General features: G+C 43.2%; 1 protein-coding gene across 1 annotated transcript; it reads left to right on the top strand.

Moving 5' to 3' along the window:
* The first annotated feature begins 35,248 nt into the window (after positions 1 to 35,248).
* On the top strand, positions 35,249 to 48,389 carry LOC138447938 (myb-related transcription factor, partner of profilin-like). Its single transcript, XM_069604465.1, has 3 exons — positions 35,249 to 35,669; positions 36,100 to 36,437; positions 48,288 to 48,389. Exons 1-3 carry the CDS (start codon positions 35,249 to 35,251, stop codon positions 48,387 to 48,389), a joined length of 861 nt encoding a protein of 286 aa, XP_069460566.1.
* The last annotated feature ends 23,700 nt before the right edge of the window (positions 48,390 to 72,089 follow it).

Genomic DNA, 72,089 nt, shown 5'->3' with positions numbered 1-72,089 from the left:
GACGCAGTAAATTCATTTCGTACAATGGGTAGCAAGTCCCACTGTACCGTACGACAGTGGTAACAAGAGTACATCAATGTTTGACTTAGTACTGCCACATCTCATTAACGCTCACCTTTCGAAACAGTGTTCCATAAGTGTAACAAGTGCATTGGTGTCTTCGTTTATGTATGTTAGCAGCAATGAGCGCGTACAACAGAAAACGAAGTAAACATGGCAGCCATATTGAAAGATTATGACGCACTTCACGCTGTGGCACAACCAATCGGTGAAAGCGCAACATGGTCGTGGGCAGCACGCCATGGAATAGCCAATTCAAATCTTCTCCACGGAGCGAACAGGGAAGTGTGACCGCAGAGCGGACATAGATATCACAAATCTTTAAGGAAACTACTGGACAGATTGTCACCAAATTTACAAAAGCACGCTTTTGGGACCAAGCCCCTGCCCCTGCCGCAAATTTGGTGAAAATCTGTCCAGCGGTTTGGCCTGTAGCCGTGCGCAAAGTTTTTCCCCCCTTCAGTCTATGGGAAAAAAAGAAGTTTTGGGACCCCCCCCTATAACCTACCCACCCTAGAAGAATCCTCACCAAACTTTGCAAAAAAAATCAGAGTGGCCCATATACTTTTTTTTGCAAAGTTTGGGGGGATTCGTCCAGGGGGAGCGGAGTTATAGGCCGCTTTGTTACTGATTATACATTAGTGAAATGAGTGGCACTCTCCATAGTAAAAAAATAATCATCCGGATTCAACTTGATTTAGCAACATACTTCCTTTATTTCGACATCTCATGTGAAGAGTCACAGTGTTCAAAAAATTAAAAACCACAAAGATTTGGTTCTGCGATAGAGTAGCAAAATATGGTGGCGTTGATGCGTTTTGCGCGGCTGCCTCGCCGCTCGTTTATGTACACAAAGCAGATAAATATTGTCTGTAGTGCACAACTTTTTAAAACATGTATGCTATTATTTCCAGAAATGAAAAGTGAAATTATAAACGCAGATGTGATTTACACAGGTTTGCCCTCAGAATGAATTCGAATTTGGCTCTGCCGCAGAGCACTGATATTGAACTTTTCTTATTTCAAAATATCAATTCTGTTCTTCTTGAATCAATTTTGTCTAAATTGTAATCCACAATTCCTTTCCTCTAACAAATACACGTTTTTCCATTGTATGACTCATCAGGAGGATAAATGTACCTAATTGGTTTTCTATATTTCTTGGATGTTTCTTCAATAATTTATGACTTCATTTTCAAATTTAGTGAAAACAATAGTGAAACACGTGTACTTTTTAGAGGAAGATAATTGTGAAATCTGCCCACTTGTAAAAAAGAGAAATTTTCAATGCATTTTTGCAAAAGGGCAAAGGGTGCCCTAGTGCTAATACCATCCCGTATTAGCAGGACAAACCTTGCCTTGGTGCAAAAAATCCATTGGAAATGTATTTTTTTTGCACTACGGACATTTTTGCCCTGTTAATTATTACATGCCAAATGGCACTTGTCATCGTGCAATGGTTTCCAAATTATCCCAGTGTATTTAGAAATAGGACACATTTTGACCTTTTGCTAATGCCATGCAACTTTGCACTTTCACCGGTCCACAGTTTCTGTAATCTGGCCCCAAATGTGGTGTATCTATTGCCATTTGAGTGTAGCTGAAAGGGACCTGGATGTGAGGGGGAGTACTACACATTCTACAGATGTTGTTTGGTTATGATGCCAATAAAGCGAACAGGTTGGAATACTGACTGTCTCATTCTAACCTAATGGGGGGTAATTTATTGTGAAGAATTTAACACAAAGAAGGCTTTTGTTCAAAAAAAATATTTCAAAATGCCACAGTGCAACAATGATACATTTCTGATGTATTTTTTCACCAGGGCAAAGTTTGCCCTAGTGCAAATAAAATTCTGTATTAGCACCAGAACAAACGTTGCCTTGGTGCAAAAATGCATTGAACACTTTAGTTTTTTGCACTAGGGCAATTTTTGCTCTGGTGTTTATACCATGCCAAACTGAACGTGTGATGGTGCAAGGGTTTTCTAATATGTCCCACACTTTGCCCTATTTCTAAAAGCATGCAACTTTGCACATGTGCCAGTGCAAAGTTTCTGTAATCTGGCTAATGGTGTCCTTTTGAGACATCTCTGAACAAGAATAACAATAGTTGGTATCTTTCTTTCTGAATGATGGATCATGTTTCAAATTTGTTTTTTATTAGAAACACTTCTCATTTAAAAAGGTTAATAATGTCCAGGATCTATTAAAGTACAACTAGCGAAATCAAACCATCAACAATGCTGATCAGAGTTAATTGCCCCGGAAAGGGAACTCAAGTAGTAACGGGAAAAAGAACACTAGATGAAGGACATCCCAACAGGTGACTAAACATAATAATACACTTTATTTTATTCAGTATTAGTATGCGAGTGCAAGAAGCAGTTACCAGGCTGAAGCATATCTGTACAATGTGTCCACTAGAGACGGGTGATCCTTCTCTCACGTCTGCCATGCACACGACCTTGACCCGAATACTCTGATGGCTTTTTACTTTGATGCTAGTTCCGGCACGTAGCACAATACAAGTGTGAATAGAAATAGATAAATAAGCAAATAAATGAATGATTACGTGAATATAAATCAATATGCAAGTGAATGAATGACTATATGCATGAAAAAAGCAATGAAAGGCGGTCTAAAAGCTAACTATAAATGGAACAGACCTAGATCAGCAGCATTGCGAATTGCCAGAATGCTCTAGGAAAATGTTTCAGAGGATTCTGGAAGGAGCCCAAGAGCTTCGAAATAGATTGTGACAGCATCACGTTCCTGTCCTTTACAAAGGTAACTAGTGTCACCCATTTTCCATTTTCTTTTGCATCCTATTGTTACCACATGAATACAATGATGGATTGTGAAGCAAAGAAATTATACAGTCAAATTCTTTAATCATTATTCTTCCCCAAACCATACACCAATACAATTTATGGAGCGAGAAGCTTGCTAAGAAAAGGTTGCTTCCAGCAGAGTTTGGAAAAGCATTAAAGGCATGGTGTGGAGTTAAAGAAGCAGGCATATAATTTCTTCAGAATTACACATAGTCCTCCCAGCAAGGACATCAGTGGCAACTTTCGTGGCCTGCTTTTCTTCTCCAAACAGTTTCAGCCTAACAAAGGCTGATCCAGTATGTGGGTGTAATATCCTGGAAGGTGACCAGAGGTCAGCAACAACTCAAATATCTTAAATAACTGCAAGGCCAGTGATGGGACTTCTGAAGCCATGTCATGGATATTCACCACCACGATATACCTAACATCTGTAAACTATTACCAGAGGCATAACTATTGGTATTTTAGATGACATAAGTCTCTACAATTAGAGAAATCAGGGGCACGATTACATATATGCCTCCTGACCCAAAGCATTGGGCACCAGTGCTGGGCATTGTGGATTGATGAAAGAATGTTTCATTACTCTGGTCAGTTGAAGCAAATTACATTTTTGACTGTCATGTGGTGCACATATTATTTCAAAACTATTTTATGCCGTTGCAAAATTGACCATCACAAGAGAAAAATAATCTGGCGCTAGTGCAGTTTATATATTTTGTCTTTTGAGTCTTGGGTGCACCAATATTTTGAATTCATGCTCCCAAACTCTCACTTATCCAAAAATAATGGAGCAGACCAAAGTGCTTGAAGATTCATCTTTATTTACTTTATTCATAAAGAAATTCAGCCAGTAGAAGGCACAAGACATTTTGAAAAAGCTTCCATCACATCAGGGGTTATAAACCAAGCACAATACATTGTAATAATTTCAAAAAATAAATACTATAGCCTGCTGATTGGATATTACGTAGAAAATACCTATATTATCCTATATATATTATAAATGCTCATTGGCCAGTACCTAATCTCTGGACCCGCCCATGGTCCTTCACTCTAGATGAGACGTCACTTCAGGAACATCATCAGAGCCATTTTCGATTGGTTGGCACCACAATATGCTGAAACTATTACAGAAATGGTGCACCATTGGTCAGAAGGTACTCATACAGCCTTGGATGTTGCACTTGTCCACAACAACCCAATTATATTTTAATGTGCAAGGCTGGATCAAAACATGGCAGTGGGCGGAAATAACAAACACACTCCGATCTTGCTTTCTCACGCCGGACCACAATATCCCAGTAAGTTTTCTAACCCTGGACAGTTCATCATGTCCTCCCTCGCGCCACACACTGTTGCTTGCAGGTGCATGATATAATTGAATCAGAATTGTTACTTTATTGTGGTACGTGGCCAATGTGAAATGCCCACTTCTTCCATTTATTCATCTTTCTACTGTGTTCTTCATGTGCACACTAAACCTCTTCTACCCTGGGGGGCTCTGTTTGTTCACCTTGCTATGGTAACTTTGGCAATGTTACTGTGTGCAACTGGCAATCAAACCTTTGTGTGTGTTTTTTCTGCCATTAATAGAAGCAAACTAATTGTTGCATGTCTAGGATGAAACACTGGGAAGGCCAATTCTTGCAATTTCAGCTCCCTAGCATGTCCTACCACCTTTCTCAACCTTGACATCCCCAGCCTTTCGAACACCGTCATCAACCAACAAAATCTCTATTGAGAAATGTAACCTCCAGTGATGTGTATTTTAACTACAAATACTGCAGGGCCTTGCTCACTCAAAATGACAATCCTCTTGTCATGTTCAATATTCTCTTATATAACCTATCTACCATTTACTACGTTCCCTCTCTGTGTATTGAGCAATCTCATCTTCCCATTATCATAACAGAAATTCCTTACAGTGTGGTAAAAGCAAACTCTATGCCACATGTGTTATATTTCACTTAACAACCATGGCAGTTTCAGAAAACGATTCCAGCTTCCTTATTCTATATGTCCTTTCTCATTTGGGGACTGCTGGGGGTGTGACCTTGTGCGTCAGTGGTCTTGTCTGCACCATCACATTCCCCATTTGGTCAATTTATTGACCAACATCTCTCTTTCTTTCATCCTGTCAAATACATACTTTGGAACCCAAGCGTTACAGAGGCCACTAATGCTGCCTCCTCTTTTTACATATTCCTCTGGGTCACTGGTCATAAAGCAGATGTCACTATCTCCTTCACAGTCCACCCAGTAGTGAGTGTGTATCTCAGGATCGAAAAGGGGTGTACACCTAGTTCCAGGAGGTCCAATGGGTCATTCTATTGGGAACATTCTAATTTCTTCTGTGCCAAGGAAAGCATCTGTCTCTGTACCAGTGTGTACCAGGAAAGCAGTACCTCTTAAATACCAAGTGTAAGAGAAATTGTGATGAATCAACTTCCAGGGAATCAGTTGTCCAGGAGTGAATATCGGTTTATAAACCATCAATCAGCCTCATACCTCTACCTCATACCTCTAGTACACCAGAAAAGATCTGAACAGATTGGAAACACAAGCAAATTATAAACCTCCTTGTCCAGTTTTTGTAAGGTGGATGGAATGGTTGGCTTATCTCTGAAAGGTTGTGGATCGTAGGTTAGTTGCAACATGGCAAAAAGTTAATAATTACCCCATGATAAAAGGGACAGTCCAGTGAAGGTTGTATCAAACATATTTTCTTTATTTATAACACAATAGAAAATTCTAGCAACATTACGAAATTCAACCAACCCTGTCGAGGAATGCAGATGAAAAACAGTTTTAAAGAGGAAAAGGATGCCCTCTGGAAACTGACAAGAGGGTAGTCGGTATGGTTAATATCCGCAACAGTTTAAGGTTACCTGGCTTCAGAACAAAGGGAGCAATGGGTCATTAAATATCTCAGGGGCCTTTGGAGAAGGAACAGGGGGACAGAATGACAATGAACCTTGTGCTGTAGGTGTTCTAGATGCTTGACAGTGCTGAGTCGGTTTCAGGGAGCCCTGAAGCATCTGTGACAGAGTTCAAGATGGAAGTCATCTGAGGGTGTCAGGCAACAAGATAGTTCAGCAAGTGAAGTTGGATGAACAAATTGCCTACACAGTGGCTCAGGGTCAGGAATCATTGTCTCAGTGCTGATCCGCAGTTCTGAAGCACTGGTCAAGATGTCTTGGATGGCTTTAAGCGACTGTGGCGAAACAACGGTCAGCATTGCAGTTGGTTGTAGCTCTAGGAACTCGACTGGCTTAAAAATGTCCTTTAAGGCAGATGTCAGTAGAAGCTTGTCAAGGCACTTCTCCCAGCTTCTTCATTGGGCTTGAGTCCTTTACAGTAGATCGCCCAAAGCTGAGGATTGTGTTGCAGGCAGCTACCTTGTCATTGGTTTCAGGTACAGAGACCTTCTTGCAATCCCCAACTGGGAAGTTTGCTGCAGATCCTAGCAGGGCATGCTGTGGACTGGCTGGGTACCAGTTCTGGAGCTGCTGAAGGGTGCTCTGGATTCAGTATTTCCCTCTGTTCCCTGGGGATGTTTAGTGGAGGGATCTTGCTTCCCTCTCCGGATTTCCTGACCTTCCTTCACTGACGGAAGATGGAAGACAGGCTGTACCTTCAGCCAGGGTCCAATGATGAGTTCTTCTCGCTGCTCCCTGCAGAGTCTTCAGATGATCTGCCAAAAGAGGGGCTCATGCCTCTTTTAAAGCCAAATGAGCTGCAGTGATTGGTGTAGGCTAAGCCTACCTTAATGAATCAGTCCTGGGGTCGCCAGCAAAAATCTCCTATATGCATGAGGTCATAACCAGAGTTCTTTGCAACAGGTAAGGTAAAGGGGTGAAAACATGTGCTACTAAGTCCCACCAGTCTTTCTGTCCATTGTGGGTCAAAGGGTCTCTCTGGTTAATGGATCTCTCTGTGGTTCCTGATTAAAGCAGCAGGTATCCCTTTAAACTGTTGCGAGACCAGGCTCTCTGGCTCCTGCAAACCACATTCTCATACCTTATGAATTGGGTCGCCCTGCGGGGCACTTCTGTAAACACACAGTCTCGAACATGATTGCTCACTGTCATAGAAACTGAGGTGGGTGCTGACTTCAGGTTGAAACAGTTACATATGAAAGTGTGTTTGTGGTGTCCTGCCTCCTTTGGTAACCCTGCAGCCAGGCCCCATGTGGTTCTGTTTCAAGTACCCTTTAATTGGTATGCTAATATCTGCCACCAGATGCAGGTCTTGAAAATAGAGAAGGGCGGATCCTTCAAGCCTTTGTTAGTTAATCTGCTTGCTAAAAGCAGAGGGAAGGGTTGCCCCTGTTCCCTTCTGAAGATGCATCATTTACTCCTGGCTGATATATCCCAAATAAACATGACAGGGTGAACGTTACCCGTAGGCTGTGTCCACCCAGAGTACACGAGTCTATGCGTTTCTTGTACTCTAAACATAGGAAAATCTGTGTGGATTAGCCATACTCTTTTTTTCCTGTGATTGGTCTACCATCATACTGTTTACATTTTTTTTAAAAGCCCAGATGAACGCACACCCACTGTGCAGTTGGTTGAATTCCTCACATGCCCCCCATCCTCAACATGTAAACCAGCACCCTACTGAGGGTCTGGTTCATCATGCAGGCAAAAGTACTGGCTGAGGCCATCTGCATTTCCATGCTGGGAACCTGGCTTGTGCTGGATGTCCATATCTAATTGCTGTAGTTATGTGGCCTAACATAAAAGCTTAGGGTTCTCCATTAACCATTGAAGAGGCCGGTGGCAGTTTGGATAGTAATTATGGAAACCCAATTATGTAGCACTTCAGCTTCTTTACCTCCCACCCAACCGTGTAGCCTTCTTTTTCAACAATGGCCCAGTTCCTCCCAGGTTGCTCTACCCCTTGAATGTTCAACACTGGCCCAATCCCAAAAATGCAGGTGTCTGTCTGGATAATTAACTGCTGACCATAGTCTGGCACTTCCAGAACGGGGACTCTGTATAATCTGTCCTTTAAATTCTGAAAGCAGGTCTGATGGAGGGGGTGTCCAAGTTACTTTCTTTGGCATTTTCCTGGAGGTTACATCATTCAGGGGCAAAGCAATGATACCCTAACCCTTGATGAATGACTGGTAGTACCCGGCGAGACCTAGAAAAACTTTCTCCTATGTCTGTGTGGTGGGGATGTCACAATCATTCACAGCCTATACCTTTGCTTTGAGAGGTTGCTTCTAAGCTCCACCGACCAGGTGGCCTAGGTAAGTCACTGTGACCTGTGCTATCTGGCACATTGTGGCCTTGATAGTCAGACCTGCATTCTGCAAAGCCTGAAGTACTGGTTTCAAGTGGGATAGGTAATCCTCCCAGGTGTGGCTGAACACAGCAAAGTTGCCGAAACAGGAAAAAATGAAGTTTTACAGTCCAGACAGAACCTGGTTAACCATCCTCTAGAAGGTCGAAGGGGAATTCTTCAATACAAAGGACATCACATTGAGGTGATAATGTCCTTCTGGGGTTGAGAATGCCGACCTCTTTTTAGCTCCGTCTGTCAAACCGACCTGCCAGTACCCTGTTGTGAGGTCCAAGGCAGTCATGTTCTTGGCAGCACTGAGCTTGTCGATGAGCTTGTCTGCCAGAGGAATGGGGTGAGCATATGTCTTCATAACGGAATTGAGGCCACTGTAGTCCACACAAAAGCGAACTTCATTCTTCCCCCTGCTGGTATTTTTAGGGACCAGTAGCAGTGGGCTAGCACAGGCTCTGTGGGATGGCTCTATCACTTCTAGGAAGAGTATCTTTGAAACATCCGCATTGATAGTGTCCCTGACCTTATCGGACATCCGATTAATCTTGATCTTCACCGGCTTACTGTCTCCAGTGTGAACATCATGGATGGTTGCACAAATGTGTGCGACCTGGAGTCAGCAGAAACAGACCAGCAAACTGTCCCAGTAAAAGGCGACAGTCTGTCAGTTGCTGTTCTGACAGGTCCGTCACGAGGTTGACACCTTCAACTGACCCATCTGTGGCTTCAGTGTGCAGGAGTTCTGGGAGGGGATTGGTCTCCTCCTCAGACTCTCCATCTGTCACTAATACCTTGACCAAGTTATTCCAGTTTTAATGGGAGTTTTGCCAGTTGACTTGAAAGACCCTGAACATCCATTTAGGTCCTTTCAGGTCAATGAGAATATTTACCTCACTGACTTTTTCCAGAACACAGTAATGCCCAGTTCACTTGTTCACTTGTCCTCGAGTGCACTGGGTTTGACAGGCTCCATAATCCGCACCCACTGACCTGGAGAATAGACTGTCAGTGTGGATTTCTGGTAATTTCAGTGCTTCATCAGCTCCTGAATGGCCTTCAGGGTTTCATCGACTGTTCCATGCACTTTGTCATACTTGACCCCTGTGTGTCTTCACTCTCTTGTAGGACGGGTCTCCTGTGACAAAGTCACAACATTTCTTGGAGTTTTGTTGGACACTGCTTGCAAGAGTTCTTACCATGCCTCATTCTCCACAGAGTCTTTCCACTGTGCTTTTGTAGATTGCCCTTGTCCTGATGACTTTCGCCCTCAGGACAATCCTTATTTCTTAAGGTCTCCTTTGGATAACTCTGCGTGGTCCTGCATGAGTCATCAAACCAGCTAGTCAGCCTCCTTTAACTTAGTTTAAAATCATGTTGAAATTATTCTGTCGAAGGATAAACAAAATATATTCCAAGTTCCAAGTTTGTGGATATCACTTGGTTTTGGATTGTTATGTCATGATAGTTTGCCCATTTTATTCTGTGTTTGCAATGTGGATTGATCTCACATGATTTCAGCTGCGGGACAACCACAGCGGGCAGAATAGGGTGATACTGTCTTAACACCAACCTCAATGGGAAATGGTCACTAGAAATCTCTTGTACAGCCCTTAAATCTACTATTAACTTTCAATTTTGGGCATGCACACAAAAATAGTCAATGGTTGATGACCCCTGGGTATTTGTAAATGTCATCTTGCCAGGAACATCAGATTATAATCGTCCGTTCACAGAATGCTTGTCCCATTCCATGAGCCACATGCTCACTTGTAAGCTCCTGGGGTACGCACGGTCATCAGACATTTGCGGGCATGTAATCCAATATATAGAGTCCTCACCCGAGTCGATGAGGTTAGTTGGAATCCCCTTGCCCAGTTTCACATTGAAGTCCCCCCTGCTTATCCAGGTCTAGAATAGGGCACTCAAGCATATCGTTCAGTGCCCCAAGCCGGTTGGCTTCTGAGGCATGGGGCTATTGTAAATGTTAACCAGTAATAATGTCTCCCAGCTCAAGGGTTATGGTGACATATTGAATGCAGGAAGTGTTAACTTCCCTTGCCCTAATGTGGTAATTCATGGATGATTTGATCAAGATCATCATCCACACAAAACAATAACCTCATTTATTCTTGTTTGCCGGGATGGAAATTGAGACAAATCCATTGAGCCATACAGGTTCTAGGGACTAGGTTTCCTGCAAAAAAATTATTTCATGTCTATTCATGTATGCCACTCTGTCCATTTTCTCCAGTTTAGACGCAGCCCCTGCTATATTCCAGCTGAGAATGGTGACCCCATCAACTGAAGGGTGGTCAGACACTTCCCCAACTGAATGAGCTGCTGCCTCTACCCTCAAGGGGTTTTGTGTTCCTGCATCAGGAGCCCTTAGTCTATCCAGGTTTCAATGCCTGAAAGGGTCTCAAAACGATTTGATGTGAAAACTCACCCACCCCCATTCCAGACGCCCCTTGCACCTATGCTAGGTGGGCAGCTATTCTCTGCCCTCCCTCTTACCACCTCCCAGTGGTCCTGCTCTAGGCTCAGAGGAGTGATGTGCGGGGGATAGAAGTCAGCCAAGGTGCTGAATTTGCTCACATTGTTTGAACCCTCCATATTATGTCAAGTGGGGCCAATGGCAAAAACCAGATATTCCAGCATAGCTGGAGTTACTATTGTGATGATCACCCTCTCCCTGTATAACCATATTGCCCATTCACGAGGCTCTTCTTGCCACCAAGATGCCCTGTGGGTTAATCTTCATACCGGATAAGTGGGTGTTAATCCAATGTGTTGTTTTATTAATTAATCAGACTGTTGTCTCCTCCGCCTCTTCTGTCAAAATTGGGATGCCTGTGATAACTCCCAACAATGGTGCAGCCTCAGGCAGGAGGTCAATAACAACTTGATTTGCCCACAATGTCGCCGCACATTAGCGTGCAACCGGTTGGGCGATGTTATGTTGCTTTGGCTCTTTGGACACTATTACCTCATTCATGGGTGTTCCGACGATGTTCGGGGGAATGTGCATAGTGTCTGCTTGCCTTATAAACTTTACACTTTCCTGGGGTTTAGCCTGGGATTTGGACTGTGGTTTAGTGGTCGGTTTCAATGCATAACCCCTTCCAGGGGCGTCAGTACTGGCGTAGACCACTTGTTTAAGATCCAGGACATTGTTCTTCATCCCTCTAATAAGATCATCTAAGATGGTCAGGGAAATATTAAGGGAGTTATTTAATGAGGAGATACTGTCCAATACTGGGGCCAGTTTCTTGTCTAAGACCTCTTCCAAGATCCTTAAGTAACTGGATGCTGAGACCATACTATTAACCCCATATGAGAAGGATAAATGGAGCAGGCCTCTGCTCTCATTACCCCCTCTGCAGGGTTATTTCATTTAAGGACAGGGGCTGGCAATGCTTGATTTATCAAATATTCTGTTCCAGCCCCAACAAAAGGGCCATTCAAATGTATACTGCCCACCCCCATGAGTGCTATTATTGGGGCATGGTGAAACGGTTAATATGCCCTCCAGGTCACCAGTATGGGCTGAGGCTACTTCAGTAGCCCTCTCAGTGTTCAAAATGATTTCCTCAATTTTCCCTGCCATCTGTTTCAGGTATTCATTCAGGGTAGATTGTTGGGAGAAGAGAGTACCTTGCTTCTTAGCACCATTTTATCTCTGCTCGAGCATTTTGGTTTAACTCTCGGCGGGCAATTCATCTCTTGCCTTACGTTTGGTCATGATGAGTCCCACTCTTGATGCGCGCCCCCTGGGGTAAGGCAGGACAAACCGGTGCCTGGTTAGTCTGGCTAAATGGTTCTTATGAAGCTGTATAGGTTATACATATTTAGTACCCGGCGAGGGCACAATCAGGATGAAAGAGCCATTCTGATTGGCCCTCGTTGAGTCGTTAACAGGCCGGGAATCCCTCCGTTGGGATTCCACGGCCTTTGTCCCCGGCGGGGGGCGTGGCAGCCCCTCAGCCAATGAGGAGGCTCAAAGCAGGGCCATCCCCGCTCCGAGCCTCCCCAAGGCTGAAAGGCTACCTTTGCCTCCCGACGGGGACAGAGGTAAGGCTTTTTTTTTTTCCTTCCCTCCCTCCTCCCACCTCCCTGCCCTCCCCACCCCACTTACCTTCTATTCCTTGTCCCCGACGGGGGTCGATGAAAACCTCCAGCCGTGTTGAAGACTCGGAGCGGGACCATCCCTGCTCCGAGCCTCCACACGGCTGGAGACTTCCATCGTCCCCCGCCGGGGACCCAGGTACGTTTTTTTTTTCTTTTTTTTTTCATTTCCCCTCCGTTCTGCCCTCCCAACCCCACTTACCTTCTTTTTTTTGGGAGTGGACCCCCTGGAAATGCTTCTCTTTCCAGCGTGTCCGCTTGCAATGGCCGCCATGGAAAGGGAAAACGGACTCTGTTTTCCCTTTCCATGGCGGCCATTTTCTTTGATGTCTTTTTTTTTTCCCCGAAACGCTGCAGCGTTTCTGGAAAAAAATAAAGCTTTTAGTGCCCCGTTCCCGCAGTTTTTGCGGGCCAGGATATTAGTGGCTATATGCCCCTCGCGGCTGGGGCATTACTGACTCTGAGTCTTGCTTAAATATGAAAGCCAGAAAACAATACCAGGAAGACTGGACAACACAGCCAACGCTGGGCAGAAAATGCCTATAGAAGGGTCCTATATGCAGCCGGATCCGTCTGGTCAGGCAAACATTTGACAGAAAATGGACAGGGAATGTGTATATTATGCAAATTGTGCAAATTATGCAACAGTGTAAATGACACAAACTTATGCAAACATATGCAAACCCGCAGACAGCAAGCATTTCCAGTTCCAGTTGTAGAACAACCAGGCAAAACATGTCTGCTAAAGTTAGCATAGTCAAATACAGTTGTGCAAGTTAGGCAAGTGCAAATGTACTAATTGTTCCTATAATGCAAATTGTGCAAATATGTGCATACCCGCAAACAGTGTAAACCATCCAAAAGCTTAAATAGAATTCTTATGGGTCACCAGTTAGACCATACAAACAATATTAAGTGCAATGTATACAGATATCTGCTAATCAGCAAAATGATGTTGAGGCAACAAGGTGACAAGGCAATGACCTAAAAGGCAGAATTTGTGAAAGCTATAGCAAATATAAAAATCGAAGTATAAAAAAATTAAGAAAAGCTGGAGATAAAATTCATAGAGGCTCTGCATGCTGAGATGGACAATCAATGTAACATTTCATTCAGCTGTAAGAAAGAAACAAAAAAAACATAACAAGCAACTCATGCCAACTGGCCCAGATAATTATTGGGGCAATTACATTTTTGTTTATAATGATTTATAGTGGTTTCATAATGCAGGTCCCAGTGCCAGACCCCACCAGTTACAGGAAGCGGGGAACATGGAGAGTGAAGCAGTTAGAGACAAAAAAGAAAACTGTTAAAGGCACCCAGGGCACGCCCAACTGGCTTGGAGGACTGCCTTAGTCTGTCTCCCCTCACCCCGGCCGCCTGGCAGTCCAAAAACAATCTGAATCCCCCTTCTCCGTCTCTCTCCTAAAAGTATTCGGGCTCTATGGTAGAATCTAGTGAAACAGTTGGCTTGTTGCTCACAACATGTGACTGTATGCATAGGAAAACATGTTTTAGCTTTCTCGTTTGAGAACATCACAACTATCATTGTAACTTGCAGGAGATTTCTGCAAGATTTGTGCTTTGGACAGGGGAGCTAAAATGCTGAAAAAGGCCCCTGTTGACACCCTAAAAACAGTGCTGTCCGCCAGAGTAGCAGCAACTTTTCCACCAATAGTGAATGCTCGGCGTTGATCTTTCTTGCTCGTTCGCTCACACGCCAAGCAGGGACAACCAGGGGAAACTATTCCTTCTGGATGTTTTTTAGGCAGTTCATAAATGGTGAGAGAATATTCACCTTCCCCTACCTGTCAGTATGCCTTTCCATATAGTTCCACACAGATGGGGGGAGGTCTCCCTTCCCCAGGCCTTCCCAGGCAACTGTTTACAGTTCCACCTAGATGGGGAATATGTCTCCCTCCACGGGCATCTTCCATGCTCTCTTTCAACAATGACATCTGTATTTTTACCAGAAGATATATCTTTACTCCTCTGGCCTTTTCTCAACTTCTCCTGGTCTTCTCTAGACTTTGACAAAATTACAAGATTATAAATAGTGTACTTCTATGGTCCATTCTTCAGCCGTTGCCTATGTTTATATATGATTAGTTTCCTGTATTAACAAAAACACTACGATACATGTTGTTTAGATGAGTACATTCTTTAATACATTAAGTAGTTCATGATAGGTCTCCCCATCACCCCTGACATCTTGTTACCAACATTATCAACAAAACCCCTTGTAGGGACTTTTCATCCAAATTTATTTCACATGTGATGTCATCAGTGATGTCATCAATGACATTTGTGATGTCATCTTTGATGTCCTGGGTGTTAGTCTTTGCGGTGCACAGTGGTGACGTAAGTTATGGTTGCTTAGCTTCCCATAACTGGCAAATTTCTCAGGTTTTTCAGTTTTACTTGTAACCATAGCATCCCTTTAACAAAGCTTTTTCATTGAATTTCATAGGTTTTTATTAGTGCAACTTAACCATAACGTCCCTTTAACAACATTTTTTCGTTGTATTTCATAGGTTTTTATTAGTGCAACTTATTCATAAGTTCCCTTTAACAATCTTTTTGTGATTGAATTTCATTGGTTTTTATTAGTGTAACTTAACCATAAGGTCCCTTTAACAAAGTTTTTTCAGTGAATTTTATAGGTTTTTATTAGTGCAACTTAACCATAATATCCCTTTAACAAAGTTTTGTCAGTGATTTTCATGGGTTTTTACCAGTGCATGCTATTTTCCTACAACTTACTAATATCTTACTTACCCATTATAGCAGTATTTTTGGCCAATTTACAAAGTTTTACCTTAAAAACCTGCCATTTCTCACCTTCTGTGATAATTTTTTATGCTTCTATAAATTTTATTGCAACTTTTTCAACTGATTTTGTGTCCGTAGACGTCCATGAACATCTGACTTAATCGCGGACCTTCCGGACAGTGCCACGTGACCATACACTGGTGCGCGGCATCATGACGCGTCCGAGAACGCATCCGCACTCCGTGATCTGATCCGTGCTTCACGGACAGTTCAGAACTGCATTTTCTACTGATCTAGGAACTTTCAACTTCAAAATTTCCCTTGCACAGCCCAAACACCTATTCTTACTTATTATCCAATAGCAATCTCGTACACAGTACATACTTGGAAGAATTTTTAGCAAAACTGCCATTTGTCTTAAAAATGGCATCAGCTATTGCCATCCCTCCTCCCCAAGATCCATCACCACCACCAGCTGGAGAACCTTCACAGCATCAAAAAGTGCAGTACTTCCAAAGACAATGAAGAGGTCCAAGAAGATGAGGTAGAGGAAGTGCCTACCTCTAGCACTCAGAGAGAATCATGGGTGTGGTAGTTCTTTACCATTGTTGGGAGCTGTAAGTGATTTCAATCTGGCACACACCCAAGTCATGCCCAGCGTGTAGTGCGCATATTAAACCCTTATTTATTTTATCTATAAGTTCAATATTCTGAGCGATATACCACTCATATCACACCCTTCTCCTGAGACCCCCCGGAGTCACACTGAACCAGGAATCAGGGTGGTTTGCAAAGTTAAATATTTATTTAGGTATTTAGAATGTTAATCACAATAAATGTTAATAGGCAAACAACAATCACCAATAGGGTGACAGAACACTGAATAATGTCTTCAATGCACTAGGAGTCAAATAATGAATACAAAAACGAGGAGCACAGAAAAGAATACTGTTGTGTTGGTTTGGAACAGATAGCACTATGGTTAGAGGTTCCTCCTGCAACACCCCTCAACTCTCCAATAGGCAAATTAAATAGATGTGAGGAGAGAACAGGTATTCAGGAATAACACAAATCAAACAGAATATCACTCCCACCTTCCCCCTTCAAACTCAAGAGAAAAACAAATTGACTTTTAAACTGTCAGAATGGCTTTGAAATTGTCTTTGGAATTGGCTGAGCAAAAACACCATGTGGTAAAAAATACTTCAATTATTATAAATTCCTATAGGAGCCGCTTTGAACAGATGCAAACAATCACCAGCAATGATTTATTCAGAAGAAAACATTTGAAATCTCAAAGTCCAAGTGGGAAATAATATAAAGCTAATTCACATGTGTAAAATTTCGCAGAATGTCAAATCACGGCAAACTTTTCCTTATGTGATTTTCGCTATAATGAGCCAATCACACTGTTTTTGCGCTTTAGGGTTCTATGGATAGCTAAGGATGTTAGGTACAAGTAGGAGTTGAAATGTCGCTTCTATCATAAAAACATAGGGAGTTATAGAGGTTTTAGTAAAAGTCGTTTTTGCAAAATAGGCACGAAAATGGAAAACAGAAATTCGGATTTAGAAATGACAGATAGGTTTTCTTATACTATATCAAGGACTACAGAAAGGAAAATGCTACACAGGAATCAGTCATTCATCGCCGCTCATAACAATTCATGTGTGATAATCTATTTTCCGTTTGGTTTGGGAATTACTTTTCTTAATCAGATCAATAAGAAGTTAGGGTTTAATAACACAGATGAGAAAAGAGTCAGCACAAAGATAGTTCTAGCAACACTATGGTTCTGAATTAAAGATGGGATGGGTCTGAGATTGGGATCATACAGTGCAGATATATTATGGGTCACTGTTCTTCCTATTAATACTCACAGAATAAGTTAATAAATTGGACCGTCAGTTGTGGTCATGTAATGGGTCTGGTCTATCAAGGAAGGACAGCACATCAGGTGCAGGACTGGATCAGCTAGGCCGGTCACCGGATTTGCCCAGGATCTGCCCTTCTTGTCTGTGATTATCTCAAATCAGCTGGATAGCGAGTTCGTCAGGCAAGCCTTGTGGTAGCAAGCCAGAGATTTTCAGGATACTAGTTCATAAGGCCTTCACACACCAGAGTGCTTCACTGGGTTGCAAGAATAAGTTAGAGAATGTAGGCCTTGCAGAAAGTCAATAGTTCTCTACTGCTGGCAAGAGTCTTGGCATCTGGATCTGGAAGGATGTTAAAGCTGGATGTAGAATGATGGACAGAGTGCTTCGCTGGAATCAGGAAAGTGAGTGAATCAGTGAGTCCCTTTGTGTTATCAGCTGTCTCTATTTATCCTTTCAAATGACATCACAAAATGGGTGTATGGGCCGGCTTAGCCAAGCTTGTCCCTGTGAGCTGAGATTGGATCAAGACCACATCTCCGCCTTGCATCTGATTGATTGGATCAAGGCCGGATGATGTCACATTTTATGGCTTGCTTTACAGTCCTTAGAAACCTCCCTTTAGCCACTGGTCTCAAAATCAGATTTTATCCTAAATACATATTTCTAGATTGATCACCTCTGCACAAATCACACACAAGGATTCCATATTTTATGTAGTATCTGTTCCTCAAAATCCCGCAGCTTTGGGATCTTGTTTAATCTTTCTTCAGAATTGTGTCCTTTTTGCCATGAACACAATTTCCAATATTTCTGCAACTTTCCACAAATGTGTGTGTTTACCATAAGGATGTGTTTGTAAAGTTTCACAATTTTAGCATTAACACAGTTCATATAAAACCACATATATTGCCATTTTTGTCCAGAATAAATTACACAGTTCTGCCGCCTCTTGAAACGTACAGCCAAAAATTAAATTAACAAATCTGTCATTTGTATATTTTTCACCACTTTGAATCACAAGTGATAAGTCTTTAAAACGTGTTCATTGTTCATGCTTAACAGCAAATGATCCTGCCCCTTTGTCTCTACCTGCAGTCCAGGAGCAGCCCCCTCCCTTGGGAACTTCCTTGCAGGGGCAGTTTATGACCCCTTTCACACCTCCGTTTCCTGGGCTGAAGGCACTGCTATTGTTTATTCTCTTTCTGTAGACAAGAGTCTGGTCTAACCCACATTTATCATCTACGAGTGAGTTTCTGTTGAGAGGATCTCCCCTCCCCTTGGAAGAAACCTGTTCTTCCACTTCCAAAGGGTTGCAGTTCAGTCAGGCTAATTTATTCTTAATTGAACATCCAGCAGAAACCAAACTTGTTGCATCAAATCACATACATACATTACTTTCTTAGCTTTAACTCTGTGGGATCAAAAACACAACTAAGATCTGTTTTCCTTTGAGCAACAATCTTTTATGTTTGCTACTCCGGCAGACTTTTAATTTAAATACTTTGAAGTTTCATCAGGGGCTCATCTGACAGCTGTCATTCACAGGTAGCCCAGGGTACTGCACACAGATTTTGACAGGGGCTGTCAGTTTACAGACAATCAGTTTTTCTGAAGAAATGTTTTGCTCTTCACATTTAGTACTTTGTATGTTCGCAATGCTTCATAAGATTACATGATTTTTTTGGCGCCAAGCAAGATTTTGAATGTTAAGAAGTGTTGTGTTATAGGCATGTCATTTATAGGCACATTTTGGAGTTTCATCTGTAAATGCTGCTTCTCTCTCTGCACTCTGTTTGCTGGTCATGGTGCCCACTGGCACATTTTTTGCAGGGTGTGCTCTATTCCATGGGTGGCAGGTTGTGCATCCATCTTTTTGAGTGTTGCAGGATGCGGTTTTTGTAGGTTTTTGGCACACACAAGAGCTTTGCCACCATTGTTGCTGTTTCTTGCCCTACAACTATCAGAGTGATGCCCCATAGCACAGCGGAGTGGGTCAATACATCCCACAGAGTGTACCAAAAGGCTAAAGCTACCAAGATGAAATGCACTGAGTGCAACTTTGTACTCAGTTGTGGACTCCCCACACAGTACTCCTAGAGGACCACCTCCATGTGCTGCCACACCAAATCCAATGACCGCAATGCTCTCAGAAAGGTTGTTCCTTTCTTAGCAAGTAGGAGACTGCCTCCAACTCATCTTCCTCAACCAATACTGTAACCACACAGCCTACTTCTGTGGGACACAAAATCACACCAGCTACATTGCAAGCAATAAAAGAGGCTGTTGACCCTCTTTCTAAGAAAAAAGTCCTCTGTATGTGCTACAGCACAACATTCTGCAGAGGGAAGCAATTTCAAAGTGCTTTTGAAGCAGTAATCAATGAGCATGAGAAACACTGCACCCTACCTTAGAAGGAACACACACGCAAACCCTGTCCACCTACCCACTCCATATTAGTGCTTGATGCCTCTTCCCTCATTTCCCTCCTCACCTTTCGTTCTAAGCTCTCCTACCAAAAAAAAAATACATTAAAAAAACAACAGAAGAATATTCCTTTAGGAACCACCTTTCACAGTTAAAAATACACCTAAAAAATAACATATAGACTCCATCTACTTTACATTTCTCAGTAAAGTACATAGACTCAATAAGATTTTCCAACATTTCCATTAGCATTTTGTGTTAGGCTTATAGGTATATTGTGGCGTTCATCCCCCGTTCCAGGGACTGGAACAGTGGATAATGGCCCGGCAGCCCAAGTTTTCAGCCCAAGCAAAGCGAGGGTGGATAACGAGGTCTCCGGACCAGTATCCCCCCATTCCACCCCCTGCAATGGGGGATGAAGGCAATTAGCACCCCAGGTTCCCAAAGCGGGAACACCGGCCGCTGTCCACGATTCCAACATGGCGGGCGTTTCCGAAAATCTGATGCACTTCACGCTTTTCACCATCCAATCAGTGGGCGCATCTGATGTCTGCAGACATCTCATCGCCTTCTAAGCAAATTGGGTGCCTGTCTGCGGACCGAACAGGGAAATGGGTCCACTGACCAGACCCAGATATCACAATTTTTTAACCTACTTTTTGGTCCTTTTAAAAAAAAACTACTGGACGGATTTACACCAAATTTACAAAAGCACACTTTTGGGACTAAGCCGTTGTTCCTGCTACAAATTTGGTGAAAATTCGCCCAGCAGTTTGGGCTGTAGACGTGAGCATTTTTTTCCATTATGTCTATGTAAAAAAAAAATATGTGTGACCCCCCTACAACTTTGCCCCCCCTTGACAAAACCTCCCCAAACTTGGCAAACATCTTCAGAGCGGGCCATGTACTTTTTTTGCAAAGATTGCTAAGGATTCGTCCAAGGGGAGAACAGTTATAAAACGCCCAAATAGTGGTCTTCCGATGGGTTTAGCAACTTAACTATAACTACACGGCCGCTACCGCAGGCCGTGTAATATATATATATATATATATATATATATATATATATATATATATATATATATATATATATATATATAAGTGTAGGAACACATACGTGAAGTTTTTTGTCAGCAGATTAATATGAATCTCACGGCCATCAAAACAAAAGTAAGGATGGCACAGGTGGTGGGTGATCAATAGACATAAATAAAGATTTCTGAATTGAAAACATAGCATAGCAGATTATAACATCCTCCACTTTATGAGGATAAAAAAGCACACCAAGACTGCTGAGTTGTCACCATACTGTGGCTTAATTATGGTATACTGAAACTTTTGGTGTTGCTATGTTTAAGAACTATAACATCAACATTCAAACTAACCAATAGACAACACGAGCTACATTTCCCATTAAAACAGTTATCATATTGTAGTTCTCCAAGATCTTCTAGTGATCCTTCATATGAAAGCTATATTATTTAGTTTAATTCATATCCATTTAGTAAATAAACCAACTTAAAACATGTTTAGTCTGTAACATTGAAATCCCAATAATCATAAAGAATGATTCACAACCAAATCCATGTCAAACTATATTCACAGTGCCATTTATTTGGATGTAAAATTGAAGAAAAAAAAAGTTTATCCAAAGGTGTATTTAAAATGTAACAAAAATGAGTAGAAAAACCTATAATACACCACCCTCAATTGGGGTCCATTTGTCCTGCCAAAAATGTCAACAGACAGACATCAACGTCAATGAGTTGGCTGGTGCAAATATATGTGCATAAAAGAACATCATGGAAATATATTTCCTACAAATTAATTCACTTCTAATGGTATGCATTTTATATAAGTGTGTTGTGCATTTCTCTGCCTCTACACAAATATAAAAAATCGAGCAATTCATGCCCCCATTATAAAGTGCTCAATGCTAGTTGATCACTCAGTTATCGCATACTGATAATAAAGTGCCTAGTGTTTGTAAATCTATTCAATGAGTTCTCAATAAGGTGGAAACAGATGTTGTATCAAGAGGATTAAACTTTTTCCCGGAGGCCAGATTTGATTATGCAAAGGTGCGCATTGATATGAATCAATTCATTAGGAAAATGAAACCGGTAAAATGTTATGCTGCTTTCACTCCAGTGTAAAGCAACACCATCAGAACTAAGAGTATATGATATCCCAGCATTGATCACCCTAAATGAGTACAACATTTTAAGGATAATTAATCCAACAGCATGCAAGTTGATGTTATGTGGAATAGTAATAACTTGGAAGTATTGGGAAGTGACACCATGCTCACAGAGGAGAATGGACTTAAACCCAACTCCAAGCTTAATACCAATGAACCAAACTGTGCGCATGCGAATGTATTTTCTGATTTGGCCCTCGATGATCAAAGAATAACCATATGAATAAGGGAAAATATAATATGAATGTACAACAATGACAAACTTTGAACAGCTTGAAAAAGGATGGTTCTATAACAATCAAAACCGCAGAAAAAACGTGCTAATATTTTCTTTATGAATACACAAGCGCATGTTGAAGAGGCAATGTGACAACTCTGGGATTCAAATAAATACAGTATTAGCGAGCAATACTATGGCAGAACATCAACATGAGTGTGACATTAAACTAAAGAGGTGGCTTGACAACAACATAGTAGAATGGGAAGAAAAACAGTATTTAATGACAGCTTACCCCATGACACCCACAATATATGTTGTACCTAAAATACATAAAAGGTTGGTAAAACCACCCGGTAGGCCAATAGTGTTAGCAATGAGTTCCCTGTTACAAAAAAAACATTGATCTACATAAATAAGTACCTGTTTTGATTTGGGACAACCTTACCCTCAGACATCAGAGACACAATGGGCCTCATTATGAGTACGGCGGTAGCCCTGGCGGTCCCGGTAATTCCCTATTGCCAGGCCTCGTAAAAAATGACTCCTTGGACTCAATGGGAATGGGGAGGACGGATGCACCGGCACCATTTGTGAATGGTGCCGGTGCATCCGTCAAGGTCTGCTAGTGGGTACCTGTCATGCGCCTGCATTCCGGGCCGATGAGGAGAGAATGGAAACTAAGGCGCCATTAATGTTCCAGTTTCCTCTATCTATTTTCTGGTGTGTGGGTCTAGTTTCTTTTCTTTCCAATGGCAATAGTTCTGAAGCCACTCCCCCCCCCTTGCAACTGCACGTTGCAACCCTTCTCTTGTCCCTGGGTCTACATGCTGCTTTGTTTTCCTGAAGTTGCTCCGTTCCTCTCCTGACTTTCCTTCCCGTTCCCTCTTATTTTACCGTGGTTTGGCTCTGTTCTGCTGTTTCCCCACCGTGGCATCTTGGTGCCTCTTAGCCACCGCCTCTCATGTACCGTGGTTTCTCTACTCTGTTTACTTTTGGTTTCAGCTCGCTTCCGGGTTCGCTTACTCTGCCTATCTTTCTGGAATCTTCCGTCTTTCTTCTGTTAGCGCTATCACTCTTTCTTGTCCTTTCGTTCGCTGGTTCTTTCCTTGTTTTCTCTGTCTACTCCCTTTGTTATGGCTTACCTTTTTGCGCTCACTTACTTGGAATCTTTCAGGTCTGTGCTCTCTGTCTGCTGGCTCCTTGGTTACTGTGGACGGTCTGGATTTGGCAGTCCCTTTCGAAGCCATGTTTGCCCATCAAACTGCCTCCTGCTTACCTTACTCCCAAATCTATGCCCAAGGAAGATTCTCCTGCTTACTCTACTCGCATTCATCGGAAATCCACAACATTCCGCTCCATCTGTGCTGCCATCCAGTCAAAACAAAGCATCTGGGAGGTTTTCTCTGCCTTGGGGCTATTTCCTCTCGTTCTTGTCCCATCTGTTGTAGGTCCAAATACAATTAAGAAGCCTATCAGTTTTTTTTCAACCAGCACCTCTACCCACAAGACCTTGGAGTGTTTGTTCAACAGATTTCATCGTAGAATTGCCACCATCAGAAGGGAAAATGTTCATAATGGTAACAGTGGATTCTTTCACTAAACTGGCCCATTTCCCTCCTCTTCATGGTCTTCCAACTGCCGCAGAGATGGTTGATGTATTCATCAAGGACATCTTCCGTCTTCACGGGTTGCCAGATAAGATAATATCCGATCGTGGAAGTCAATACGCATCTCGGTTTTGGAAGGTTCTTTGCTCCAAGCTGGGCATTGAACGTGCCATGTCTTGGGGGTTCCATCCCCAGACTAATGGACAGACGGAGAGGGTTCTACACCAACTCACAACAAGATAATTAGGTCTTGCTGTTACCTACAGCTGAATTTTCTCATAACAATGCGAAACACAGTGCCACAACCTTGAGTCCTTTTTTGTGTACTTATGGTTTTCATCCCCGCAACCTGTTACCCATGGATCTCAAAGCCTCAGTGATACCATCTGTTGATGCAGTTCTCAACAGTATTTCCAAGGCCCATGCCATCACTAACAAGTCTTTACAAGCTGGCCAAATGAGGTACAAGACGCATTATGATACACGTCACCAACCGTCTCTTATGTGGGAAAAGGGCACCAAGGTCTGGGTTTTGACCAAATTTCTCCCACGATGGTTGCAGGTATCTAATCTTTTACCAAGATATATAGATACCTTTGTTATTGATGAACGGATCAACCCAGTGTCTTATCATCTACGATTACTCGATCATATGAAATGCATACACCTTGTCTTTCATTCTTCACTATCAAACAACACCATTCCGATTCATACCAATGGACATACCCCCGCAAACAGATCAACAAGGCCATACCACCTGAAGAATACGAGGTGGCGTCACTTTTGGACTCTAGATATCGGAAGGGGCGCTTAGAATATCTGGATCAATGCAAAGGCTATCCACACTCGGAGGATTCCTGGGAACCAGTTAAACACCTACATGGCTCCCGGTTAATTTGCAGATTTCATCGACGTCATCCCAATAAGCCGGGGGGGGGTCCACCCATGAAGAGGGGGTATACTGTCATGCGCCTGCATTCCGGGCGGCGGTGAAGAGAATGGGAACTAAGGCGCCATTAACGTGCCAGTTTCCTCTATCTATTTCCTGGTGTGTGGGTCTAGTTTATTTTCTTTCTGATGGGAATAGTTTATTAACCCACGCCCCCCCTTGCAACTGTGCGTTGTAACCCTTTGCGTGTCCCTGGGTCTACACGCTGCTTTGTTTCCTGAAGCTGCTCCATTCCTCTCCTGACTTTTCTTCCCGTTCCCTCTTATCTCACTGTGGTTTGGCTCTGTTCTGCTGTTTCCCCACCGCGGCATCTTGGTGCCTCTTAGCCACCGCCTCTCATGTACCGTGGTTTCTCTACTCTGTTTACTTTTGGTTTCAGCTCGCTTCCGGGTTCGCTTACTCTGCCTATCTTTCTGGAGTCTTCCGTCTTTCTTCTGTTACCGCTATCACTCTTTCTTGTTCTTTCGTTCCCTGGTTCTTTCCTTGTTTTCTCTGTCTGCTCCCTTTTTTCTGGCTTACAATTTTGTGCTTACTTACCTGGAATCTTTCAGGTCTGTGCTCTCTGTCTGCTGGCTCCTTGGTTACTGTGGATGGTCTGGATTCGCCAGTCCCTTCTGAAGCATTGTTTTCCCATCGAACTGCCTCCTGCTTACCTGACTCCCAAGTCTATGTCCAAGGAAGATTCTCCTGCTTATTCTACTCGCATTCATCGGAAATCCACAACATTCCGCTCCATCCGCGCTGCCATCCAGTCAAAACAAGGCATCTGAGAGGTTTTCTCTGCCTTGGGGCTTTTTCCTCTCGTTCGGCTCTCACGGGAGGGGGCCCCCTGCTGTTCTGCTCTCTAACGAACCAGCAGTGTGGTGTGCACCCGAGGGAGACCATATCATCACAAGAAGAAACAAGTATTTCAAAGAAAGAAGGGGAGAAGACCTGCATCCTCGTCTGAAGACATTACAGGTGAGGAGGAGGGGAGGATTTGGAGTGCACATGAATTTTTAAAGTGTAACAGTGCCGTTCCGCCCACCAGAAACCAAAAAAGCGATGTTTGGAAAGTTTTGAATTAATCTGAACCACAGGCATTGCTCTGGACATCCTTCTACACTACCGTTTTTTACCCCATCTGCGCCATTGCAAAAGGGGTCCAGCCATATGCAAATCAGTTAGGTACTGCCACTAATGGGAGCAGCCCAGCCCGAACTGCTAAGCCAGGTCCCCTCTGCAAGGAAACACAAGCAACCCCAGACATGTTTCGGTCTTGTTGGGCCTCCTCAGTGAGGTGCAGCTTGGTTCCCTATGGCGCAGCGAGCAATGGACCCACATCTGGGCATACCCTCTCTCACATAGGGAGACAAACTGAAACCAAAAAAGTGAGGGTGGAAGGTTTTGAATTAATCTGAACCACTGGCATTGCTCTGGGCAACCCTCCATGCCACTGTTTTTTAGCCCGTCTGCGCCATTGCAAAAGGGGACCAGCCATATGCAAATCAGCCAGGACCCGGTGGGCTGAAAGGCACCCGCTTCCAGACCTCGGAGTATGTCGGTCCGGTAGTTTACTGGCACCATTGTTACTGTACCGGCACACTCGTAATGAGGCCCAATGTGTTTTCTTATTAAGATGTGAGAAATACCCTGGCAGGAAACATTATGTACTAGCAGTGAGCATTAGAAAGGTGTCAGTGTAGTGCACTATGTTCTCTCTATGAAGACCTTCCTCTTTGCTTCCGCCTTTGCTCCCCCTCTTCCCTGCTGGTCTGCTCTCTCTTGGCACTGTGTACCTGGCCACCCTCTGTCCCCTGGGCCCAGGTACCTGCTCACCCTGCCACCATCCTGCACTGCCTCCTGGCCACTCCTTGCACTGGAGACTGTATCTGTACCCTTGCAGCCCCCCCATTTTTCTTCTTTTTCTGCACTTATCAGACTTACCCTGTCTGCTGCCTTAAACACAGTACTTGCCACTTGCTGGCTGTACTACCACTGTTTATTGCCCCCATTTTCTATTTATTTTTATTTATTATTTATCTGCTCTCCTCTACTCCGCACTTTCCACTCTCCCCCTTCCATGCATTTTTTCCCTTTCTCATTTCCATGCACTTGCGCGTTTTCAATGTCACTGGGCCTAGTAAGATCGTTGTTGTTGTTGTGTTGTGTTCTCCTCTGATCCCCTCCCTTGCCTAGTCACGCTCTGAAACACGTGTGTACAAGCACGATACAAATAAAATATCATATCATATCATATGAAGTCAGCAAATTACAGAGAACACTCATTAATGATGCTGGAGATGTTGACTTTTAGTTTGGAACATGTCTTCAAATGTGATGGATCCCACTATTTGCAAACATGTGGGACTGTAAAGGGAACCTTCTTTGCACCAAGGTATGCAAATCTCTACATGGGTATGTGGGAAGGTGAGATCCTAAATACAGATGAGTTCAAAATGTTCACAGACACAATTGCACTTTGGAACTGGAAGATAGATGATCTATTCACCATATGGATGGGCTCCACATGGGAATGTTTACAGTTTGTGACAAAAATCAATGATAACATACCTAGTTTCTTTGTCAAAAACCTGGAGTAACAAACTTGCTCACATCAGCTAAGAAAGGGTTTGTCAAATGCACAAATGCAAGGCTTGTAGATATGGCATACATGTTAAGGAATACACACACCCATGCACAATATATATAAATATCTTACATGAGAAAGCACATATGTAGTAAATATACTGACATGAGGTTTAAATCAATGGCATGTGGGCAGTACCAAATGTAGGGCCAATATCAGAATTTTACAACACAAACATGCAATTAAGAACAATGAATATTCATACATTTTGGCCAAACAAGTTGATGAAACCCACAGTAGCAATCTTGACTCTCTACAGTATTTTGTAATTGATCAGATAGGGACACACACCGGGGCGGGCGGCGGGGGACAAACAATTGAAACTCCACCAAAAATAATATAAGTATATAATTGACCTTCGACACGGAAATGCCCTGGGGACATAACCTAAAGAGAGACCTAACTTTCCCTTCTTCTATGAGGGGTTTACCTTCCTCAACTAAAATACTAGTGGGATTTGTCAGAAATTCCTTGTAAACAAGAGTCCACCATCCTGTGTCAACATCTATAATTCTGTCCCTTACACTTATAACTAAACTGGAAGGTTGCATCAATGTTCTTGGTCCAGGAGAATGTCCCCCTTCTCCTGGACTGGGTGGCATAGTAGTGGTTGCAAGTTCTTAACCAGCAGGAATGACTCCCTTTCCCTGGTCCTAATACTTCACAAGCATAGGACTGCCATCCTATAATACTCTACATCAGAAAGTTCACTGTTTCTTAACTCCAAGGGAAATTCCCTGGCATCAAAGTTCCTTACTCAGTTCTCTCAATTTTCAAGAGCATGATTCCCTTCTGTTGGCCGTGATTTTTTCTCAACCTGGGGGAATGACTCCTTTCCCCAGGCTTCTTGGTTTGTCCCTATGAATGTAGCACTACCAGAAGAATGACTCCCTTCTCCCAGTATCTTGGTTTCACAGTCACTTTACCTTCAGCAATACTCAGGGTGATTTACTCCCTTCCACTGTTTATCCTCGTTTCATTGTTCTACTTTCTCAATAGTCATGTACAAGTTTTATCCTTGCCCACTGGTCCCCCCCCCCGTATAGCCCACTTGATGTTCTTGCTTGCCAAGTGCAGCTACAAGGAAAATGACTTGTATCTTTCTTCTTGTTTGGGTGCAGGTCCCAGACCTGTATTTCTCTGCTCTGATGATTTTGCAGACTTGGTTCACTCTCCTGCCAAGTACTGCCACAAGATGGATGACTTGCCTCTGTGTAATGGTTAGGGTACCAGACCCTACTTCTCTGTTTGTTGGGATTTCCCCTACCCCTATTATATGTCCCAAATGCCACTTTAGCACCTCTGTGCCCCTCTGGTGAACCTGTAGCTGCCTGTTTGCTACCAAGCCATGAGGAGCTGCTTCCACCCACCCGGTGACTGTCCCTGTGCACCCTCTGGCTTTCACCTACTGCCTGTTACCTTGCTTTGGGACTTGGTACCTTGGCAGGGCTTCCTGGGGCTGCATTCCACCTCTCTGCTTCACCTGGCTTTTGTCGGTGGCATCTGCAGTTGTCCGGTGCCTACTGTTATCAGGCTGCTCGGCTTCCCTTCTTTTGAGCAGTTGACACGTCTAGGCTCCTGAAAAGCCCTCCAGGAAGTGTTGCGACTCCTTGCCTGCATCCTCTGTTCTGTGTCGGCTTCCAGACAGGATTTGAATTTACCACACTGGACATCCCTTGCAACTGATGCCAACTTTCAGCTGGATTCGAAAAAAGGTTTAGTCCCTTGTCGGCCGTTATACTATGTTGCAAACATACTCTTGGGAAACAGGTTAAGTCCTTCTGTTTCCTGGGTGTGAGCTACATCATTCCTCAGGGCCAACTCATCTCAGTTCTAGATCTACTTGGGTCTAGTATGTTCTTTTTCATCCCAGTACTTACCAGATAGACAAGATCTTGGGTCTTACAAAAGTCCATATTTCTACAAGTTACTGAGCTCTCAGAAGAGGAAAAAGGAGAGTGAGGATGTGTGGTTCTGGATTGGTGTCATAAACCATAGCCTTCATTGTCGTTCCTGTTCTCAGAGGGCGAGTCTCTCCCATGAGATCCTCCCGCTGTGTACCACACCCAGGGGGAATGTTGGGTAGCCGCCTCACCAGCCTGTCCTCATGGTAAAAAGCTCCCCCCTGGGGAAAAGTGACAACATCTAGGGATTCATTGCAATGTTTATAGGTTTATAAGGTCATGAGACCTGGGGAATCTCTGTTTGGAAATCTGTATGAAGTACGATTAGGCAATCTGTATCTGATGTTCTTAAGTGTTATTGAATCTTATTTTTAATGTGAGTAATGTAAGGGAATCATTTTCTCTAAAGTGCCATTCATTCTAATATTCACATTTGGAGTTTACACAGTAGCACTTTACAATTTGTTATGATGCTTTTATAAAATAAGAGCAATTATTGTGTAATGATTGTGTCTAAGTGAATAACTGGCACTCAGAGCTAATGAGCAAAGGCCATTATTAAATTTATATAAAAAGTATGAACTGCCTCTGTAGTAACTGGCACATGGAACCTTAGGAGTAACTGCCATTATTGAATTGGCATAACCCTTATGAACTGTTTAGGTACTAACTTTAGCACGGTGTGATTATAATCTAAAATCTTTGAATCATTGAGTTTTTGCAATCTAATAAATTGACAGATAAAGAATAGGGTATCTCAATAGGCGGAAGAGAGAGGAACCTATGGTTCAGGTTAGTATCATTGGAATTATCCGTCGTTTAATGTTTAATGGATGTATATAGGACGATATATAATCACAACCATGCATCGGTTACAATTTGTCTTATCCATGGTAGCAACCATCAACACTTAATATGGAGCTTGAACAAAATTGGAATATGAGAAATTCTTTGTTGAGTGATTGTAAACTAGAGTAAGACTTTGAACAAAGGAGCAGTATACATTGTGCATAATCTTTGGACATAATGGCTATGGACAAAATGATAATGCACTGCACTTTATCTGTAGCAGTTATCAGCGGTAAAGTGAAATGCTGGGTAAGGATGACGGTGATATGGATATGTTTACAAGCACCATGCACTTTTTCATTAGTATGGTATAACTGACTGATAGGTAGCATTGAGCATTATGCAGTGGGGGCATGCATTTCTCGATGTTGTATATTGTTGTGCTGGCAGAGAAATGCATGACGCACTTTATATAACATATAAGACATTAGAAGTGAACTGATTTGCAGGGGAAATATTTCCATCTCTGTATTCACACGGTGATATATTTCTCTGATGATATATAAGGGCGTATATTTGCACCAAGCAACTCATTAACAGCGATTGATTAAATCTAAAGGATGACGTATCCATAATAGGCTGTGTTTGAATAATCCCAGATTTGATCTTAAATACTGCGCATTTTTCAGAGATGGAATAGCAGTTTTACCAATAAGCGAAGTGTTTTGATACATTTTTTCCTTCCTTTTCCTTTCACTCTTACTTGAAACCATGCATGATATGCATTTGGAATATGCTATTTTAAAGCCAAAATATGATTATCATATGTGAAAAGGGCACATTGCATTAATTGCGGGTTACAATGATGAGAAATAACAAAGATGCCAATAGTGCAATATGTTTAGAATGAACATCTTAAGATGGCAGCCAGCTTTAACAATGTTTATGTATACATATGTTTGAGACCTGCGGGATCAGCTAAGTGCCACGTGACCCTTTTTTGTAATACTGCAATAGAAGAGGCACTGGGTTAAGGCACGTACATGAAATGGATACAGTGAAAGCAAGTCTAATGATTCCGAGGAAGCCCACCAGGGTGAAACGCGTCTATCTGTCTGTCTTTTCTAATTAATAAAGACACTGTTTACTGGAAACTGAATGTTTGATGTGTGCAGTTTCTTTTTGGCAAGACAAATGGACCTCTGCCAGTGGAGTAACTTTGCTGAAAATGTTGGGTGGGACATGACACCTGAAGAAAAGGTTCCCCAGCCAAATGAATGGGGACAAAATGGTGTGCCATGAAAGTTGGGGGGGGGGGGCAAACACTCCTGTCTTGCCAAAAAGAAACTGCACACATCAAACATTCATTTTCCAGTAAACAGTATCTTTATTGAGAAATGATATTTTAGAAGCATTGAGCTGCCTACCAGATACATTATAAACCATGTTTTATTCTCCATCACATGCATAATTTCTTCTGGGACCTAGTGTCCACCTGCTTCATTTGATTGGCTGATGTGGTTGTGGGTTTCCTGATGTGTTTGTCTATGTCTCTTCCCCCTGCGCCTGGTTTTCTTCCTCATCCATTTGGAAACATTTGGAAGGTTTCTCTTCTGTGTAGTGGATCCTCATTTCATTAAAACCATCTTTTGGCTCGCAGTGGATTGCCACCTCAGGTTGGCTCATCTTGAATGGAGGACTCCACTTCTGACGAGACAATGTTGGTTCGACCCTCATGGTTGTATGTTCTTCCTAATGTCATCCTGTTTAGTGAATGTACAATGATCATCCCACTGCATAGACTTGCCAGTCTCTGTTAAATTTGCAGAATATGGGTTGACGGATTACCGCTTGATATTTAAATAAATGATCACTAATTTTATCAATGGAGGAGTTAATCAGTTCAGTTTGCTTTTTTATGTCGCACTCCTGTGTCATTTTAGATATCACCACATGTAACCCCTAGGCACTAGAGTAGCATGGCTAATCAAAGCCTCAGAATTTTCTCTGATATTTATTTAGATATATCACATTGTGAAGGAGTTAAAGAAGTTTGAACAATGCCGTAGGATGGTTTTTAAATGTTAGCACAGTGGGTCGCATACACCCTGACTCTGAAAAGATGTACATGTTCACATGTTCTAAATATGAACCAAGTTCACATGAGCTTCACATTCTATTTTTGGGTCACTTTTAGCAGTTACTAGCAAAAAGTACCTGTTCTCCGAACGGGTTCTGTGGACAGACATAACAACACTCTCATCAATTGTTGAAAATCAATGATCCTGTAGGTTGCTGTTCTGATTCCCTTGTCGCTAGATGTGCTTTCCACTCTGAAGTAAACTGCACTGAGAATGGGCTTGTGTGGCTGGCTGAAATACCCAGAGCAGACTTTGGGGGGAGGCAAGAGTTGGTGTGCTGCTGCAGACTGTGCTTTATACCCATGTGTTGCCTCACCCGGACATTGTTCAGTTTGTTGCTGTGCATTGCAGTGCAAATGTCTGAGGAACCATGCATTCTAAGGTTGAGGACCGGTCCTACAATGACCATATTGATGTTTCGCTGATTACAGGAAACCGTCTCATGTGTGAAGCTGCTGAAATCCAGGGAAAGGGGTGGGATGTCCAAATGTTATGTAGCAAGTAAAGTCTGGAGGGTCCTAACAGGTAACTATGCAAAATTTGGTGTAGATTGGTGAAACGGTGTAGAATTGTATAAGGAACACCGCTTTGCCAAGCCACAAACCCAGCCACAAACCCACAAATGTTCACTTTTATAAACATAGATAGATTAAATAGGTTTTGCTGACTGTGTCAATGGCAGACATGGTGATTTCCTCAGATCACACACCATGTTTGCTGCTTTGAACCAACCTTTTGAATTCAAATTACACCTCCAGCATTACAAGACTAGACAATCCCCTTTGCATTGGGGTTGTATTAATGTATGTCACTATGCTTGAAAATGCATGTGTGTAGTGAGACTTAAACACATCCCAATTTCCAAACATAACCATGAATCCATATCACACAATAAGGTAGAAGTAGAGAATATCTACATATTATAGACCAAGCGTGGAGTCATTATCACAGGATAAATACCCATACCAAAGTTATGAGCTGAGGTGAAGAAAGGGCTGTCAGTTGTGGAAGGGTCATTATCTTAAATGATAATGACCCTTACAGAAGATCTGCAAGGCTATTAGCACGTAGTGGCAAATGGAATACATGTGTTTGAGTGGCATGGGGAAATAAAACACTAGTTTAATAATAAGCAAAGTAAATAGTCGTAATACATTACATGCTATTTTATTTTGTTTTATTTAATAAAAAGGTAGTCTCCACAAGATAAGCATTTCAATTGTAAGCTTATTTGAACTGGAACTGTTCAAACATGAACGTGCATTCGCTTTAATATAAAAGTAAATGGTTTAGCTATATGCAAATGAAACATTTAGCTCCCAAAGTGGCTTACATTGATGTTGCCGGTATGAAGGAGTGTCTTGCTGAAAGAAATCTTACTTACCGTTTTCATTGCTGTGTCTTTAATGCAGACACATGATTTCTCCTATTTCCCTGTTTGCCTCTGATGTCAGAGTGTTTGGAGTTAAGTTAATATCAGTAGTTATTGATGGCATTCTTCACCTTCTGATTGGCTGAAAGGAGATCAATACCTTGATGTGCTAATACAGCTTTATATAATGAGAGAGGGTCAATATCACGGGATATTGAACCATCTCTAATTTATAGGCTAGGTGAAGTCAAGGGCCATACATTGGGGAAGCGGCCCTAGCCCAAGCAATAATAATCTCTTCAAAGCTCTTCAATGATATTAGCACAAATGCTAATAGAAATGCATGTTTTGGAGGTGTGATGCTTAAGTAAAACATTGTTGGTTACTAGTGACTTAAGTAAATAGACAAAATCTGTCTTAAATATTGCTTTCATTGTAGTATTTTAATAACAAGGTTGTGCTTTTATGGCACGCTTTTTGTTAACTTGTTAAATGAGCATGCAAAAGGTGCAATGTAAAAGTGAAGGGTTTTCTACAGGTGAACTGAAAACACTTTCCCTTGCTTTACCTTTCACTTCAGGGCATAAAATAGGAGGCTGCATGTCAGAGAAAAAAGACCCTCTCAGAGAGGCAGTTTTGCAGGCGGTAGAATTGAAGATGTTGCAGACATGTTTCCTTATGCTCAGCCTGCAGGTTTTGTTTGGCACTGGTGAAAGTATGTTCTTGCAAGCAATTATTAAGCTGACATTTGCTCTGCTTGCAGTGCTGATTCATTTTCTGGATCGCTATTGCTCATTCCAGTTGAGGAGAGTATGACAAGAAATGCTTTCCGTTTCCTGGTGTGCTTCTGTGGTCAGAATGCTTGGCATGTAGTCAATATCAGTTGTTATTGACTGCATTCCTTGCAATCTGATTGGTTGAGAGGAGGTCAGTAACGTAATCTGTATGCCTTGGGAAGCTTTGACTGGCTTAACATGCAGAATTCTTCAAGGGTGGCAGAACACGCACATTTTTCCTTGGGTAAGAAGTCGAGAAGGTTTTTATTTTGCGGTCAGATAACTTGGTGATTATGCCCAGTCTCCTAGTTTACAGCAATGGGAGAGCACATTAATAATAGAGACTCTGTGTGATCTTTATTATGAGGTTATCCCTACTGACCCTATTAACTGTCAGATCATATTTGAAGCTGGAGTCTTCGAGTGATTCACTTGTCCCACCATGGGCAATTTCACTTGGGGCGCTCAGTAATCCGCCAGCTTTTGATGTATTAATTTGATTGGGGTTGCGTCAGCATTCATAAAAGTCGATTTATTCCCGGTAATGTACCATGCCGATCTGCAAACATGATTCCATTATAAATAGCGGATTAGTTGACGAGGCAAAGCAAAGGGAAATGCACTTCATCCCTGTAATAATCCCGTTTCGACATTTATGGTACTCGGCCAAGCTCTCAGCACTCATCCCCGTCACATTTCCTTCCTACTGTTGCCTCATGAATATAAAAAGTCTTTGTTTATCTCTGAAATTTTCCATTTCTGCCCGTTTATTTTTGATCTAATTGGACGACACACTAGGAGTGGTTTCTTCTGCTTTCCAATGACTTAGGTACAACACATTGGGCCTCATTACGACAATGTCAAGAAAAACAAAGTCATTACCGGCATGGTGGTATTAGCGCGTCCGTGCACCCTTGACGCCGATAATAGCGGCTGATTACGAGTGCGCGAGCATGTGTGAGCGCGCGCGAACCCCCATGCCGGTAATGGCTGCACTGCCATGCCGCTAAAGGCCCCCTAATCCCCCGATGGTGGCATCACGGAACCCGCTGATACAGCCTCTGCCCAGGAGCAAACCCCCTAATAACAGACCCATAAATACCATCATGGAAATACCGGGTTCGTAATACCGGACCCGGAAGTAACATCATCACGCCAGAACGGGAAATGTGCCGGCGGCCATCTTAAAAAACGAAATCCATTGCAATCCTCATAACACAGCACAGGTACAGAGTGGAGAGCAGGCCCAATCAACCGATCATGTCCAAGGCTACCCGTAAATCGACCCCCCGCATGCGCAAGAAGCACTTCTCCGACAAGGAGCTTAATATGCTCGTGAACATGCTGGCAGGCCATGCAGATGAGGTGTTTGCCAATAACCTCAAACGCGAAGCACAAATGCGCAAAAAGCAAATATGGGAGGAGGTGGCACGGAAGGTGACTGTGGTTGGCAACACCACCCGCATGGTGAATGACTGCAAAAAAAGGTGGGATGATCTACTTCTCCGGGTGCGCAACATACTTGCAGCCAACCACAGGGAGGCCATGGCCACAGGTGGCAGGGACCACTCACTCACCAAATTGATGAGATTGGAGGAGATGTGCAGCACCATGATCAACATGGAATCGATCGAGGGCTTTGGAGAAATGGAAACGGGAGTGCTGACATCAGGAGATGGAGGTGAGTGTCCCCACAAACCCCAGAGAACCAAAGCATGGTGTAGCACAACAGATGTCAAAGTGAACCAGGCCAATGTATGGCCCATCATACACACATGATCAGATCCATGTCCAGATGGTGGCCCAAACCCAGGCACAATGAAATGCATGCTGCATGCCAATCCCATTACCAACAGACACCCAACACACAGGGATCAATCACATGTCACACATCACGCAAACCACAATACAACAGTATGCCACCTAGTACACATCAGTCCAGAAAGGAGAGTCCATGCCGTATACCAATATGGCCCCCCCACATTGCAAGTACCCTGAGCGTCACATCTACAAGAAAGCAATGCATGAAATGTGAAATACGAAACAGCACCAAATCATGCATCTTGCACGTACCACCATCACTGATGCCCTACATCTCTTGTTCCCTACAGGCACAGATGCAGAAAGTGAAGGCCAGGAGTCTGCCCCAAAGGCCAGTACATCCTCAAGGGGATCCAGGGCCAGACAAGAAGGCACTGCACCTTCCACCTCCAGGGCAACACCAACGCCCAGAGTGCAACACAGGCCAGCAGTACAGGCCACTCCAACACAGAAGGAGACAACACCAGCCGATGACACAGCCCCAATGGAGTCGTCAACTCCTGCAGAGGCAGAGGGCGATGGAATGCAGTCAGTTGCCACAAGTTCCATAGGGGAGGTAGCAGCCATTGCCCACCTCAGCGACGTGGAGGGCCAAGCTGAGGAATTCGTAGACTTGGAAAACATCCATGTAGTATTTCCCCATACACCGAGCCCCCAGGCCACCCCCCTGCACTCCACACAGGGCACACCAGCAAGCCCCATGCAGGAACATGACGTTGTACTGGGGAGTCCGCATCTGTCTACCACATCAGAGGGCAGTCCTGCAATGGACCACCCTGCCACTGCACCGTCCACCTCCACAGCCCCCTACCAACATGGAGGCCCGTCTGGCGAGGGTAGAGGCCCGCCAGGACAGTATGAGTGAATATATGGCGGAGGGAGAACAGACCGGCATGAGATACGGGAGGCAAATGCGGCTTCTATAATGGCCATGAACTCAAACACCATTGTCATCAGAGACAGTTTAGTTGCGGTTACACAGGTCCCTGGCAGGATTCTAGAGCATATGCAGCAGCAACCTCGTGCACCGGCGGTCGCACAGCCATCCACCTCCACCCCATCCACCACACCTGCCAGCTCAACTCCCTCAAGTCCTGTGCGCATGACCAGGCGCAGCGCACGCCACATGGACATGCTGCTCCCAGACCCGAAGAGAGGCCGGAAATAGCTGGACCACCCTGCATGTGCTAACTGCCATCTTGCTACACTCACGAATGGCACATCGTGTGTGGGATGACAATGAGTGAGGGGGGAGGTGGTGTTGGTGGTGTTTGGGGGTGTTGGGGTTGTGTGGGGGGTGTTGGGGCGGTATTAGGTGTTGGGGGTATGGGTTTGGGGTGTTAGGGGGTATGGGGTGTTTGGGGTTTTGGGAGGTGGGGGGAGGGGGGCGTGTGTGAGGTGGAGGGATGAAGCACAATATTGTTAACATTTCAATACACCTGGTGTGTCAAAAATCATATCATGACTGGACATCGTTCATTTCATGTGTGTTTAATCAATTCATGACAGCGCACAGTGCCCAACTCCCCACACACCCTGTGTCCATGTCGGCAACATGCCAGTGCCCAGTGTAGTACTAACACAGAACCATCTGCATCCCTGTGGTTCAGAATAAATTGTCAATGACTGATTGGCGCACTTCACGGCCATCTTGTGCATCGCAAACTGCCAGTGGTGCTGGTCCTCCTCCATCATCATCCTCATCATCCTCACCCGGTGCATGTAGGTCAATGTCAGGTGGCAGTGGTACGCTTCTCCGGATGCACATGTTGTGCAGCATGACACAGACCATGGTGATCTTTCCCACCTTCTCAGGCCCGTAAAGGAGTGGTCCACCAGACCTGCTGAGGCAGCAGAACTGTGCCTTCAACAGGCCAAAGATATGCTCAATCACAACACCGGTACGGGTATGAACCCGATTGTACTCCTCTTCATTCCTGTTCTGCGGATTCCGTACAGGGATAAGTAGCCACGGCTTCAAGGGATAGCCCCCATCACCTGCATGGGAGCACAATGAGGTATGTGTTAGTCAATATCTGACCTGACACCATTTGAAATCACTGCCATGGCTGCAGCTATTTGGTGTTGACACGACCATGTCCCTGGATGTTTGCACACAGGCTCATTTGATGCAATGTGTACTGTACTATAGTCTGCTGGTGTGGATAGCGTTGTCCAGATGATGCAGGGTGTTCACTTGCATGCTGATGCAGATGTAGTGTTGATGCGGAACCATGTCCTGCCACCCATATTGGCGATGTCTGGCACTCTGTATGTATTGCCACTAGCGGCATTGTCACAGGTGTAATCATGTTTTGTGATCCATCGCTTGACATTCCCATGGTGGCCTGCTTGTGCGTCTGGCATATTGTCATTGCTGCGCAGCATTGGTTTTATGTGTGGCATTGCAAATAAAGGTAGCAGGCGCTCCTCTCCAGAAGGAACATGGCATGATAACCAGTTCTGAGATGAGAGTTTGCAGCACACACTTTTTGCTCACTGTACCTTTCACAGATGGGAAATACCCATTTGCATATCAGTCTTTGTCCCGCCCACATGGGCAGTCCAGCACCGAAATGCTATGGCAATTCCTCTCTGAACAAGAGTACCAACAGCAACCCCATACATGTGTTTCAGCCTTGTTGGCCTCATCAGTGAGGTGAGGCTGCGCCTCTCTGAGCACAGTGAGCAGGGAGTCCACGTCTGGTTGCCCACAGGTACCTCAGGGTGACCAACCCCAAGTTCCTTACAAATATTTCAAAAGAAGGTAGCAGGCGCTCCTCTCCAGAAGGAACATGGCATGATAACCAGTTCTGGGATGAGAGTTTGCAGCACACGCTTTTTGCTCACTGTACCTTTCACAGATGGGAAATATCCATTTGCATATCAGTCTTTGTCCCGCCCACATGGGCAGTCCAGCACTGAAATGCTATGGCAATTCCTCTCTGAACAAGAGTACCAACAGCAACCGAATGCATGTGTTTCAGCCTTGTTGGGCCTTATCAGTGAGGTGAAGCTGCGCCTCTCTGAGCACAGTGAGCATTGATGTGTCATGTTCAGGTTGGGATGTTCAGGGCAACAGTGTTTAGCTGTATGTGCATTGTCCACTCACTGCACAATCTCACCAAGGTGGATTATGCATCCCCCCTCATTTTCACCCAGGTGGATTATGCATCCCACTCCCATTCTCACCCAGGATTATTATGCCCCCCCCCATTCTCACCCAGGTGGATTATGTATTCCCCCCATCTGGCCCCCCCAATGCACTGCCATTGGCCTGTCAGGCAATTTACCAAGCAGCCAGGCACGTTGTCCAGCATGTCGCTCCATGTAGCGGGGTAGCGAGGAGTTACACAGCACCATGGCATCATGTGTGGATCCGGGATATGGGGCACAACAATGTGTGATGATCTTGCTGGAGTCACATACCATCTGCACATTGATGGAGTGGTATTGCTTACGATTGCAGTACACCACCTCTATGGCATGAGGGACCACCAATTCTACATGGGTGCAGTCGAGGGCACTGACACAATTGGGCATGCCTGTCAGTGTGTGGAACCCCACTTTAGTGTCAGCAAGCGCCTGGGCAGTCCGTGGTAGGGATATGTGGATGCTTGCGTGCTTCAGGAGGGCATCCAGCACTTTGGTCAGCATGCGTGAAAAGAGAGGTTGTGATATGCCATGCTGCTGACCCACTGTGTGCTGGTAGGTGCTTGTGGCCAGGAAGCAGAGCACAGACACTACCTTCAGTAGAGGGGGGATGGCAGTGCGCATTTCTATCAGGCTGACGATGTTGTTGTGTATCATGTCCACTATGTTGGTGATGGTGTCCCGGTCCAACCGGTACAGAGTGTGGATCTGCTCAGGGGTTAGGTTGAATGGACTGGCTCTGATGCGAGAGATTGGTGGCTGCCTATGTGGTACCACTGGCTGCACTGGTGGGACTTGCTGGGCCTGTCTCACCCTCCTTCTCCTCCTGCGTCTCCTCTGTGCTGCCTGTTGTTGTAGTTGTTGTTGCTGGTGTAGCAGTACAGGCATGTCCTGCAGCCCCAGGATTGCAACAGCTAGTGGGATTATTTTGGTGTAGGAAGGGGTGCCTTGTGTGGGTGTGCTCCTTTTGTACTGGGACAGGCTCCATTGACTTCACCTGTGGTGATTGTGTGTACCTGTGGCAGTTGGCTACACTACAGAGTGCTATTTACGGGTGGTCCGCGATGCTTGTATTGCCGCCATCATGCAGGCCCTATTTACCACCTTCGGGATTCTGGTAAATGCATGCCCACGTAACTTGTGATGTCCTCCTGTTAGCGGCATCCCGGTATTTCCACCGCGAAGGGGCGCATGTACGCGCGCATGCCCGGAAGAAGGGGCAGGGTACAGACGGTGGTGGTATTGCCGGGTTGTCGGCTCGTAATGGCCCAGACCTGTTATCGATGCCGGTAATATCATTCCGCCTTCCTTTTTTCAATACCTCCATGCTCATAATGAGGCCCATTGTGCTCCTCCCTATGGTGCCCAGTGTTCTATTCATTTTCAGATAATGCAAACCTATCATTAATTAGGTTTTGGGTGAGTAAGATCGCAAAGCCAAACACTGCTCATGTTTTAAAGGTTGATGAGCAACGAGCAGGCTACAGTTTAACCCAATTAGTAAGTGCTGAAGTTGGTTTCTACCAATGAAAAACTAATGAGATTCTGAGGAGGCGGCTTAATGGATTAGCATCATAATAAAACACCCTGTACTATTTGCATAAAAGCCTGTAAATAATGCCCTCATTATAGTATACTGTGGAGATCATTGCTCACTAGTAACAAGAATATTTTATCACTACTGGAACTGTAATATAATTTGTTGTGCTCTTATATGTTATGTTATATTATATGCCACTTGTATAGCACCTTCTGCCATTGGTATGTCCTCAAAACGCTGTGGCTTAAACCCTCTTTGGAAGACAGTAGTCAACGATGTTAGAGGTGAAGAGAGGGTTTCTAAAATACATGTGTGCATTTTTACCCAGCACGAAGGTGGGAAGGGAGTGGCTATGTCCCTTTCAGCAACCCATAGTTATCAGGTGAGAGAATGGGTGCCGTGACAAATTGTGAAGGAAGTGTGAAAGTCAGACGGTTCAAATTATGGGAACATCTGGTCCACATTTTGCATGGGTCTCAGCTGTATTCTATTGGATGCAGCTATGTGTGTTTTGGGTGAGTGTAATCGAGTAGTGTTTATTGAGAGTTGTGTAAGTGAGTGGGTCATGCCCGAGCATGATGCGGTTATTATTCACTGTAATGGCGTGCTTGACGTTCCATTCAAGAGATACTGAGACCTGGTAGGATAGTAGTATAAACCCACACTATGAACCCTAAGTGGAGAAAAGCAAGTATGGCAGTGGAAAACAGTAGCGAAAACAGTTTGGAAACGCACACCCTGAAACCTTGGGAAGAAAAGCAAGTATGGCAATGGAAAATAATACCGAAGTACTGTTTAGAAACTAACAACCTGGGCACTAAGTGAAGAAAAGCAGGTATAGCCGTGGAAAATAATCGCAAAATACAGTTTGAAAACCCTGACTGTGGACCGTAAGGGAAGAAAAGCAAGTATTGCAGCAAAACAGTAGCAAAATAACATTTAGAAACACAAACCCTGGATGCTAAGGGAACAAGAGCAAGTATGGCTGAGGAAAAAGAAGCAACATACAGTTTAGAACCCCACAACATGGACCTTAAGGGAAGAGGAGCAAGTATGGTAGTGGAAAACGATAGCTAGATGCAGTTTGGAAACCCACACCATAAAGGAAGAGGAGCAAACATGTCAGTGGACAAAAGTAGCAAAATAGAGTTTAGAAACCCACACCCTGGACCATAGGGGTGAAGAGCAATTATGGCTGTGGAAAAGCAGTAGCCCCATACAGTTTGGAAGCGCTGTGGTAAGAAAAGCACTGTGGTGCAACCATACAACAGCGAGATTCAAAATACAGCAGTACAGCAATTGTATAGTCTCCTACCTGGTTGTAGCTGCAGACTGTGAGGGCAATGATTGGCATGGCTGGGGCGCATGGTGCAAAAATGCAAACAGGGATGGTGAGTGCCCACAGGACGGCACCTTTGCCTTTTCCCTTCCATGACTGCCTGGGCAAGGATTGCCCTAAGTGTGGTAGCTAAGCCCTGTGACCCTCCTGGGAGCCAATTCCTCTCTATGAGGGTGGGATGTGGCAGTGGGGAGTGGTGGACCTGGGCAGGTAAACAAGCTTGTGTGATATGCGTGTACCACATTTTGTAAATACAAAATGCACTGCATAGTTGGGCTATTCCTACTCACGTGTTGTTCAGAATTCAAGGTGAAATCTCTGTTTGGTAGAAAACCCATCTTTTGCCTGATGTGGTAGCGGATTGTACTTTTTGCTACCAGTTACGATGGCTTTCCAAAATCAACCCTAGCGGTGGACTTTGGAAGACCAGCTTACTATGGTGAACCCTCCTAAGTTGCTGGATCTGCTTGGAGGCACCATCAGTCCTAGGGTGACCACCTGTTTGAACGTTGCATGGTATGAGTTAGGAAATCATTTAATTTTCGCTGCTTTGTCTTGATAGAGATCTGTGGAACCACCCAGCTTTTTGCTGTTTCTACATCCCTTGCTTCCATACGGTTTAACAGCATTAAATCCTTGCCCTACCTCTCCCTTGCCAGTCTGACCAGTTCTGGTCAAGTGTCCTTCCCTGGGCTTCCTGTACGGTCATGGGATTGGGGTACAGTCCTCTAACAACTTTACTTCTATTCTTCTTCACCTCTAAAATACTAACTGCCAGTTGGCAGTGCCAACACTTGTTCAAACTAGTCTAAAATACTTCTACTCTCTTGTAAAGGGTTTCATGGAATCTTGACTTTACACTAGACCCCATGTCTACTAGTTAGGGAAGGACGTTTAAAGAGAAGGGCCTTATAATTATAAAGCTGTGCATTGTGGTGTTAACACCTTTTTATATATTACTTCTCACATTGGTTTATTATGTACTTTATCTTTTCTTCACATACTTTGGTGCCCTACAGTGTTATACTGATGAACATACTGTGGCCTCATCACGAGTTTGGCTGTAACCCTTAAATGCGGCAGTAACGCTATTACCGCCACATTTAAGGGTCCACCAAATCACAGGCTTGGCAGATTTACCCCCAGCTCTGAGCTGGGGGCAAATCTGCAGCAATTGTGCTGATTTTCGGTGTTATTAACGGTAATAGTGCTGAACATTCCCCATTGGTCCCAAAGGGGAATGGGAAATTCATGAATGGGCCCAATGGGGAATTGGGATTTACCGTTCTGCTAAACCTAATAGCACCAGGGGGTTTGGCGGTAGGGCTAATAGCCCTGGCGGTAATATCGTGTATAAAAGTATTGTGTTGGAGCTTTCTACCCAGACTACCCTCAAATGTGAATGTAAATGGATAGTCAATACTCCGATAGTGGCATAAAACCAGTTGCAAAGAGCCCAGAAGTTTAGAATCGTAGCTTTAGCCTTCCTCATGGTCGCCAAGAACAAAGGTAGCCGGAAACAGTGATTTTGCAGATAAGACCAGTGATGCACAAGGCCACACTCCCAACTGTTCCCAAACAACAGTGAACATATGGCATACAAAAACTAGTATAACATGATAATTTGCTTATGCCACCGCCAGGTAGAATGTAACAGAAGTAGGATAGAGTAGAGTTAGTTTTGCCAAACTGCAGGGATCTAGTTTGCCACCATATAGGGAGGGTTCAATTGCTGAATACACAGAGAAGGAATGTAGCAAATTGTGGTATGCACAATTCGGTAGTGTATATACATATATAAAGCAGCATTATAAATTGCAAGAGAAGCTCAATTTTTTCCCATTGCAAGGGCCTGTAGAGCACCTGGTTAAAAGCACAGCATTTCAAGTTTGTATAGCTTAATAGGGATTTTTGTTGGTTCAAGATGGTGTCCAGGCGGCTGAAAGTGCCAAGGCTGAGAGAAAGTGAGTATAGCGGAAACTGCACAAATAGGTCTTTCTCATGGTTCCAGCTTTACATAAGCAACAATTAAGTTAGTTTTGTTGCTAGCAAACATAAATACACACATTTTGATCGCAAGGAACACACAGTAAAGTTGCTAAAAACACATTAGCAAGATTTATCTGCAGCGCCTCCAATAGTGAAGGCAGTTCAATGCATGCACCAGGAACACATTAACAGATTGAATATATTGAAAGTGAAATGTCTCGTACACTGGCCTCACACTATAGTGAATACGCTATGCACACCACATACCAATTAGATCAAACACCTGCAAGCAGCAGTATGTATTAGAAGGGACTACAGGAGACGCTGTCCAAGGTTGAGCAAACTGTTTCGAAGATTGGGGTCTGGTGTGGAAATATGAGATGGGAATGAGAGTGATGGTTCTTTGGCCAAGGCAACATTTCCATCACTCCTTTCCCACCAAAGTGAATTGGACTGTTGTGGATAAATTTAACACCCAAAGCCACACCAGTAACTGGCACCAGTATTGTAACTATGCAAGTATATTGTGGTCCCAATCAATTAGATCACGGTCCGATTATGTCCAAGGCTTAATGTCTTGCATAATGGGAGCGCCCCTGGGCATGTTCAAAGATGATGATTGTCCAATTAGAAGAAGCAATGCAAAGAACACTATAAGTGACTTATTTTAATAACCAATGCTAGTTGTAAATACTGTGTTTTTTATGAATACAACGATGTAATATAATCCTTGGGCTACCAGGAATTAATTGGGAATGTCTGTGGACCGTCTACCAGCTGAATGTATCAATAAAGCTGATTTCTTTGTGCACCATGGTTTGGTTTGCTCCGTTAATTTGGTTGGTGCGGAGTATTGGAAGAGTGTTTGCACTTCAACGCCCCAGCAAGCTCTTCAGCGTCTTCAGGAGGATGAAGGCTCCTAGCTGCACCCGTTAGGCAGTGTTGTTGGCCCATCAAGACTGGAATATGTGTGCAAAATGAGGAGGTTGCGGGCATCCAGTTCTATTAGAGTGCTGGCCAATATTGTAGGTTGTCAGGTTCTGTCAGTATTGGTCACAATACATTACTACTTCATGGGCAGACTTATTTACATTTATGCACATATACCTTTAGTTTCATTTAATTAATTGTAGAATGTTTTTACATTGCTTGGTTTGGGCCGTAACTTGATTCTTTGTAGGAGCAGAGCCTACCAAACCATCATGGAGGAAGTTCAGCTGGAAGCTGATTGGTGGAGTTCAGGTTCATTGTGAGCAGGCAAACATTCTAAACTGCTTTTCACTGTCCACATCTAACAGGAAGGTCCTGTTTTGCTTTAGCCCCTATCTTAGGTCCAGGTTCATGTAACACAGGAGGTTTGGAGAAGAATAATTACCCTGGGAGCTGATTTCTACAGGGGACATAGTATCCACTATGACGGTGGGAGCGCAGCTTTACAAGCATGTTGTTCAATTGACATTCACCAGAGAAAACTTACATTTTATTTTGCCTCTTGGAGAAGTTTTAAGTGAACTTTATCAGTTTGAAAAAAAGTGTTTCTGAAGTTAAAGGTTTAGCCAAGGTTTAGCGATAAGCACTGCACGCTCTACTGAGGACTTCTGTAATTAATGGAGAGTTGAGGCGAAGAGTCCATTGCCTTCATGTGCGTTCAATAATCCTGGGAGACAGCATTTCAAACAGGAATGTTTGCACATGAGCGGAGTGGCAGTGACTATGTCTTCGTTCTGAACAAACTAAAGTGCGCATTTATTTTGGTTGTGACAAAATGTATGTGTGCATGTACAGGCAGCAATGAGCAGGGAAGAGCGTGCGGGCTAAGAGATTAGCGTCCTCTCAGATATTAGTTCTGCGTGTGCAGGCAGCGTCAGACAAAGGAGCAAGCGAATGTCGGTAATGGAATAGTGAATTGAATTGCCTGACGGAGATCAGTGTCTTCCCGGACACCTGCCTAGTGCTTATGCGCAGGCTCAGCGAATGCAGAGGAGCTGTTTGTTTTCTTTTCGTTTTCCACAAAGAAAAAGAAAGCTGAAACTTAGAGACGTTAAAAGATTAAAGGAAGTTTCAAACCTAGGGATTTGAAAGGACATGAACTCTGTAAAAAAGGTAAAATAGCAGTCAATACAGAAAGGTTAAAAATAAGTTGAACTGCAATAAAGGTGCTCAGCTGAGTTAATTTAAATAGGAATTCATTTTAGGTTAAGTGAAGTTCAGTTTAACCCATATCTACATAGTTTCAGTGACTGTGTGCATAACCAGCAAGAGACCTAAAAGGAACAAGGAAATAATCCAAAATAACTAATTCGAAGGGTTATTTCAAGACTTTGCAATTCCTCCAAGTTTTGCTGGGAAGATCACAGGTAAAAACAGTTCCTTGGGTGTGGTTGGAGAAAATGCATAATGGAAGAAATAACCAGTGACTCTTTGTCTTTTGTCCCATATGGATTCCTATAAACATTGAAGAAGGAGGTCTGTCTTTTTTTATTTTATTCACTTCCCCTTTACCTCAGAGGTGTTTCAGCTGTTACTAGTCAGTTCTTTTTTTGATAAATTATTGTTATTAGTTTACAACAACAAGGCAGGCATACCCGCTGTCCAACAAACAACCAAATATGGGATTGACACATTCAGACAGGTGGTAGGCCAGTTGGGGAGCCAGCTGGACATCGTGCCTATATTAGACAGTGGTGAGTGGGTCAGTTCACCATATAGTGGATGGGCATGAGCCAGTTCGCCGTTGGGAGGTGGGCTGACTGGAGGGTGGTTCCGCCGGGGAGTGGGGTTAGGGGGCCATTCAGTAGTGTTGGGGTTGGTGTTAAGACCCTCTTAGTCATATAATGCCAGACCATTTGCCCCATACTTTCAGGAATTTGCCAGGGCAGCCCCTGGCGGCGTATATGCGTTTTTCCATGTCCGCACACCTGTCCATCTCATTGGTCCATCTGTTAATGGTGGGCCCGTCGGGCACCCCCCATGTGGTGGCCACCAGTCTTTTAGTGAGGCCTAGCGCTATGGCCACAAAAGTTTTTTCTCCCTTTGTGTGATTCGTTTCCCCCTGGATGCCCAGCAGTGCAGCCTTGGGTTCCAACGGGGCCGGCGTATCCGAGACCTTGTTGATTTTGTGCATGCATTCCCTCCAGAATTTATGAATAACAACACATTCCCAGAGCATATGGTAAAAATTGCCAGACTCCCTACGGCACTTGGGGCAGTGGGCGTCCTCCCTCATACTAGTCAGTTCTTGACCACACATCTTTGTGGGTCTGTGGGGTTCAGCAGCTCCCTCGCATCAAGAGACTCAGGACCAGACACAGGTGCAATGCTGGGTGTGGGAACTGCAGTCAGTTGAAAGAGGATCGACATCGGAGGATTTTGGAGATCTCAGAGTTTGAGTATCCCCATGCATGAAGAATGATAACTGTGTATATATGTATGAATATTTGTTTGTTTAAGTGGTGAGTCCAAGAAGAAGAGAAACAAGAGATTTTCCTGGTGAACTAGGGAATAATATCCAGTTGATGTGACCCAGAGAGACCACGTGATTGTAGAAGTAGAAATGATAAGGAGATTTTGAAGAAGAGGATCCCCCTATTGTATTATGACAGGCCGGCATTTTGGTATTGTGCAGCTTTAGTATAATAAAGGAAAAGAGGATATTCTGTGGGGGGCAAGGGCATGCTGTGTAGCGTATGCTGGTCCTGTATGTGAGGGCAGGACCTGGTTATATAGCAGTTGTAGTTTTAGTATAGTTATTGATTGTTGTATTTTGGTACGGTAGGGTATATTGTGTTGTGGAAAATTGAGGTTTGTAGTGATTTATTGATGTTAGTGAAAGGGTGTGAGTTGAATTTGAATGTTGTTTAATTTATTTTGTATATATAAGAAAATGTGGGAGGGTGATTTCATAAACGGAAAAAGGGAATAAGGTGATGAATGCTACTGATGGAGCATTGACTTATACAATTAGCAAGCAGAGTATATTATTGAGTATGATGGACACCCTGCTGGCACACAGATGCAATTCACTCCCCCAACATCAGGAGAAAATGGTTAAGTACCACACCGAATGGGTACAGGAAATGTCAGGTAAAATGTTTAGGCCATGGCCCAGAGAGGGAACAGACATGAAAGAAGTATTACAGCAAATGTGAATACAATTTGCCGCAAAGTATAACAGAAACAATTTAAAAAACAGCTTAAGTATTCTCGAACTGTGGAAGATGTTTGTGGAAGAGTAGGGAAGCAAGTCTGATTGTAGCAGCATGAAGTGTGATGCAATACACATACCACCAACTGCTCCTCCTCCTCTGCAATGCATCCCAGCGTCAACCATTCCCAGACAGTTCCTGTTAAAGCCAGCTGAGGGATATACCAATCCCTGTTTTATACCCCTCGAAGAAGACAGTGACAGGAGGACAGAACAGATAAAAGCGGACACACAAAACTCTCTTGCATTGCAGGTAGAAAATGATGTGCAGCAGCATTTGGAAGAGCAGGTGCGAGAAGCAAGGCAGGAACTAGAGAGAGAGAGAGACAAACAAGAAGAGAGGGCCAAGGAATAGGAACAACTGCATAAGATTGACAGCAGAGCTGCCGAGGAGCCCCAATTGAGGTAGCCAGGAGAGGTGAATGCACAGAGCCAGAGGGGGGAATGACCAAGCCTGCTGAGAATGAACGAATAAGAGGAAGAGAGATTGCCCCAAGTGCGGGACAACCTTGCAGTACTGCTTATGATTCAGTACATGGGGTATGAGGTAGAGGAATGGGAGGATAATGGATAAGAAATTGACCATTTCCATGGTGATGACCAGCAAGTGGAAGAGGAAGGGCTACCAGGGTCCCTGTTTCCAGTGAACCCAGTAAATATAAAAGAGAATCATTATACAGAGATAGGCTTTGACGCCTGCCAGGCTGTATGGCCGTGGCAATAGGGAAAAAAGTAAAGATTGTACCTACGAGCAGGAAGCGGAGTACACAGCTTCCCCTGTACAGAAGGGGACAGGATTGGCAAAATACATCCGTGGCCTCAGGCAGAGAAGAACAATTTAATTGCTAAGTCACCATCCCTTACAGCAGGGGCAGGCAAGTGGATTCATGAACTAAAAAATGAAACAGCAGGAATACCTTTAGCCGTGGGAGACATGAAGTGTTTATTTGCTTCGATAGTTGGAGACCAGGCAGATGACATGTGGAGAAGGGCAGGATGCACAGGGGTGACAGCGAACACTAATGAGCATGCTGGATTGCCATTTAATAAATGGAGGGGAAAATCAAACCAAATGAGGACCCTGCGCAGTATATTATGGAAATAATAGTGAAGTTGCACTTAGCAATGAGAGAGCGATAGGACAAAAATGTCCCTATATTCTATCACATCAAAGGTCTACCTGACAGCTTGCACACTCAGTTGTGAAACAGTAGTAAGGTTCGAGATGAAAACATGGCCCAAAATACAATTGAATATTGTACATTTATTTAGGCTGAAACAGGATAAGGAAAGGATAAAAGTAGAAGACAGAGTGAGAGATGAAGAGAAATGGGTGCAAGACAAGCAGTAGAGGGAGCAGTGATTACAAATGCAGCCAAATTACTAGCAGGGAGGACCAATGGGATTTAATGGAGTAAGAGGAGACCAGATGTATTATAACAGAGGGAGATGGAACTCACAAACAGGAACAGGAGGAGGATTTGGACAAGCATATGGAGGAGGATTTTATGGTGGTAGATCTACATTTGGTGGCCATGGGAATTTTAGAGTACAAAGTTGGACATGTGGAATGATAGGACATTATGCAAGAGGATTCAGAAGCAGAGGAATGGTACCATATGGATTGGCGCTTCATGGTGGTCACAGAGGAAGGGCAGCACATTTTACACCCACGTACCCTCCACAGCAGTAGACACTATTCTTATGATGCACCACAAGCAGAGAAGCATCCCATGCCAATTAAAAATAGAGTCCAGAGAGGTCCCGCAGAGAATGGTATTAACTAAAAAAGTATCACCATATTGTCACAAAGATTTAATGAAAGTGCCCAAAGAATTATGGACCAGTAATCCCCATGATGCATGTTGCCTTAAAAGCATAGGGGCAGTTAGAATTACATTGATGAAGGGAGCAATGTTACCCTGAGCAAAGCAATGTCCCATGTCTAGAGAGTCGGACAAAGGAATATACAAGATAATAGCTTTGCTGTTACAGCAAGACATACTAGTACCGAAGAATCCCCATGTAACATGGCTGTGTACCCAGTGAAAAAAGCATTCATACCAGATTTACCCCCTTGAATAATGTTTTGGTGAGAGAGTTTACAATTGTTTGTAATAGAGTCACAATTATGTGTAACATAGCCACGAGCACCATGGCCTTTACATTAATTGGTTTGAAAAGCATCTTCTTTTCCATTCCATTGCATCCAGACTCACAATACCTTAGATTGATTACCTATAGAGGGAAACAATTCCACAGACAGGATTACCACAGGGGTACTATGAACACCCTAGTGTGTTTAACAGAGTGTTACATATGGATTTGGCAAACATACAACCACAGAGCACAGTGATCAAATATGTTGATGATATGTTGTTGTGCAAAACCATGTAAGGAAGATTCAGTGATGCTCCTAATGTTATTGGCAGAAAAAGGATACAAGGTTGACAAGGAAACATTATTGTCAGAAATTAGTAATTTATATGGGACAGACAATATCAGCAGGAGGAAGTAAAGTGACACCAGAATGAGCAGAACAAGCAGAAGATATTCACAAGAGGCACCGCCCAACAACATTGAGAGAAATGCAACAGTTCCTGTGATTGTGCAATTATTGCCGATCATGGGCTTTTGATTATACTATGCATACCAGACCCCTGATGCAAGGGTTAAAAGAAGCACAGAAAAAGCAAGAAGGGCTTTGATGGGCAGAAGAGATGGTTGAAGTATTTAATGAATTAAAAGATGCAATTACACATCCCCCAGTGTTTATGCAGAGGAGTTGTTCTTGTTTTCCCATTCAAGCAGATATGGGATGATAGCTGTCCTCACACAGAAGATGGGGTGCAAAACTCTAGCTTACTACATTGGATTGCTAGATCCAGTGATGAAGGGACATTTTCCATGTGAGCAATATTGCCTTTGAAATTGAGAAATCAGCGTCAATAATGATGGGCTTTGCAATAACACTATTTGTGGAGCATGCTCTTGTTGCAGTGTTGCAGAAACTGAAAAGCATGGTCACTGCACAATGAGCTTCTGGATATGAAGTGATCATATCCAATACAGCAGTTACGATTGTAATATGCTGTATTGTGAATTTGGCAGCCTTTATCAACAAACCGGAGAGGAAGGCTGTTGTATGCATGATTGCTCCACATATTCAGATGTATATGATGACATATTCCAGGTTAAGGGGACGGTTCATCGACGATCAATCAGAGCACAGGATTCAGACACATGGGTGCATCAGTTGTACATAATGATGATGGAAACCTTGAGGTACTAGCGAGTAGAAGACTGCCTGCACACTATTCTGTGCTAGCAGCAGAACTAGTGGGATTAATAACAGCCCTGCAATTATACGCCGACAGAACGGGGATGATGAACTAGTCTGATTCAGCATGTGTGACATCCACTGTACTTCAGGATTATCCTGCTGGAAACAGAGGGGGTTCCGATGATCAGATAGCATGCCAATGCTGCATGCCACATTATTATCCGAATTGATTAATATGATATGATATGGCATTTATAATGCGCCTATACACAAGTGTTTCAAGGCGCGACGAGGCAAGGGAGGGGGAAACAGAGGGACGACAGACAATGATCCTACTAGGCCAGGTGTCATTCAGATTGTGCGTGGGATGGGGGGAAGGGACAGTACAGTATGTGGGAATAGATGATAACAGTAAGTAAAAGTAACAGCCAGCAAGTGACAAGTGCAAGGTAGGTGTAGACATCAAGTGCTGGTAGGGGAAACAGTCCGCAAGTGTGGGGGTTGCCAGGCAGGCAGTGCAGTTGTGAGAGCTGGCAGGGAGAGACCTGGGCCCAAGATCAGAGGATGCCCAGGTAATCCAGAGCAGATCCGGTTACAGCCAGGAGGTCAGCAGGAAAGAGGAGTGGAGAAAGCAGAAGCAAAGAGAAAGGTTTTGAGGTGTTTCTGGAACCGGAGATGGTTCTCCTCAAGTTTAAGGGAGGCAGGGTGGATGTTCCAGAGGGAGGCCCCACCCAAAGAAAGAGACCTACCACCTAGTCGTTGCTTGGAGAAGCGACTGACCCTGAGGGAGTTGGAGGCAGATGAGCCAAGAGAACAAGAACAAAGATATTTAGGAAGAGAGAGTTGAATGTATTGAGGCCCAGTGCCCCAGAAGTGCCCAACGTCAGTGGCGGTCATGAAGTGCTCCATCCATACTAATGGTACTATTTTGATAGCACATGGCAATGACACAGCAGACTTGGCAGCCAAAGAAGCAGCATATTTAGCAGACATGCTAGAGTTAGTGATATCAACAAGTAATGAGAAGGTACATCAGAAGGACATACCAGAAACATATAGTTAATTTCCCCTGACACAGATTATAGTATTGCAAGGACACCCACCACATGAACAGCAGTATTTATGGACAAAGAGGAGCTGTTCATTGTGCCTACAGACCTGATGTGGTGGCAGAATATAACTGGAAAGCCCATAATGCTGTCAGAATTATTGACAGTAGCATTAGCACAGCGGCACTATCCCATGCATACATCCATAGAATGCATCGCTGTGGAGTTGTAGTGATCTATCCCCAATGTGCATGGGCATGTTCAGAATTTTATTTTTACTGCAGGGTACACATTGAGGATGGTGAAGGCAATATTACTTAGCCCTTTGGAGCCATTTCGGCATATCCACATTGATTTTGTTGATATGATACAGCGATGTAACAGCTGGTGGTCGGTCAAAAAACCGAAAACAAAATATCGAATCACCAAAATCTCGAAAAAAAAAAATCTCAAATTATTTATTTATTTATTTATTTATATGTATTTGTGGGTTCAGGTAAGTATAAAAAAAGGGTAAAATAAAAAAAAAAAAGAAAAAGAGGGGTGGGGGGGGAACCCCCCCATTTCGAAATAAAAACGTATTAAAAAAAAATTCGAGATTTTTGTTTTCGAGATTTTGGATTCGAGATTTTTGTTTTCGAGATTTTGTAATTCGGTTTTTTCACTATAAACCGTAACAGCTATCAGTTTATGATTGTCCTGGTTTGTCCTTTTCACATTACAAAGACAGCAGCCACGTTTCTTCTATGTGAGGTGTTTCACCACTGGGGAGTATGTGAAGTATTAGGATCCCATAATGGACAGCACTTTGCAAATGATTTGTCTAGAGAAATTGTCAATTTATATGACATAATGCATAAATTATGTTTGTTTTCTTTTTCTTTCATTTGATTAACATATAGTACAAATACGAGAATAAAAGATGTAGAAAATATAAGTAGAGTTGTAAATAGAAGTAGAAGAAGTTTAAGAATTAAAAGAGACCTATAGAAAGAAGAATTATCTTTGAGAGATATCTATGAGGGATTTCGGCCAGAAGTAGATAATACCTGGCATGGCCACATGCAGGAGTTGAGAAGAGAGATCGAATGAATGTTGCTATGTTTGATCACACATTCCTCACAAACTGGTGCTCCCAGATTATTCGTAGGACAAGAAATACCACGATTGATTCCAAGTTTTTACAGATGATTATATTAAGGAACAAAGAATGTAGTTTGTCCAGAAGAAACACAGTAGTGAAATACACCTTGCAAGGCCCACATAGAGGGGAAGTCACTTACCAGTGACAAGAAATGAAAACATGCACTACTGCTACATGGCCTGTGCTGCCACAGTGCTGGAAAAGTGTGCATCTCTGTATGATGGTGAAGATTTTTACAAAACCAAGTTGGAAAGTTGGAGTGATGAGATGCCTTGGAGAAATAATGGTTGGGCTGGCAAATGAAATGGTTACATTCCTGACAGTAAGTGCCTTGCTGATTGCATGAAGTATGCTAATGTGCACACATGTGTTGATGTTAACAGAGAGCCTGTTATGTTATGTTATGTTTAAAACAATTGTTATAGTGCACGGTCACTCGAGGGTTTTATGGCGCTAGCGAGGAAGGGTAAAGAGCAGAGCCAAGAGCTAGTCAATAGCAGTCATCTAGAACAGATATGTTTTGCAGCTTTTCTAAAAGCCAAATGATTCATCATTTTTTTTTATTGGCAGCAGGAGCTTGTTCCATAATTGTGCCGTGGCTATGGAAAAGGCTCGACCACCAATTCGGGCACAGCGGAAGGACGGCACACAAAGCAGGCCTGACTAGGTGGATTGCAAGCAGCATTTGGGGAGATAACGGATGAAGTTGGTGCAGAGATATGCCACTCCTTGGTCATGCACTGCCCAATGGATAATGCAGATTGCCTTAAATCCAATACACTGAACCACCGGGAGCCAGTGCAGCACCCATAAAATAGGAGAAATGTGGGCCCCATAAGGTGAGCCTGTAGCGACACAGGCCGCTGGATTTTACAAACGTTGGAATCATTGGACTAACCCCTTAGGCTGTGCCAGATAGAAGGAGTTGCAGTAGTCCAATTAGCTCAGTACCATGGCCACAGCCAGAGGTGGGCGAAGAGGGGCCAGGTATCATAGGGAGCACCTTTTTCAATATTTTAAGCTGGAAATGGCCAGTTTGTCATAATGCTGATACTTGGGCATCCATGGAAAGGTATGCTGACAGAACCACTCCGAAGTTTTTCACCTTAACTGCAGGAACAGGGAGGGGTCCAAGAAAGGAGGGCCAGAAAGAGGACATCCAAAGTGAGGGGTCAATGGGGAACCTACCACCAGCACCTACAACTTGTCTCCCTTCAACTTTAGCTCATGTACTCCCTCACGGCCATCAGGCACTGATGAAGGCATGACAACACCACAGACTGATCAAGAGCTTGTCGGATCAGGATCGGAGTGTTGTCAGCATAAGAGTAGCACCTACGCCGAAGGAGCAGATGAGACAGACTAATGACCATATGTAAATATTAAAGAGAATGGGAGACAAGGCAGAGCCCTGCGGCACCCCACAGCTGAGGTGGCAGGGACCAGACAAAAAGGGAGAAAGCGAGAGAGTCTGAGTTCTGTCGGCCAACACTTGACCAGATATTCCGATCTGGGCCAGGCGGACAGCAGGGTAGGATGGTCCACAGTTTCAGATGCTGCTGACAGATCTAATAGAATCAGGGCATCAACCCTCCCCCCCTGCATCCACCAGACTGACCATGTCATTCTGAAGAGAGACCAGACACTTTCTGTGTCCCTGCCAGTCCTGAAGCCTAACTGGGCAGGGTCAAGAAGTTCAGAAGAGTCGAGAAAGGAGAGAAGAGGTGACACCAAAGACTCCAAACCTTCATAATAAAAGGCAGAAGGGAAATATGATGGAAATTAGAAAGAATAGAAGGGTCCAGCGAAGGCATTTTCAAGAGAGGGGTCACCATAACGACCTTAAGTTCCAACGGGACACATCCTGACTGGCAGGAGTTGTTGATAGCCACCTTGATCTCCCTTAGGAGATCAGGGAAAATCTCCTTCATGACTACCAGCGGGACGCTATCGGATGGCGCACAGGACTTGACCTTTTGAATGGCAGTGAATACCATATCCACAGAAAAAAAGGGAAACAAGACCAACCATTCAGGATAGGTAACCCACTAGGTTCTGTAGACTTATTCTCAGGAATAGAAGTTTTTATCGCTGTTGAGATGTTAACCAGGATAGTCTCAATCTTTGTAATGAAAAACTGCGACAATGAGTCACAGAGCTCCCGAGTAAGCATAACATTAGCTACAAATTTGGTTGAAGAGGTTTAACCACAGAAAAGAGGGCTTTCGGCTGACACAAAGAGGACTACATTTTCTGGATGGATACATTTCTTTGCGGCTATAATGGCTGACTAATAGGCTGCTGAGCAGGCCTTATATTGTGTTCTAAAAATGGAATCATAGGCAATATGCCATTTCCATTCAACCTGTCTGAGTTTAAGTCGGCCGGCTTTCAGCAGTTCAGAAATCCACGGCTCAGATGGAAGCCTATGTGGATGGATGAGCCGTAATGGGGCTACGTCATATGCTGCGTCATGCACGACGTGGGAAAGTAGTGAGAGAGAGGTGGCAGTTGCCACCTTGCACTTTGCTTTGACTGACGATACTGACGATACAAAGCTCTTTAAGTCGGCCGTGCGCCATGAGCACTGCCAGACTTTACAAGAGGGGGTCTTCGGCTGTACCTGTACTAATTCAAGCATGCAGGTCACCAGATAGTGATCTGTCCAGAGCACAGGCTCAGCCGAGCGAAAGGTAAGTGGGGTTATGTTTGTTAGAACCAAATCAAGTGCGTTGCCCAGCTTATGGGTGGACCCTACCGCATGTTGTAGAATATCAAGATCAGACAGACTATCAAAAGAAAATCAAGGGCAGGGACCCTGGGACAATTACATTTCAGATTGAAATCACCAAGCACAACAAAGTGTGTATATTGTATTTGAAGATCGGCCACTAAATCCATAAAAGGTTCAAGAAAACCAACATGGGAGCCCGGGGGATGATGGATGATCAGAACATGCCAGGTAAGAACAGGAGAAATCACACATCTAAGTAGAAAAACTTCCATAGCCAAAGAGTGAGGGTAGCAGAACTGATAACTGTAAATTCTGATTAAAAAATCACTGCTACCTCACCCCCATGCCGAGGTGAAAGTCGATCTAGGTGGATGATCTTATAATCCCCAGGGATGGCCTGTACAGGAGCCGGAGCTGAGCTCTCCTGAAGCCATGTCTTCGTAAGGCATAGCAAGTCAGGACGGTGGTCAGACAGGAGAAAATGAATTTCATCCGCATGCGCAGGCAGTGACCGGGTATTAAGCAACAGCAAAGCTGTTACATTTTGCACCCCTAGAGGCGACTGCTGAATAGATGTTGGTATATCAGTAACTGGATCATTTATCAAGCCAGATGGGAATACCGTGCCTGTGCACATACGAAGAATTACATCCCTGTCATTATGTTTTAGAAATAATGGTACAGTCCACATAGGGAAAAACACAGGATGCAAAGGAATTATGGATTTGCCAGGTATGCGATTGGCACCGCAGTATTGATGGACCATTCATGTACCTCCCACCATGGTGGAACGTTATTTGTTCTCTTATTATCCTGGGCTCAACACCAGCACATGTAGTGCCCAAGAGCCACATTGTGCTAATAAGTGAACATCCTGCAAAAATGGACACAGCCAACAAAAGGGATGCTCGTAAGAGTGTGGGCTTACAAAGGAGTAAGAGGGATAATTATTTCTCACAAGGTTCCAAAGACAGATTAGCGACATACAGACAGATACAGGCTGTTCAATGAGGCAGCTGTATTTGTTGCATCTCTGCTGGCCCCTGGAGTACAAGTTGCAGCAAATGTGAGATGGGAGCTGATGTAATTGGCAAATGCTACAGAGAGAGGTCTAAACGCCATTGAAGAAGAATTACGGGCTGTCAGACTAACTGCTCTCCAGAATAGGTATGTGCTACATTTGTGCAAAAATAGGGGCATACTTTTGTAACCTAACACCTGCAAACAACAAACAAAATCGCAATTTAACAGAAGCTATATCTGCCTTGGACAACATGCACACACATATGGGAATGGAGAGTAATACAGTAGTAGATATGATATGATATGATATGCTATGGCATTTATAACGTGCCCATACACAAGAGTGAGGACTTGTACCATTGGATGTTCCGATGGGTGCCTACCTGATGGGGAAACATATGTAAAGTATTAGTGCCTCTTTTGTTGGTACTACTAGTAAGTATATGCATCCTGCACACAATAATGGGATATTGTAAATTAGTAAAGAAGGGGAAGGAAGAAGGTAACGTGATGTCCCTTAATATTGCTGCTATAAAAATTACTGCTGGCCCGGTGAACACTGATACACAGACATATGCCCATAACATTAAGCTGGTTCCAATAGAGAGACTTATTGGGCCACCTGGAATTAGTTTTATGCCCACATTTGGTCCTGAGAACTATACCCAACACTGGGTAGATTGTGAGAGTGATCTTATGGCCCTTGGAACGGATGGGTTGGGATGGGATCTGTTACTGGATGGGTTTACATTCTGAGGCCAAATCACCAAACAAACTCAAGAAGATGGCAAGTTACTGTTTTATTAACAATTGTCTAAAACAGGAAGGTTACAACTAACATCAACAGACGTACGCTCAGTCTCTCAATGATTTTACAAAAAATACAATGTATATACTTCATTATGCATCAGAGTGATGTCATACTAGGTGGCAATTGTGAAAAAAACTATGAAGGGTCGGGATTGGTTAAGGGAAATATCTCGATATACAATCATATAGGAGCTAGGATTGTTATTGGTTGTCCTTTATCAGGTGGCCAACGTAAGCCTACCTCTTCAAACTTGTCATTTTAAGACAAATCAGTTACACTGTGTCTCATTGGTCTCTCAAGCCATAAGGTCCTTTGTTATATAGACTGATACAAATGTTTGGCAAGCTTGTGCCGTGTATGGAACATTCGGTTCATTTAGCAACATATAAGCCAAGACTCATGTGCAGGGTGATAGGACATGAAGCTACCTCACCACCCAATTAGCCCACAGCTCTCATGACCCATGCCTTCTGCCATGATGAAATTGTCTTTGTACTTGGTCTTGCAGAGTATTCCCGTCCTGGGAATGCACAGGAGGGAGGGCACTTGCTATCGTGTCTGGAACTTTAAGTTCAAACTCTATTTCCATCATTGACTCACGTGACAAGAGACCATGATTTGGTTAATTCTGCAGCTTTTAATGCTTTAAATGAATTCACACTTGCTATCCTTTGTATTCTTTCTTACACCTTAACGTGAGAGGATTCATCCTCCGCAAACATGTTCTTCTTTAGCATCGATAGCTGACCTCGATTTTGAGGATCTTGACTTCAGGCCAGACAGTTTGCTACGCAGCATCAGCAACCTGTAATTCTACTGCATATCGTTCCCCTTTCATGGATTTTGCCTTATTTATTTCATGATACCAATGTCCAGTTTCTATACAATGACGGCTTTGCCTGCATTCTCTTCACTACTTGTAGCTAGCCTATACCATGACCTTATCTATCTTACATCTCAGCGTCTGTACATTCATGTAAGTTTCTGCTTTCTGCAGCACTTTGTTAAATTGTAATCTTCTTTTTTTTAACTTTGATAGTTCACCCGATTCTTTACTTTTTCATTTGGCCTCTAGGATACATACATCGTCTTCATTCAGTATCTCAAGACATCGTGCACACTTTCCTATGATGTCATCAGTGCACCTTCTTAGCTCTTTCTCATATTCCTTCAGTGAGTTCTTACTGCAGGATGTCATCAACTCAAGGGTACATTTGATATGGTTGTCTCAATGTATACCTCTTTCCAAATACTCACTGTGGTATTGGTGCGATATCTGGTGTCAGGCAAGGCTCAATACAGGGGACGTGGGGGGTGATATCTCCTGCGGATGTATACATATGCTCCTCTACATTCCTCCCTCTGCTCCAGTTCTCAAACTCCTCCTCGAGTTTTGCTGCTTCCTTGGATCTCCTCTTCAACAAAGATTTCTTTGGTATCCATATCTTTATCAACACCCTCAGGGTGCCCGCATTTTAATGTGTTCATCCACACTCCAGGTCATGTAATTTCATTTTCTACTTGGGGTACAGAAAGCCCAACGTCCCACGTAATTGTTATGATCTCTTGACCTCAGGTGCCACAATACTTGCTTTTATGTGGTCTCTGATGGCACTATCGGTCAACATATTGAGCCTCATTACAACCATGGTGGTCCGGGAACTACGGTACCGGTAAGCATGCCGGTACCATAGTTCCCAGACCGCCATACTACGTGCTCTGCTCACGGGTGCCGTTTCACCCGCCAGGTTTTTTACTAGAAAAAATCAAAGATGTTGTGTTTTCAATTGGACCATTAGTATGATAAATACGTCAAAATGTGAGGTACAGAAAGAAGAAGTAAATACACATGCATATATATATATATATATACATATATATATATATATATATATTAGTCATAAAAGTCTAGAAAAACCTTTGGTGTGCCATACCAATACTCGTTGAACTTGCGCTCTATCTCTAACCACATTATCTTCTTCCTGAATCATTTTAATGCAGGTGCTCAATTTATATTCGTTGTTGCACAATCTGCTCAATTATTGCAATCACAAGTGTTTTTATAACTCGAAAAATATGTTGGTCATGGAGAAAGGTGTGAATATTAACATCGCTCTTAAAGAGATTAGATGAATGAAGTATGAACACAAAAATTGCAAATATAAACCGATGTGTATCGCTATCGGTTGGTAACATATATTATTTTTACAATAAATAGTTTCCCAAAAATTCATCTGGATATTGAATTCTCTTACGATTTCTAATATGGAACTGATGTTTGGGCATAGTAACAATGCAATTTTTATTTTTTCAAAGAATCCCTAGAAAGTAGCCCCTGGAATTCCCTGCAAGTTCATGCATTTCCTGCTATGAATTTGTAAGGTGTGTCCATTGAATTCTAGTCCAAAAGAAATGTGTGCTAACCACACACTGTATTATCATACTTTTTCTTGGTCATCGATCGAGTCTGCATACACAGCAATTCTTCTTCTTGTCTTGCTTCCCAGTCAGCAGGTGCTGGAGGGAGGGTCTCGCCTTTGTAGATCTTCACATCACCCAAATGTTATAATGCTCTTCTTCCTGATACCGTAACTGTCGTAGGGGAAACTTCCTCAGCATGAAAACGACCATTAAATCTCAGTCCATGCCATCTACATACAACTTTGGCTGCAGCAATAATTTGCTTTATTCGGTTACTGGGCTGTCCTCTTCTGTGTTCCTCAACCCCTCCCCCGATGCTTGACTTGATCTGCAATGAAAGAAACACTGGTAGTCATACATGTCAAATAATTGTGCATTTCATCACTTAGAGCCTGTCACTACACTCTGGGTATCACTCCTGAGTCTATATGGGGGCATAAGAGGTGTCGCAATGCGATGCCCTGACTCTATATGGGGCATAAGATGATGGTCTGAACCTGGCTGGTTTTGAAGAGCATACAAGACTAGGGATAGGCAGTATAGCCATCTCTTTTACAAAGTTAATCTGATCTTAGCTATCCTTTCTTTTAGGAGGCCGTTGAGTCTCTCAAATATCCTATTTGCTTATGGATAATAAGCAGAAGAAAACGCATGTTTTATACTCAATACATGTTCTATTTGTTCATATGACTCATTAACAAAATGTGGCCAATTATCGGACAACAATACTTCGCACAAACGCCATCTGAGAAATACTTTGTGCACTAGAAACTTTGCACTGCAAGTGGCATCAGGATATGTACACGGACTGGCTTCGATCCACCTAGAAAAGGGGCATACCACCACTGGAAAGCCAGTGATGTCAGCGGCATTGTTACATGTTACATTACATGTCTGCATCATATCAATGAAAACGATATGCACATGATGAAATGGAACATTTGGTCGAGCTATTACTCCTCTGATTGTTCTTGGTGTATGCCTAGCTGTAAACCTCTGACACCCGATACAATCCACAATGAACTGTGCAATGTGTTCCAATAAATTGGGAACAAACCAGTCTTCTGCAATGGTGGCAGCAAGACTTTCTCAGGTTATATGCGTGGGGTAAAGCAACTGCTTGAGTGCGACTTTCAACAATGCTGCTGGCCTCACTGGCTTTCCACTGCTGTCCTGTCTCCATAATGTTTCCGTGGGGGATAACGAACACCTCCTACATTTCCATAGCTCCTATTCCTCTTGTGGGGCTCTACCCTGAATCTCTATTAGTTTCGTAATTGACAGCATATTAAATCCTTCTCGTACTAGCATACTTCTATTCAATACTTCTTTGACATTCTCTGTATCGAATCTCAAATTTTCAGAAGAATATGCAACCATTTGGCTTCCAAATCTGTGGCTTCGTTTCCGCGAGAGATAAAGGGCCTCATTTACGGAAGCATTTTATAATGGCAAAATCCCATCGGAAAACGCTCTGTGAATCAGAGGCAAAGTCTGTTCATTTAGTGTGTGCTGTACATTTTATGACCACTATGGCTACTGGGAGGTGTAGTGCCTTAATGAGCCTGTCCAATAAAGACTCATGTTGCACTGGAGTGTCATCTGCACAAAGATAACCCCTCCTTTTCTAGTGTGACAGCCCTGCATCTACATTTGACGTCACATAGGCAGACTCACTGTATACCGTCACTTCCTGACCTTTGTGTTTCTTTAGGGCAACAATAAGCGCTACCAATCCTGCTGCCAGTGCTGAATAATTGGATGGTAATTTGCACTAGACACTAGCTCAAAATCACAGGTTAATCTGCGTCTTACAACTACGGATCCTGAATGCCTCTTGCCACTAGTTTGGTCAATTTTCAAAGATCCATCAATAAAGAGAATCTCCCCTCGCGCTAGAGCATTTTCTTTCACACGGGGCATATCATCATAAAATTCACTGCTGTGTCCCGACACAAATGGGACTCATGGCCTGAGGAACCAGTTACGGACCCATTCCTCACTCTGATATACAACCTAGGAGAGGGCTGTAGACCCATATCTCAAATATATGGCCACCTGATCGACATGCCTAATCCCCGGAGCATGGAAATGAAAAACAAATGGGAGGTGGACATAGGCCGAGTAATGACTGAGGAGGAATGGAACAGAGCTCTTACATTCCCCAAAGAGGTATCCAGGAATCATAGATTCAGACAGATTCAGCTAAATATACTACATAGAACTTACCTGACCCTGTGTCGAATAGCTTAGTTCAATCACCAGGCACAATCAACCTGCAACTGGTGCATGGGGGAAAAAGCGGATTTGATCCATATGCTATGGGAATTCCCCAAAACAAGGTCTCTGTGGGATAAAGTACAAAAAACCTGTGAAAACGCTGCCTGAGCAAATATAACTGGACACCCGATGAATGCCTCTTAGGAACCTACCCCAGACCAGCCAAGATCAAACATGCGATAAGTCTCATGGACATATCGTGCATACTGGCCTAAAGAACTATCGCAATGGCTTGGAAGAAACCTGCGGGCCCACAGTTCAAGCTATGGTACAAAGAGACTGAACGATGGGTGCTAGCTGAGACCATGGCATGGGAGGATTGTGTTGCCAGATCCACAGATGACTCCAGTATGACACTCGAAGCATGGAAGGAACTTACCAGACACATGTTTCACCCTTCGGATGACAAGCCCCCCTGAATTAGAACTCAAGCTATGCCCATTAGTGGCTTACTATAAAGCCAGCTAAAGTTGAAGAGCTGCAGATGATGGAGGCCTTCCGAAAGTCCTCCCCCTCTGAAGTTACCAGATGGTTCCCCTTCGCTCCTACCCTCGCCCATAGCAGATGACACTATATGATACAAACTGAACATGGAGACAGTTATGGTTATTTTGTATTTGTATATTCTTGATGTTAAGTTAGACACATTGCTATTGCTATTTGAGTAAGGCATAACTGCACATAATTTGTTGGATACTAATGAAAATGCCAATAAACAAATCTGAAAACAAAATCATCATAAAATTCAACATAAATAAAGCAGTCTTGCACATGATCACCTGCTTCTATAAATTTAGCTAAAAATGTAGCTGGCTTCACTATTTTACACCTCACAATTGGAATTGCCGGATTAGAAATAATTACGATGTATACAATGTAGAATAAAAACAGTCCTCATTTTTCGGGGGCTGTGTGGAGGAGGACAAATAAACAGTAGCTTATATAGAAATCCACAAAAAGCAATTGTTTGAGACCCAGAAACACATCTTAGTGTCGACTTAGTTTAAAGAGAGTTATAGAACTAAGAGGTTCTACAGACCTAGGAAAATATTTTTCTCACTCTCCTACTAACCTCACTAAAATGTTGTGATGTTTAGAAACTACCAAGTTAGCGTTGGGTGTCATCAGCCTAGTTACATAGAGCCAATGGCACTACTACTTTCAGGTGGTTTTAATGTTTATATTTTGTGCTTATGTTTATGTTTTGTTTATATTGATTAAAATATGTGAACCTGAAGCTTTTTGTCTATACAAATGATGACATTTCCACTGGGTGACAGTTGTGTACTTGTTTTGACCTTGTGCATGTGAAGGTGGGAAGCTGCTTTTTGTGGATTTCTATATAAGCATTAGAAATAATTACTTCATACAGAGAGGCTCTTTGTGATGTTTCTCTAAAATGGCAAATATGGCGTGCTCCATGTAAAGCGTATTTGCACAGACCATGGTAATACTTGTGGATTTCTCAATTGCGAATGCGGCAGCAGCCAAAGATTGTATGCATGGAAAATGCTCTCTCATAACTTGGTCTAAAATCCCAATGTAATATGCCAGAGGTACTGCTGTCATCACTGTTCCATTGGTATCTGTAAACAAATAAAACTCCTTGCTATAGTTGGGAATCCCCAACACTGGTGCAGTACAAATTGTTCTTTTTAATTCCTCAAATCCTACCTCAATTTCTTCAGCCCATTCTATCTTTTTTTTTCCTTACCAACTTCTGCTTTCTTAAGGGCTTGCGAAGGTGGTTTTGTGTACGTGATGTAGTTGAACAACCAGACCATACAATCATTTCATAGGCCAGAAATTGCTGCATTTGCCTCACTGTATTTGGCTTTGGTGTTTTCATAATAGCCTCAGATCTCTCAGGTGTCACTTTCATTCCTTCATGTGTAACTGGCCTATGCACAACACTTCTTCCTGGCAATACTGTTATTTTTCCTTATCTACCTTTTGTCCTTTTTCCACCAACACAGTCATTAACTGAACAGAGTCCTGTCTACATTCATTCTCTGTTTCACTACAAATTAATATATCCTCTACGTACTGAATCACTGCACTCTTGAGCTCAATGTTACCTAGATCCCACTATAGGTCCCTGTTAAAGATTAACATGGACTCACAGTACACTTGAGGTAAATGAGTATATTTTAGTCTCTTTTTTTCTGAATGTAAAAGATGTAAGGTTGTGTGAGTGTTTGTGCAACACGATCGAGAAAAATACATTCTTTAAATTCATCACTGTGAAATAATTAGCTTCAACTGGGATGCTACATAATATTGTTGCAGGATTCATTCTTTCAATTGATCACTGTGAAATAATTAGCTTCAACTGGGATGCTACATAATATTGTTGCAGGATTCGGAACTAATGGAAACATTACTTGTACAATCTGATTAAGAAGGTGCAAGTCCTGGATAAATCTCCATGACCCCACTTTTGATTTTTTTATCTAATGCAATGCAGTATTGCACAAGTATTCCGATGGCACTATGATTCCCTGATTCATCAATGCTGAAATAGTTTTAAATATGCCTTCATCAGCTTCTGGAGACATAGGATACTGTTTTGCTCGGGGTAATATTTCTCCTGGCTTGAGTTTTATTTTAACCACTCCGATTCCCTTCAATGGGCCTACATCATTTGGGTCGGCCCGTAATCCAAAGGACAATTGACACCTTTTCTAGGTCTTCTGGAAAGAACGCTGGACGTTGCCGCATTAGTGCCATTCGTTGTGGGACTTCCCTTTTCTAAATTCTTATCCAATATGTAATGCTTAGCAAAAAACACTACCTCATCATCTATACGTTCATCTCTGAACATATCTTCATCTGTTATGTCCGTCAATCTGTATCCCTTAACAAGAGCTATCACTGTCCTCCATGCTCTTCCTTCGTCATCTACTCCATCAATCATTTCTATTTCCCCTCATACTATGTTTCCAAATCTATAGGAATAGTCTGCCCTTCTTCCTATTGCATAGGTACTAGTAGTCTGAATAGGAACTCATCAGGTATCCTCACAATCTTCCCTACTAATAGAGGAAGCCATGTTAATAAAATGCTCACCCCATAGATGAAGACCTCCGGATCTACCAGGACTCCTTGTAGAACCACTTGCCCTGTAAATGCCAGTATACATTCTCCTAAGTTTAAATAGTGTATTCCTGGAGTGGAGCACACTATTCTTTGACAGTGAATGAAATTGCCATGTTAAGTTTTGTCAAGAAATGTCTACCCAAAATGTTAACTGGCATATGTTGAGAATATAACAAGCAGACAGACATGTCACATTCCCCTATAGAAACAGGTAATTTGTCGGTAAAATTAACTAAATGTGTAGCTCCAGAGAATGCTTGAGCATTCATGGCAATACCTGACATTGGGTATTTTCCCTCTCATATACAAGAGCAAGTTGCCCCAGTGTCTGCAAGAAAAGAAAAGGATTTGCCTCCTATCGTCACATTTACCCTTGGTTCCTCTTGGGGGTCTGGTGTTACTGATAGTACTGAAGACATCAAGTCACCCTGTGAGCTGTCCTATTTAAGGTACACATTCATCCCTATCCCCGTGAAAGGGTTTCATCCTACCACAGTGACACCCCCTATCCTGGGTTTTAATATTTGCCCTGTGTTTGCATTCTGTTGTATTTGCATAGGTGCTTGTTGTGATTGCCCTTACGGTGGGTGCATTTGCACTGACCCCTGCTGCTCTGCTTGCAGTGCCTGTGTCTGACAAGATGTGTGATCTTGGGCAAAACCCTCTCGTACTTGAGTACTGTATGGCAGTGGATAAGCTGTCTGCCCTATTAAAGGTTATCCATTTTGTTGCGCATTTCCTCAGCCTCTACATACATGCGCAATATGCCATGTTATCCCACAGTTCCAACACACTGGGGGTGGCCATCTGGCAAACCCACCATTATATCCTCCCTGAGTATAATGTCTCCCAACCTGGGCATTTTGAAATCTACTTTTGGTGTTCTGAAATCCACTTCTTCCTCTAAATCCTCCACCTCTACCTCGTGTCCAACACCCAGACTCACTTTGATCCGCTGGGTGTGTATTATTCACCCGTGACACACCATTATTTCTTGCGTCCCTACTCCTTCTCCACTTGTCAATACTGCCTTTCTATAGCTAATTTTGTACATTTTTTCTGAACTAACTTTGCTTCCTCAATCTTCCTGTTCTCATCTTTCTTTATGTTCTTCTCTTGTTAAAACTGACAATGATGTACAATAGTTAATTGTATCTAAGCCCACAGCTTTGCTTCCATTCCGACTTGTTTTTTCATCTATCTCTGTACGTGTTCTGGCAACCCATGACACAAAATATGATAGAATAGCACCACTGTTTTTCCCACAGTTCACGTGTTTCAAGCTGACATCTTTCTTGAATATCCTAAATATAAACAATAGGGCAATAGGGTCCTTATCTTCTTTCATTTATATGTCACAATTGCACCCATATCGGACGTATCAGGATACTGTATCCTGAGAACCCTCCAAACATCTGCCCTGCAATTATTAAATGGTGCTTCATAATGCACTGTGTTTTGTGCTGTCACACTTGCATATCCCACTCATCTGCAAATGTCATCAGCTCTCTCTCCAGGAAGAGCTGCCAGTAGTCCTTTTATGTCTCCTATGGCCAGAATGTATCCCCCTCTTATTCGCTTATCCATTTCTGAGCCCCTGAAGTCAAACTAGGTAACTTAAATATCCTTATCCATCTGGGGCTATGGAATGTATTGTGATGTTGCTCCCCTCTTCTCTAGCAAGGGGAACTGTGAGACCCCATCCCAAAATTGTTACCTATTATTAATTTACCTAGTGCTGGGGTAATAGTCCCTATTCTTCTTCATGCTGGTAACATGCTTAGTTACTCCCATAAGGTGGAGATTCTCCTCTCTCACTACACAATCGTCTTCGGGAAAGTTTGGGATATGGCGTAGGATCTGCTGTTCTTTACTTAGGGTTTTCCAGATCTCACCATCTTACCTCCTTATCCAAATGTTGACTTCCCAGGGGGACGTGTGTACCCTCCCCTTCTATCTCACAAGCTGACTCTCTTTCCTCGTGTTACATTGATAACCCCCATCTGGTGTGACTATCACCCTACTCTTCTCTATTTAAATGTAACCTACTTAATGAAAATGCTCTGTGTTATGCATTTTCATCCTCATTCCGTGGTTTAGGTATCATGGATCATTTGCCTCTACCTTGAGTTCCATACTCACTGCTCTGCCTCATTTGCTGATATATTTTGTCAATTCTCTCTCCAATACTTTCTTCATCATATTTTTCCCTTTCCTCTGCTATATTTCAAAAAAGGTAGCAGGCGCTCCTCTCCAGAAAGAACATGGCATGATAACCTGGTCTGAGATGTGAGTTTGTAGCATGTGCGTTTTGCTCACCGTACCTTTCACAGATGGAAAATAACCATTTGCACATCAGTCTTTGTCCCGCCCACATTGGCAGTCCAGCACCGAAATGCTATGGCAATTCCTATCTGAACAAGAGTGCCAACAGCAACCCCATACACGTTTTTCAGCCTTGTTGGACCTCATCAGTGAGATGAAGCTGTGCCTCTCTGAACACAGTGAGCAGGGAGTCCACGTCTGGTTGCCCCGAGCTAACTCAGGGTGACCAACCCCAAGTTCCTTGCAAATGGTTCAAAAAAGGTAGCAGACGCTCTTCTCCAGAAAGAACATGTCATGATAACCTGTTCTGAGATGAGAGTTTGCAGCACACGCTTTTTGCTCACTGTATCTTTCACAGATGGAAAATATCAATTTGCATATCAGTCTTTGTTCCGCCCACATGTGCAGTCCAGCACTCAAATGCTATGAAATTCCTCTCTGTGCTCCTTTAAGTATTTCTTAACTCTTTTCTCTCATTGGAAGAACTTCACTTATCGTGTCCCGTCATCCCTGTATTTCATCGCTCTTATTCGTTCTTTAAGAACAAGACTGGCATCAAGACCTTGCTGCCTTCTATTCTGTTCTTTTCCTTTTTCCACCTCCCGTCGCTCTCTCACAACCCTTCTTCCCTTCTGATCTCTTGTGTTTGTTGTTGTTGTTCTTCTTCTCTCCTTCGCTGTAATATCTTTTCATTCACTCTTTGTGCCTGGTCTTCCTCTCTCTTTCTTTCTTTCCTATCTCTTTCTTCTATTTCTATCTTTCTAGTGTTGTACTTCCTTTGCTCCTCTGTCCGCTTTTCGTCTTTTTCTTGTTCTTCTCTATATATCTGTTCCTGTCGCTCCCTGCTTTTTCTTTCTTGCTCATCCTCCCTCAACTGCTTTTCCTCCCTCAACTGCTTTTCCCTCAACTGCTCTTCCCCTATCCATCTTTTCTTGCTCGTCCTTGTCTTCCCTTTGCCTAACCTTCTCAATACTCTTTCTATCTAACTTGAGTGATATCTGTCCTCCCATCCATTCGTCTGTACATGCGTTACCACTTCAGCCCTATCCTTTTCTCCTTTCCAGCTCTTAATTTCTCTGTCTAAGTCTGTTGATATAGTTGATCTCTTGCCTATTTCTTCTTTCTCCCGTATGAATTTTCAGGAATATTCCTTCCTTTGCTCTCTTCTGGACTGTCATCACTACTATAACAGGGGGTGTATATGCTGGGTTACTATACCCGCTGCTACTTTTAATTCCTTTAAAGGGTAAAATCCTGTCACCTCTGCATCTCCGCTTTTAATCTCGGAAGGAGTAAGAGGAGCTGAGGGCTCAATGCCCCCACCTTTATGCTATTAAGTAGCCACTCCTCCTTTATTGGGTCCTCTTTCTCCTCTTGGTACATTTTCCAAAGTTCTAAAACTGCCAGTCTTTTCTCTAATTTCTTTCCTGTGTATGCAGCGTGCACATATGTGTTCATGTGTTGCAATACTGCCTTTGACAATTTTCCCCCTTGCGGCCATAGCATGAATATTTTATTAGCTGTACCTTTTTACCCATTCTGCACTGTATTGTTTAAGCTTGAGTGTGTGTCGTGGTAATGGTCTACAAAAGTGCATGAGAGGAGTGTCCTCCATAATGACAAGTCATAATTGTCTGTCGGTACTTACCAGATCATTAATAAATCTCTACCTATTGCAAAGTTTATTGCTCAACGCTTTTAAGCTCAAAACAATAAGTATGAGCAAGCACCATCATTTGCCGCTCAATCCTCTTTTGTTTCAACATCCTATCTGTCTTCTGATTGGCGCCAATCGTTTATTACAGTTCAACTCAAAACAGCCCTACTTCCAACCTTCACAGTTTGTCACCTCTCAGAACTTCATACATCAAATAATACTCAAAATAATAACACAATACATGTTAATAACTCTTGTGAGCACCTTCCCTTTTCCCTATAATCATTTATAGGAAGAGTTATTCTCTCCTCGCCTCCAATCATATTACCCCATCTGGGGTTTAAGATGTCACCTTACACATACCTGACTGTGCGTATTCTCTCTCTTAATATTCCAACTGAAATTTGAGATGTCTTCTTCTATCTCCCTTGAAATAGGATTACCTAGGTGTTCGTTTATCTACACAAAATTTCACATCACTCACAATCCCGCCCCTTTATATTGCCATTTCCTCTAGGCTACTTAAATCTGTTTAATCAACTCAAGGCATTCGGTATCGACTCCTCCTCTAATCCGACCACTACGCCACTTCGCCTTCCATCCACAGAGTGCCTGTGGAAACCAAACAGGGATTTCTTCAAAGAGGGACCTGTGCACCGTCTAGGTTCTTCTTGAAAGTTTATTTCTTTCGGCCGCTCACCACAGAAAACTCCACGATCTGCCAGCTAATGGCAGAGGATGCCTGATCATCTGAAACTCTAAAGTCAAAAGAGTTTACATCTGAAACCATCCACGCTGCTACCACATGAGCTTATTGCCCTTGGAATGTGCTTCTGTTTCTGGATGGGATTACCAAATAACCAAAGAAACTGAAGAAGATGGCAAGTTACTGTTGTATTAACAATTATCTAAAACAGGGGGGTTACAACAAACATCAACTGACGTATGCACAGTCTCTCGCTAATTTCCACAAAAAAAATGTGTATACTTCATTATGCATCAGAGTGAAGTCATATTATGTGACAATAGTGAAAAACCTATCAAGGGTCGGGATTGGTTAAGGGAAACATCTACATTTACAATCATATAGGAGCTAGGACTGTTATTGGCTGTCCTTTTGAAAGAACAAAGAAATATCAAGGCTGAGTACCACGGATTAAATACACCAATCACGGGCTGAAAAGATACAAGTATCTTTTATTACTGTACAGTTTACAAAGCAAAACAGATAACTATCTGGCTCCCAACATCTCACAGTGTGTACCAGCCGACACAGTGAGGGGAGAGAGTGCTGGACATCTAAACACAGACATATTTATACAATTTTTACAACATTGTCCAGCCTCTCATCAGGTTAATATTTCACAGGCTAGAGTTTGTGCCTAGTTCACATGACAGATGTTACAATATTATGCAAAGTATTATACAGGTTTACATTTCCATGAAAATACAATGGTGTTGTAGGTTCTTGGATCCGCAGCAAGCTTTATTTCAAGAGTCACTACAATATAGTTCAGCTAAGGCATACGATCGACGTTTACTCTTCATTGTTTTGATGTTTATACAAGGATGAGGCTTGTGAGCACATACAACACTTGAGTGGCAGTTCATATGAAGCACAAGGTTTCTTTGAACAGTCGGCTCTCAGTCAACCTAAAAATTAACAGAACTCAAAGGTTGTTCGGCTCGACTGCAAAACGAAAACACAGTTCACCATTTTAGAACATGGAACATGAGTTAAAATAAAATGGCGGATGAGTCTTAAAATGGCGGCGAAGTTAACCCAAAATCGGAACTTTGCTACGTTGTTTTCTGCCTAACGTGAATGGGTTTAGGCCAATAGTCATAATAAGTAGGCATTATATGATTACTGTTTAACAAACCAATCTTTTAGCCTAAGCCAAGAGCATTACTAAAACATTTGCCTTACTTAAAACCCCCACCTTTCAAAGTCCGTACATCCTGAATCACATTCTTCAGAAATATCAATCGCCATTAGATCCTTGACAGTAATATCCTTCATCACAAAAACAATAGTCATTTTCTCGGGTGCATGGATCTTTGGCCCTAATGAACCTACAGTTTGCGCACAACATCCCTCTAACATTGATCATACGGCAAGGAGACATTATATGCAACAACAACAGACCAATAGAAATCCAAGCATTACCACTAAGGCTGAAAAGATTTTCCATCCACAAGACCATAAAAAGTCCCAGAACCAAGCAC

This window comes from Ambystoma mexicanum, chromosome 3q (genome assembly GCF_040938575.1).
Source record: "Ambystoma mexicanum isolate Mex_15411 chromosome 3q, UKY_AmexF1_1, whole genome shotgun sequence".
Taxonomy (NCBI): domain Eukaryota; kingdom Metazoa; phylum Chordata; class Amphibia; order Caudata; family Ambystomatidae; genus Ambystoma; species Ambystoma mexicanum.
Note: the sequence above shows the minus strand (reverse complement) of the source record. Positions and strands in the feature narration are given on the sequence as shown.

What these genes read in the sequence shown, in the direction of transcription:
- LOC138447938 (XM_069604465.1), top strand. Translation starts at nt 35,249, where the DNA reads ATGTCCAAGGCTACCCGTAAATCGACCCCCCGCATGCGCAAGAAGCAC. An exon ending in GCTGACATCAGGAGATGGAG is followed by an intron (nt 35,670 to 36,099) that starts GTGAGTGTCCCC and finishes TGTTCCCTACAG; the next exon opens with GCACAGATGCAGAAAGTGAA. An exon ending in TAGACTTGGAAAACATCCAT is followed by an intron (nt 36,438 to 48,287) that starts GTAGTATTTCCC and finishes CTTGCATTGCAG; the next exon opens with GTAGAAAATGATGTGCAGCA.